At 42.2% G+C, this 72089-nt stretch overlaps 2 long non-coding RNA genes across 2 annotated transcripts in view; both read right to left on the bottom strand.

Moving 5' to 3' along the window:
- LOC147597882 (uncharacterized) overlaps positions 1-8520 on the bottom strand; it is a 13385-nt gene extending 4865 nt beyond the window's left edge. The window contains exons 1-2 of the long non-coding RNA XR_015261049.1: positions 8437-8520; positions 7658-7770 (exon numbers count right to left, since the gene is read on the bottom strand). This is a non-coding gene — a long non-coding RNA (uncharacterized LOC147597882). The remainder of the gene's footprint in view (positions 1-7657; positions 7771-8436) is intronic.
- Positions 8521-32909: 24389 nt separating this feature from the next.
- LOC147597881 (uncharacterized) lies at positions 32910-71870 on the bottom strand. The gene is made up of 3 exons (XR_015261062.1): positions 71746-71870; positions 67863-67919; positions 32910-33071 (listed from the first exon to the last, which is right to left on the bottom strand). It is a non-coding gene; the product is annotated as an uncharacterized LOC147597881 (long non-coding RNA).
- Positions 71871-72089: the final 219 nt, after the last annotated feature.

Here is a 72089-nt window from a genome sequence, read left to right as displayed (position 1 = left end):
CGACAGATGCAGGACTAACAAAATCTATGTCTATTATCAGCATGCAAATAGTGAGATAAACGTATGAATGCTTATGAGCAGGAGGAGGCAGCAGGTGAGAGGAGGAACAGGAAGGTCATTTTCAAGGGAGTGCAGAAAGTTCCAAGGTTTGGTTCCAATAAATGTTCAAAAGGTTTGGACAAATTTAACTGCCATTTTCATTTTCGGTTGGTTAAACCAATGATAGATTGACCATGAGAGAGGCAGAGAAACAGAAAGCCCCCCCCCCCCCTAAACAAAACCACGACACTACTGTAAGGCAGATAAAAGAAAAGAGGCAAAGCAGTATGGTACCTTGAACTGGCTTTTCTCAGCCCACAGATCACAGGGAGAAAGCTTTTATTCTGATTCCCAGACCAGAGAGCCCGGGAACTTGACAAATTATATGGATTTTGAAAGATAGGGGTTCACCTAGCTTCATATAATGACTCTTTAGCAGAGATGAGAATGCACTCAAGGTGTCCAGCTCTCGCTGTCACAACAGACTGGCAAGAAACAACAGACTGTCTTGGAAAGAGGTCAAGAGGAAGATACCAACCACAAAAAGAACAATACAAAACTCACTTCTGTTCTCAGGGCTTGCACAGCAATTAATCCAGCAGCAGATCCCTTTACCTTGAGCTCACTAGTTGCTTTTAGCAGAACAAAGAAAAGCTTCCCTCCTACCCTTTCCAAAGAATCATGGAGAAAAGGGGTAAACCAGCACATGTGGCAAAGTCTCACAAATCACGTACAAACTTGGCGTGAGCGAGACAAATACATTAAGGAACATCATTAGGAACTTTCCAGCATGGTTGCACGGTGGGAGGGTGAAAGAGTTGCTTTCTGCTGTTGCTAAGACAGTTCCCCCACCCTTGCTCTCTCCCAGCCCAATCCACGGGCTTTCTCCGCTCATTGGCTCACCAGCCGCATCGAACGATCGTGACAGGTTTTCCTCCTCCTCGCCCTATTGGCTTCTGCCTATGGCCTATTATCAGGGGAGAGCAAATCAGACACGTAATCAATAGTTTGCGAGAAGGAACAGGGCTGCGTGATGCTACATTTGCATTAAATCTCCTGCTGCCTATGTCTCTGCATTCAGATAAGCACGGATTAGCCGTAGTGGCCACGCTCGCAGAGGTGAGCGTAGATGGCAGACTGATAGCAAAGCAGTGCTGCAGTGAGCCATCAGCAAAAGGCAGCCGCTGCATGCTCTCGTCCTGAACTTCAGGCCAGGCTGTATGTGGCAAGAAGCTCAGATCCTGACCTTGCAGGCAAACCAGCACGGGTCAAGGACCGTCAGCATCCTGCCTGAGCACTGACCTAGAGGCACAGAGCAAACTGCCTTTCTGTAGCCTCTCTGAACTAGCGTCCCCAGTTAGGGCAGCCGGCTCTGAAAATAAGGAAAAGGTGTATAGCAGGGGAGAAATATTCTTTCCTGCAGTACCTACCGTAAGTGATGCCCTCTCCAGCAAGGTTTTAGAAAGTTGCTTGGTCTGAAGGTGTCTGGAGGCCTTCCAGGGCAGGCAGAGAGAATGGAAATGCTCCACAAGGCCAGAGAAAGTTTCCCTGGCTTGAACCAGGATGGCCGATGACAGTCAGCTACCACAACAGCACTGCTTGGTCACTGCCAGTCATCAGAAATTTGGAACAGTGGTTCCTTCATCTTGCAGCATCCCTGTCAGCTTGGTTCTCCCCACCCCACCGAAACCCCTTACTGGGCAGCAAAACACAGCAGGAGTGGCACAGCTCCCTGGTCCTACCACAGACCAGGTCAAGGCCTGGAAGCAGACACAGAGAAGAGGCAGATGAGTTGGAAAAAGTTTCCAACTACAAATAAAATGGGCTTGAATTGACACCATGCATCAATGAAACACCAACACAAAACAACTAGACGTTGCCAATGGCTTCTAAACCAACTGCAAAATAAAACTTACTTATCGGCGATGGGGACGTCAGACACCAGCGCATCAAGTACACAACCAGGTGTGAGTAACCACTGAACTGGCCTCAGGCCTTACAGCTCTGCAGTTTAACTTGCCCAAGTGAGGCAGCTGATGAAATATCCCCAGGCACATTGGGACACTGGTGAAATAGCAACCCTTTGGCTATTTTCTCTCACCACACAGGTGAGTCAGCATCCGGACAACGGAAGAAAAACTGGTGTTTCCTTTTCTGTTCAGGACTGCAAGTGACTGGCAGCAGCAGGAGCTCAGTCCAGTTTCTAGCCTGTTCCTTAACAGACATGCCTACAGACTACCAGAGGTCAGTGAACCCAGCAAAGCCATCCGCTGCAGCTGGGTGCCCAAACACTGGATGTATGCTGTCCCCTACGTACTAGATTCTCCTAGCCTGGGTAGTCCACCTGCTCTCTGTCCTTTATGTTATACACAGGTTTGGTTAGGAAGAGTTATAACTTAAACTGTTGTAAAGTAATACAATTATGAGGTGAGACATTGGAAAATTTTCTTTGGAAATTTCCACAGCCAATCTATTTGTTTATTTCAGGGGTGGGGGTGGTTGGACACAAAACACTGGGTCAGTTAAAAAAAAAAAAAATCCTAAGTGTCTCACCTGAATAAATCCATTTTTATCCACGGGGAAGGTTTCTTCAATGTAAGATGGAACTTTCAAGTTAAAATAAGGAAAGAGAAGAAAACAGCGCATATAAAAATCAGGTTCAAATCCCTGCTTGGCCTCACTCGGTAAGGACTTTGAATTAGGTCTACAGTTACTTAAATGGCTTCAAGTATTTTGGGATCTCTCTCCAGTTTGTATGATCTAAGTTTCATCCTGAGGCAGAAACAGGAAGAATGTTCTGAGCTCTCAAAAACGTTCATGACTTCGGACAAATACATTATACCCAGCTTCAAAACAAATCTGTTCTCTTTTTGATCTTATGTAATAGTCTAGATGCCTGTGTTTTGATTCCTCCCAATTGTGCACTCAAACTGGTACAGAGCTCCACGAAAGAAAATTAATGGACTGGAAGGAAATCTATACTTTTTTTTTTTTGTATCTCTAAACTGTAAACGATGTGCCTCTTTTCCACATAGCTTTACAAAGAAGAAAAGCATGAAATTTAGCAACAACCAAGATGATAAAAAATGAACTCAAATAAAAACTCCTATTATGAGTTAAGCCTGCTTCAGCCGCTCAAGAAGACAGAGCCTATGAACGAAGCCTTTTTAAATCAATAAAAGCCTTTTAAATAAAATGAAAGCTCTTTCAGCCTAATTCAAGAAGCAACCTACAATGGAAAAGATTTGGTAAAAGCTTTGGTTCCTGACAGCTTGCGATCAAAGTTGTTTTCTCCTTAGTGTTAGTGCCTACATAACATTTATCTGGACCTATTAGATTTGATGTAGATGGAAAAATAATTAGATTTTTGCCATGAACATGCAGGAAATACCCAACACAAAGGCAGAGCTGGTATGTTATAACCTATGCTGCTCTGACTATCACAGAGGTCAATTGATTTTTGACCGCTCACTCCTACCGCCCAGGGAGAAAGATGCGCTCCCTCCCCTGGCAGTATGTTCAGTCCTGAATGACCACCTTGGACCTGTCCTCAGCAAGAAAGGCAAAGAGGATGGGCACTTCTTCACCTCCAACACTTAGCAGACACGACCTGGAGTAACAGGAGTATGAAATATATGACTATAAGGAATAATAGGATGGATGACCTGACAGGAAACTCCACGCCCAAGCAGAGGAAAAATTGTGTCCATAGCTCTGTTTCCCCACCCCAATTCTGCTTATCATGGCGTATTTGCTTCCAAGGCTTGAGCCTCAGGGCTTCCAGGCTGCCATTCACCACCTGTCTGGCAGGTGATAGAGAACAAGGAGCCAAGAAATCCGAGAGCCATTTCTGAGCCAGTAGCATGTGTTCCCAGATTAAATTTTGTTTTCAGATTTCCAGTTTGAAAGATTTTCATAACTCTCAATGTATTTATTTTCAGATTTGTTTTGCCTTAGAAATTACTGAAACGTTAGTCGTCTTGTCATTTTTGTTACAGAGAGGAAACTATTTTCCATACACATCTCAGAATTTTTCACAAGAAAAAATGCAAGGATATAGCCATTCTTACTGAGCATGTTGTACAACTGTCCAGAAAGGGATTTAATTTCTATCTATCTGCTTCTGGTTTGTTTCCCAGCTCCATTTAATTAACACAATATCTCAAGAAGTTCGTATCATTAATAAAGCCAAACCACAGGAATACTTCACATAACTGCTCTATTTCTCTGATGCCAAAGGCTAGTAAAAGGTCTCCAAACTTCAATTTCATCTTTAAATAGCTCTATGCAAGGTAACTCAATGTTACTAGCCCCATTTTGCTATTAAATAGAGGCACAGAAGAGTGCTAAGTACTGTCCCAGGCCATAAAATAAGTAGAAGACCACAACCAAACCCTGAGTCCTGATCCACAGCCTCTTGCTCTTGTCCCAGTGGACAACATTCTTTCCTATGATTACTAAAAATATTGGGGTGTTCTGTGAAACAGACTGGGATGCTAATTTTTGAGGCGAAATGACCAAACCAGCATGGGAAATCGTATAAATGAATATAATGCTCTCAACTTCCTGAACTCTTGTACAATAAACAGCTTAACAACTTGTTTCCCACAGAGACACCTGTATTTTAGTAGCTGATAAGAAATGATACGCACAGCCATATTTTCTCTTTTTCTAGCTGTACGCACAGATATATATCCATATATGCACAAACATAAAACACATGCATATACACACACACACACACATATATATATCAAAGTTATTAAAATCAGAAGGAGCTTTGATGTTGGACTCTGTATGGTCTGAAAAATGCTAATCACAGCACAGCTGTGGGAATGAGCTGCCTGCTCTGCGCACAGCACTTCAGGCATATAAAATGCAAAGACCGATTTGGATGAGAGCACAGAATCAAGACGCTTCCCTCAGGATGCTTCTTCCCTCCCATGACACCTATCACCTGCTCTCAAAAATGAACTTCCCACGTCTCCACTGGTTAAACCTTGACCCTTTTCCTGAGCATGTGCCACCCCGCAATACTCGCTCAGTATCACCACAACACCTGGCTACCTAACAATTACATTTTTTGTAATTGAAGTGCAGACATATCTAAATAAGCCAGAATGAGATGGCTGGATGCCTTTGGTACTCATGCCAGTGCTCGCATGAATGCTGACTCTTAAAGCGAAACAAGTAAAAAAGAATGAGTAAACTAACAAGTTTCTAGACTCATTTGTTTAGAATGACAGATCGACAAACATAGTAATTTTTTTTTTTTTTTTTTTTTACAAACAGCTTTTTATAACTCATAACCCAAAATAAGCCCTGACCCAGCTGCGGTGCCATGTTAAACAGTAATTACTCTATATAAGGCTGACCAAATGGGAATATTTGTGGGCCAGTGGAATTAAATTATTTTAGGACTTACACAAACTTTCTCTGGGAGTGGTGAGACTAGCTGTGGGTAATGTGGCGTACCTAAGAAACAAGTGGACACAGGAGGGTTTTTTTTCTTCTTCTTCCAAGCCTCCACTAAAACTCACTAGGTAACATTAAATGGCTTTCCCAAGTTTCTGCTCAAGGGAAAAGGAAAAAAAAATAAAGAAACAGAAGTGTTTACCCCTCTATACAAAAGGCTTCACTATGTCACTGTAAACATTTTGAGATTCTCCCTCAACGTGGCTACATGTCACACCTGCTAAACCACACCCAAACACATAGCAGAGCATAAATAAGTAAAGGCACAAAGAAAGACCCCTCTAATATTTCGTTATGTTGGGGGGGAAAAAGGAAAAAAAAAAAAAAAAAGCTCCAGCTCTTACCTACCATTCAGGTTGCTTCATCATGAGCTAATGTCCAACATCAGCCACTGAAATGTCCATCGTTAGCCATTCTCCTGTCAAAAGCATCTCTCCCAACCCAGCCCACATGCTACACGGATGGTTCCTTGCCACCTCGCTGCCACAAAGCCAAGCCCTTCATGGAGACTGGCCTCATGGCACGTTGTACCTTTTCGCTTGACCTTTGCTTTAAATGATGCTAAACTACATCAATACACATTGCAGAGTAATTTTTCATCCTGTCTGCACTAAGGATGTGCTCGCACTCCTGATCTTTCGGTGATGTTTGGGCCCACTGAATCTGTTCTGCTGAGGCTAAGGGAGGAAGAGTCCATAAATCCAAACTCCCTCATCCTCTCAAATATTCAGTTCATCATTTCCAAGTGCACAATTTTGAAGTAAGTGAGGCAGCATAGCCTGCAGAGAAAGTAACAAAAGTCCTGTAACATGCGGCATGTCCTGCCTTGCAGGAGGCTGGGGATCGCTGTGGGGAATCCTAGAAGAAGAGGCTGACAGAGCTTTCAGAGTGGCAATGCTCAGTTCAAAAACTGCAAAAATTAGTGGCATGCCATTCTGGTGCAAGTGGCAGTTTTCCAGTTTCCAAAATATCCCTCCTCCTTATGTCACAGTAAAACAGAGCAAAAATGGAAAGTGGTTTAGCAAGTAGGAACATTGCAATTCAAAATAGAATCAGAGAGGATTAAAGCAAATACCCAGACTGTTCTAACCTGTGTTTACGGCCCAAATACTGTACCAATTCCTGTTATTTTCAGGGGTTTCTTCCTGTGTTGTAACATTCTCTCTGGGATTAAACTTGGCCCATGCGACGTGTGACTCATCTGACTACAAGTCCCCGGGCATGTGCTGCAGGTTTTGCAGATGCTTATCACTGACAACCCATCCTACAGCCTCAGAGCCCGGTGCAGCACATTACATGTGGGTTTTTGCTGGAGGGGTAGGAAGAAAATGACAGCATCTGCCTAACGCTACATTTTCATCCTTAATTAAGGACTTCAAAAATAAGTCCATTTTATGAGTAGGATGGTGGGTGGAAAATAAAATAAAGACAGTTTTTAATGATCTTAGTGAAATTCAAGTCCATTTGCTAGTTAATATGCACCCTTGCACCCAGGAATTTCAAGTTAAAAATTCGTTGCTATGGAACTCATGTTATCTGCAGCACCAAGCGCTGCCAATGGCCAAACTAATCCCGAGTAGAACTCCTCTGCCTTCATTGATGTAAAACAGATTCCCTGTTTTCAGGTTTGCTTTTCATTCTACCTGACTTTCTGCATTCCAGAAGATAACTGCTTTTTATGTCTGCCTCTGATTAGCAATTTGAATTACCTCCATATACAGGATTATTCAACACTGAATCCACCCTGCCATTCTCTATTCTCTTTCCATGACCTGCACAAGTGCCAGCACCATACTGGTGCTCACTTAGAGACACAGTAATGCCTTTAGGGTTACAGTGTTAAATTCACAGGTGAGATCAATTTTAGCTGCAACAGATCACAAGACGCAGCAGGAGGAAATTCAAAGAACAAAAATTCACAGAATAGAAAGAGAGGAAGAAAGAGAAAAAAAAGATAACCATGCAGAAGCAACGGACCTGTATAATACACTGCGGCCTTGTACAAATATTGTACAAATATAGCAATGGGCTATAAAGCTTCTGAGCTCTTCATTATCAGTTCAATTCACAATTGGTAAGGCTCTTCTAATGGAAAGGAGCAAAAAGCTAATCACTTCAGGTGACTGGATGCTGAACATCTCACCTATAAACAGCTCCTCCTCAGGCTGTTTGCCAGTGGGAAGGAGGAACCATGAATTGGGACAGCAGCTTCTGTTGTGTGGTTCACAGAAGAGACTTCACGGGTACTGGTAGGCCCTGAAAGAGAAGGAAATTCACACTCAGTAGTGGAATTAGATGTGATCTCCACATTTTACCGAGCCATTGACTGCTGGAGAGCCCAGATCTGTTCACATGCTGAAAGTGTGATATATGCCTAAAAAGAAAGTCTAGCCCTGGAGAATTAGGTATTTCAGTACATTGGTAAGTGCACGAGAGCCCAACTGACCGCAGTGGACATGCCTGTCAGTACAAGTTAATCAAGAGCCAGAGCCCCTTGCTTAAACAACGCCTGAGGGCGGAGCAGGCTGCACCGCCTTGTCCAGCGTTTGTCTACTGAAATCAGCAGAGTTACATGGGCAGAAGGTAGGTAGCTCAAGGTACTTGTTGACCTTTAGGCATATAACTTACCTGTAGAGAAGCAGAGCTTCTTCATGCAGCAGCTGTGAGCCCTCGACTCAAGGCTCAGGAGAGCTGGACTCCTACCTTCCGAGCCCTGATCCACTCTCTCAGTGCTCCACTGACTAAGGGCAGCTCCGCAGTCACATTTCTACTTTCATTGGCTAAGACCATGAATATCATCCTTAGTCTCTTCTTCTTTAGATATATATGAATCTGCAACTTTCCCTTAAGCACAATCAGGGTAAGCACGACACAGAAATTACAAGATAATTAAAGAGAACTATGGAAAATAAATATACATACCCCTTGTTCCATTTGGGTTGCTTTAAAACACAATGCTGTGGTTTATTTATTCCTTCTCTCGCAATCTGTCACCAGCACTCAGCTACACGGGAGAAAACAAATTTAAATTAAACTTAAATGTTATGTCTAGTTCATTAACAACACCTTCTAAACAGTGCTGAACCTCTTACATAGACACTTTGTGCTATAACCCCAAACTACAGGGCCAATAAAGCCACAGCTGACAGCAGTTACAGTCTTGGGCTATATTCTGAATTAAAATATAGGAAACAAGTAATAAAAACCAGCAACATACACACACACACACACAAATCTGAGTTCTGCAAAAGTTACTTAACTTCCCAAGCCCAAAATCTTTGTTGCAGTCTTTAAATCTGAGATGCGTGTGTGTGACAGATGGCAGCTCCTGCAGTACATGCAATACACCACCTTTGTATAAATATTGTGTTGTACAAATATCCGTCAGTTAATTTCTACAGTAACTGGTAGGTAGAATCATTAACATTGCCCCTAATTTTACTGATAAGTAGGCTGAGGCAGAAGGGTGGAGAGGATTTTCTGAAGTGAATAAGTAACAAGGAGAACTCCAAAGCATCCTCCCATCTCCAAGGCCATGTAGGGTTTTTTTTTAATTGAAAAAAAAAAAAAAAATCTTCCGTATAGTTACCGAATGCCCACTGCCAATTGAAGTTCGAAGACTTAAAAAAAAAAACAAAGAATGGACTTCAGCTCACACCCTAGGTTCATAGCTAATGAAGTGTTTATGTTACAGTAAAAACGTGACTTAGCTTAAGTATCCATTTTTAACTATCAACCGAAGTGAAAACATTAATTCATGCAAATCAATATTCCCTAAACAATAATTTTCCTCTAGAACATTCCTTCTTTTTTAACATAAACTCTTATCTAACGTAACCTATTTAAAGTATTATATCTGTGGAGTTCAGCAATTAGCTCTGTAAATTGTCTTCCTTGAGCGTATGGAAGGTTATATTACATACTGAAATATAAAGTGTATGCTGTAGTGAATGAAAACCTCTCTTCAAACGATGATTATCTTTCAAAAAGGCTGGGATAAGGGCCAGATTACCAAAACTAATTCAAGCCAGCTATTAGAGCTCTACTTGTACAACCAAAGTCCCCTGTTATTTCATGCAAGTATCCACTTTCAGTACATCTTCAGGGTTTTCAAATGTAATTGTTTACATGTAATACCCACCGACTGTGCTTTCCTGAAAACATGGCGAGAAAAATCCAATCTGAGGAACAAACAAGCAAGCAAATAGGAAATGGGTGCAAAAAAAAAGCTCAGAAAGAGGGAAGGGATGGTACACAAAACAGCCAAATGAAGGCAGGAGATGGCACTGAGGTGCCATCATGGTGGCACATGATGGTACTTCAGATGCTACCGAAAGCATGGAGAGTTTACACCTCGTCTGTCCGCTAATTCAGAACAAACTCATGAGAGCCACAGAGATCTGCAGAAAACTAGTATTTCACGTGGAGGTTGTAAAAAGCTGCTGGAAGCCACCTAAGCCATCCTCGTACTCAAAATAGAATCTGATGTTGTCCAATTGAAAATCCCTAAGAACGGAGACCCCAACAGCCTCACTAGGCACCCGCGCCAGTGCTGCACCACTCTCCCAGGTTTGAGTTCCCCCCTCCCTTATAACCAATCAGCATTTCCCTTGTTGTAGCTATGACAGAAGATATTTTCCAGTTGTTTAAATAAGGCTTCATTCAGCTCTTCCTCTCAGTCAGGCGGTTCATAGGAGATGTCCACCACGACACCTTCTTTGTGGGCTTCCCCCACTCTGATCCTGACCCACAAGCTCCCAACATCCAGAGCTACTCCTCTGCACAAAACATAACCCCCTCTCCTTTTTTCCGTGTACATCTTTGTCAAAGAGCCGTATCCATCCATTGTGATGGTCCAGTCACGTGAACTATTCCACCAAACTTTTACTGAAGGTCTTATTACTGAGGTACCAATTAAATAAGAGTACTGTTACACACAGTAGGTGAGGCAAGGCACCCAAACACTAAGAGGGCAAATTGCCTAGCATCAAGTGTTAGCATCAGAGCTGTGAAGACAATATAGGAACCCAAACTCCTCATCTCACATGTTACCTTTTAGACTAAACAGCCTTTGAGGATGCCCTAGAGGGCAAAATGAGAAGGAATGCTTCTCATGGAGAACAGTCACACAGGGTCAGATGCTCAGCAGACCAAAATCTGTGAACTCCACTGCGTTCAATGCAGCTATGCCAATTTACATCACTTGACGATGTAACCTATATAATGAAAACTAGCTTGAAGCAGCTAAGGAATATAACCATGATTCATTCCAAATCCATTATATTTAATGCTGTCACTTATCTTTTCCATGCCAACATGCAAGCTCAGGAGACAGACACATTTGGATACCCTCAGCTGGGAATCGTGTTCTTGCAACGCTTGTAGATGATGCACATACTGTCTCTATTTGTGTTCACCCTTTCAGATGGCATGGTGCCTGCGAAACAAGCTGATTAGCACTTGCCCTGGGCTATCAAGGCAAGGCAATGGTATGTTTAGATCAGCAAACTGCATAACAATATAAATGTCATCTATTCTACAAGAAGCTTTGGCAGTATTTTCATCTTGAGCTTCATTGCCTGTATGTGCCAAAAAGAAACTCAATGACTTGCAAAAGAAAGACAGCCACGGGATTCGCCAGCCCTCCTGGTTGCCAAAACATGCTGTATAGCAGTGGGTGCCTCATTACCATCCCCAAGGACCATCTACCAGGTGTCAGATTGTATGTAACATGAACACTACTGGTACATATATATATATATAGCCTTTTTTGTTCAGCCAGGCTCCCAAGCAGAAAATGAACCACAAACAGTGTGTCTGGCACAGTTCAAGACATGATCTGCACACTTTCCCAGAGAAGATGGCATCCAGCCTAAACAGAATAGCCCTGGGTGGGCAGTAGCTGGTTATGCAACATCTTTGCTGACGGGGCAAACTGTAGCAATACCTAGCAGATACAATGGATAATGGGCTGAGGACACCGAACTTAGGACACTAGCTGGAGTGCACGCCAGGCCTCGAATGGCCTGGCACTCATTAGCGCTGGATTGTTACTGGAGACCTATATGACATGAAATGATGGTCTCACTCCAGCTCCTGGTGAGCATATGTCAGCACCATTATCACAGTAAGCATCCATCTTTGTGGTCTCACCAAAGAAGCCAAGGACTGAATGGGAAGAAAGGCTGATCTATGTCTCATTGTCAGCAGAGGGGACTTTCCAGGACAGAGCCGGGGCGAACTGGCAGGGTTCAGAATTGCTGCCTGCACAAGTCCTACTTAAATCTTTAGCAGATAGGGCAGGACGTAGAAATTGGAGATACAGTGCAGGCAAGATGTACCAAAAGAGAGAGACTGCTGTCAGACAAAGGTAGGAAAGACAACTCTGCAGATAGGCAGAAAAACATCATGGCATGATGTGCTAAGTGGATAGCAGAATAACACACCCAGACCATCGTCAACAGAATCTGCACTGTAAGTACATAACCAAACACAACACTGCAGCAAACTCAAGAAACGTTTACCAGATTTCACAGGTCCTTCTCTGCAGTTCACATTGTGTTCGCACACAAGGCACCAAAGGAGTGTTAAAGGTAAACCCCTCAACTTTTCTGTACAATTAATCCAACAGCCTGAGGCACAGAGCCCTCAGCGCTCTGCAATCTTCCAACGCTTTCCTCCTACACCAAACCCAAGAGCTTTCTGCACAGTTTGTATAAGTTCACAACCAAATGCTTTATCGTGACTACTTATTAACAATGATTATTTGCTTTATCAAGCTTTTATTTTCACGACAAACATACAAACCGCCTGAACTAACTGCTGTTCCAACCACTGCTTATGAGCGAGGCTCCCTTCTCTGAGGTACTCCTTCACTGTTCTGTATAACCGCATCCCATTTCCGTTTCATTAGACGAGTCTTTGGTCAACGCTAGAACCGTAGCACAGGCAGTAAGACTACAGAGTGACTCTCCTAAGGAGATTACGCAAAGCGTCACTTAGAATTAAATTTCTATTTAAAAATTCAAGTTTTGTATTCTTAGTTATGCTAATGAAAATCAGAAAAGATACTTCATAGTTCTAATTTTAAAGTGGAGCCCTTAACTTTTTGAGAATCCTTAGTCATGCCCTTCTGCTATTGCATATTCCCCATAAATTTGTATTTACCATACTTTATGTTAACATCATCTTTTATTTCTGAAAATAGAAATCGGTCTGAAATGCTTTTGTTTGGTTAGCAGCATTCAGATGCATTAAACTTCTATTACATAAGAGGATTTGTACATCATACTAAAGTTTACAGTAGAGAGATATTTAAAAGATTAGGAAATATGCTTGTGAAAAAAAATGTTGAAACACATCCATCAATATTTCAGTATAAATTGTTGAAGCACCAGAATTCCATGGTGCAATTATCTTTCAGAATGTATAGCTCCTAGCACTGATCTTCACGTTTAAGAGAAAAAAATGGTTTACTACTTAATAAATGAATGTTAATTAAGATGTTGGGAAAAATTCTGTCATAATTGAATAATGAAACTAATGTACCTTGTGTATTTGTTTAAAAAGTCTCTGCTACTCTGCCTGTATCAAGCATAAGTAGCCCTTTATGTGATATACTTGCCAACATAAATCTTTACACAAAGCTTGATTCTTTCTGACTATTGACCAAAGATCAGATTTGGACTCTCACAGCAAGCGGCGCCATACTGTACATGAAATCTTTAACAAAGTCAGCAGTACTTGAGATGAGCTAGACAACTGGAATCTGGTTCCAAGAAAGCATTACGTAGAAGGACTGGGATTTCTCTCAAGGGTTTTGGTTTTTTAAGAAAAACAATTAGAGTCAATTCCGTTAACACATCACAGAGTCAATCATGTTTTGTTTGGGTTTTTCCCCCTTATATTCAGCCTTTGCAGAAATAGTTGCTAGTTGCCTATCCACTGATCTACCTATTTTCCAAAGTGTTTGATGAATCAGGCTGGGGTTTGATCACCCACCGTGTCAATACGAGGTCCATTTATGGCATGTATATTTAAGACGATAAACAGGGCAGGTTTTGCAATGGTAATGTGAGATGTAAGAAGAGCCCAAACAAAGAATCCCATTGACATAGCTGTGTTTTGGATCAGGCCCACTGTGAATCTGAAGACAGAATAAGAAGCAGGATGGCTATTCCCTTCCAGTAAATATGCAAAGTTCTCCTCTCACATACAATGGAAACAGTTTTACAGTGATGTAGATGATGGTCCATGGATAATCAGCCCACTATTCACTTCCCCAGCTTTGCGGAAGCGTAATCAGGAAAGCATTATGAAGAAAAACCTGCCCTGCAGGGACAGACTTGCTTTAATAATGTTTATGACTTGTCCATATTGTATTTATGTCTGGAAGTTGATTTCTTGGCTTTTCCCACCCTTCCCCCACTCTCAGCCCCAAAGACAATTTGCAAGCTGAATCCTCTGCCACAGGGAAGGCACCAGTGACTGATGGACAGTGCTCTCCTCTCTATATGCTCGAGATCACATCCAGAAATAATGCTTGATTTTATCTAACACACAGGTCAAAGCTCACCTCTTCCTGAAGCTACTGGTTTAAAACAAGGCCCGTGCTACACAAATTAACAGGTTTGGGCTGAAAGTGCAACACTTACTCTGGTGAGCTGCTGGCCCTCCTGTCGCACTCATCTTGAAAACAGTCCATAAACAGCAATAATAAAAGAAAAAGGTTGAAGACTTCCCCAGTGTCTGCCAGGCTCACAATTTTTACTGAGCTTTACAAATGTGTCATCAATACCAGTTCTTTTAAAGCCCTCAATCTTAGTCACCCAAATCCATCACAGGAAACAAATCCCAGAGAGGAGCCGATCTGCAGAGCAACTGCAGAAAGATAGGCCGTGAGAAAACTCATGCAGAAATTTGCTTCATCTACGTACCCTCAGACACGTTCTGCAGGCAGAAATCTGCTGGTTTTGCTTTTGCTGCGTTATTTCACTTTGATTTCACTGCTCGCTTCTGCAAAATCTGCCTCAAACTTCCCAATTTTCCAATGCTTTGAAAAGTCACCAAACACTGAAGCTTGATTTGGCTTGTGTGGCAGTTAAATTTGATGGCATTCGAAGGCAAGCACTGAAATAAAATTTCCAGGGAAGAAGATATATAGGAATTGATAGGTGATAGGAACTGCTTGGGCTTTTTGTGACATTTCACTGTTGTCAAAGTACTTTGACTAACGCTGCTGCAAGCTATGAAAACTCTCAGGTACCACTAACTTCGTGGGTGCCTGTTGGCTTAGATCCACAGCTGACTGTATCCAGGGACGGCTTCAGCCATCAGACACAAAACCTTTCAGCCACATCCCCTATCCAAAGGGCTGCTCACGATCAACACTCTTGAAAATAACAGCTCAGCTCATTTTAGCACAAACACCTCAAAACGAGACAAGGCCATCTTTACCATTTTTTAACCCAACCCGCACTGAAGCGTGGAGTGAGTTTGGGCTCCCCAAACTCCTGGCTGCTCTGTGGCTCCTTCCCAGACCCATCCCAGAAGCCCACTTGCACATAAACCCTGTGGAGAGCAGGCAAATCTGATCCCGAGAGGCTGAGCCTGCGAATGCATGGAACGGCACTGAGCGTAGCTGCAGAGGTCACAACCAAAGAGAGAAAAGATGGCTTTTGTTCACGGCCTTGGGGCACTGCCCACCTTCTGCAGGGAGATGGAGCAGCAGGAGTCACTTGCAACGGCTCTCATGACCTCTGCTTGGCAGCACGCGTGTGCATGCGACCCGAGGCAGGTGGAGAGGGCACCTATGGCTCCTGCGCTGGACTGAAATCCTTGTTCAGTTTTATAACACTATGGTTGTTCTAAAAGACATGAAATAAACAAGTCAGTCATGTTTTCACTCTCCCGTGCACCACTCAGCACCTGTATTTGTCTACAGGAAAAGCCCCTGAAAGCCGCAAGGTTTCTTTTTTATTTATCTCGCTTATTTTTGCTTATTTTCTATGAAGAAAAGTAGCCCAACCTTGGTTTAGTATAAACCTAGCCAGGAACAAAAACCCTCTAGAATTCCTCTTCATTATAAATGGATTGTCAATGTGTTAAATAAATCAGTGAAAATGGAAATCCAAAAATAAATAGCCATCCTGCTGTTGCTATGACAACTCAAATTTTTTACCTGGACAGAGATTTTATGTTTCACAGTAAGTAATCACTGAAAAGGAGGGTCACATTTTTTTAATCCTGGCACATTTCACCACCTACCCCCAACATAAAAAAAAAAAAGGAATTATTTTTGGTTACTTTTTAGCAAATGAAAGAAGATCAAAGAGAGAAGCTATTTTTCATTCCAGACAGGAGAGACGAGATACACATACCATTTACAACAACATAGCTTATAACATCTCCTGAGCCCAGAAAGGACAGAGAGCACGAAATATTACTGTAGGATTTCAAAGGCTTCAACGTGGATCTGCCACGCAAAAAGCTCAGCGTGTATAAAACAAGATTAACATAGCTTCAAACCATATTTTGGCTCATAAGTTAAGGCAATTTTACTATAGTAAAAAGCAACAGCATCTCAGAATGTCAGCAGGAAGTAAATATTTTGCAATTTCTGCCACCGTTCATGCCAGTGAAAGGTGTGTCCCGATGACCCAGCAGCCAAGCCTGCCAAGTTAATGAACTGCCTAGACCTTAAAATGGTAGAAATCAACCCGGTTCCCTCAAAGTCCACAGCTATAGGGAAAGCCCAAAGCGCTGAAGAATCAGGGCCACACATTACAGCGGAATTTGTGTAATACCACGTTTGAGCCAGTGTTACCTGGGAATCCCTCGGCCAGCCCAGGAAAGTCACAGAAAGGTTTGTAATTTCATTTTACCTGCCGTAAATAGTCTACTCAGTACCTCCTTGTCTGGAGGCTGGTGGGTGGATGCAGTACAAAGCGGGTCAGATCAGAGAGCACCTTCACCTCTCGCCTGGTACGCGTTGCAAGCAAGCCTTCCCTTCACAACCAGAGGTGATAAAAAAACCCCAAAATCTCTAAGAAGTTCAGAAATTCAAAAGGTAGCAAAAGAAAAACCCCAAACCTCTTGAAAATAGTGTCACTTCGGTATGTTTCCATTGGCCAAGTGCTTCGTAAAATGTTTACAGTAATAAGAAGAATTTTCAAAACAACATTGTCTTGACCAAAATATTTTTCTTCAGTTTGAAACTTTGTAACTTGTTTCCAAATAAACATTTTGAATCAGGGGCAGAGAGGAAGCGGGACAGAAGCAAACTGCTTCTCGTGGAAAGTCTCCATAAACCAGCATTTTCCACAAAAAAAATACCTTTTGTCAGAGAATGTCTTGACCTGCATTAAACAGAATTAATTAATCCCAGTCAAAATCTAGCCTAATGGGAATAAAATGCTAAATACTCACCAAATCAGACACAATATCCCCGGCAGTAAATTGATATTTTTTTTTTTTTACAGTCAAACGTTCTCACAGTTTTGTTATTAATCTACACTCCTACTAATCGAAATCTGTATCCCATTCCCCTTATTTTATATAGATAGGTACACACACATATGCACACACGCTGTGATGGTGAAAGTGCTCTAAACAAATACGAGTGTTTGCATCCGACTCGCCCGAAAAGCAAAGCAGACTGTTCAAGCAGCAGCCGCTGAAAGCAAGCATTCAATTCTACTCAGAGGCTCGTTTTCCTCTAAATGGGCCTCTCAGACTCAGTGACAACTCTTAGCTGCCTGAGAAAAAACACTGGAATAGAAGAAAAAAAAAAAAAAGAACCTATTTTCCAGTGCAAAGTAATCCCTGTTCCATTGCCATGGCACCAGACATCCGTCTCTTTCTTTCATTGACCAGACGAGGTCCTCCTCAGCCCTTAGCTTTTTAAAAAAAAAAATTTTTTTTTTTTTTTTTTTTTTTTTTTTTTGTTCATATGTATGTGTGTGTGCCTGAATTTGCTTCCTTGCTAGGAAAAGGAGTCATTAAAGTATTAGTTTAGGTTGATTGATTCTTCGGGGACAGAAGAAGGTTCTGGGGCTTTGTAATCTCTGCCATGATCTCAAAACAGAGGTTCTTCAGCATGATACAATATTGAAATAAGAAAAGGAAGATGCAGCTTGCCCCTCAGAAGGCCAAATAGCACAGTTTACTGGCTGGAAGTCGAATCTCTTCCAAAAAGTTTGCGATTTCCTCGAAGGATAGTGAACATCAGTGAAACAGAGGAGGAGTATAATGTAATCTCTTTTAATTTCAGAGCAGTCTATACACATGGTAGGAGAAATGCCCTTTACCATGGCAGCAGCTGAGAACCTGGCTGTAGATTGCAGTAAAACGTAACAAGAGAAGAAAAGCAAAAAACAATAACCAAGTCAGTTTAAAATGAAAAAGACAAGGGAAAAAAAAAACCCGATCTATGCTCAAAACCATACAAATACTGCGGGAGGTTACCAAAACCACCTTAGCTCTGCCCCCATATTTTCGGACACCCTCCTATCCTCTCCTACCTCCCGAGCTAAGGAAAACCAACTGATTTCCAGCTTCTTAGGGCAAAGAGAGCAATGCAGAAGTGCTGTGTAATGACTCAGCATCTGCTGCTTTGTTTCAGGAAATTATTTTATCGGGTAAGTTTAACAGACATAGCTCATTGCATCTCCGTGGCTCTGGGAAGCTGCAGTGCACCCTGTATGCAGGGGATGCTGCAGGTGCTTGGCTTTCTCAGGAATGATTCAACACCTTGGCAGCATCAGGCTCTTTGGTGGCAAGAAGAGAAAACACGCGTGCAACTGGACGTGCTGTGTGTGCTGGTTTTTCTTCAAGGGAAAGAGAACCTGTGCTTACTGATGGGTCTTGGAGGAAAAACAAAATAAAATTTCTCTCTCACACACAAGGATACATCTTTGGCTGCAATGTATGTGGCTCTTTATTAATGAATAATTCTAAATAATCATCCTGCGTGCCTTCCCTCCAACAAGAGCCCTGACAAGACAGATGGCTCAAAATTGCCTAATGCCATGGTTCACCTTTTTATTTCATAAAAAATCAATTTTCTGTGGCATCCACAGGCCAATGCAGGAGGAAGCAGAAAAAGGCAGCAAATGTATATGCAGCGCACACACAGACTGCGCCGACAACGGCGCATGTGCCGGCACACACGCACACACAAAATTGATTCCCTGTGGCTCCTGCAGTCTAATCAATTTTGCATTCAGTGCAGACCTAGAGTGAATTTATTACTCCTCGGAAACTTTCTAGCAGAAAGGGAGATGGATCCATTACGGCAGAGGCCAGGGTTTCCATCAGACATCTCCTGCAGTCCCCCTGCAGTTTTTGACTCATCCCTTTCTGCAGTGCTTCCCCTGAAGGTACGAGGGCACCTGATTTAAGACCAGCAGGTTTAACATCAAGGGTCACACGAATGTTACCGGCATTATGGCATTTCCCAGAGGCACTATTTGGCACGGAGGCCCCATTATGCCACACAAATTTTGGTATTTAGATTGCAAGGCAGAGGAAGAGAAGGAGAAATGGAGAGGTGAGGTGACTTAAAACACATTAATGACATCACCAGCAACAAAACTGAGACACTGCGAGTCCAAACCATTCACCAGTCTGTAGCCATAGCCAATTCCTCCCATCCAGGGCCAAGAGGATCCTTCTCTTGGACATGTGGGACAAAGTCACCTTGCAACAATCTGGATGCTTCAGCATTTGTGTCTCTCAGAAATTATCTCCCGCTCCAGTATGGAAAATAAGTGTCCCCCAGCTGACACAACTGTGAAACTCACTTCTCTTGGACACTTCCATGTGTGACAAGAGCACACACAGAAAAACAGAAGAAACCTTCTCCTAGGACAGGGCACCATTTTAGTGTCAGGATTTCTAGGGCCCTAGAAAATAGAGGGTATTTTTCTATTCCAGGAAAGTCTGGGCTCCACAAAGATTCTCTGGTTTATTTTATACGCAACAGTGGGTTCAACATCCATGTTCAATCTCTTTTGCCATGTGCAACCAGGAATTACAGTAAATTCAGCCCAGGAGGGAAGAAAGAAGAGAAAAAAGTGTTCATCTCATCACTCCCTGGAAAGGATGCATAACAGTAAGGGAACACTACTTCCTTAAGCTGGGGGGGGACATTACATGATCTCTCTTCGCTTCTAGTTCTGTCTTTCAATTTAAACACAGTTTGTAACTCAATGCCTTCCCCAGAACGTTTTTCTGGGTCCTTTAAAATGTCTGAGTAGAGGTTATGAACTCCAATGTGATTACTGCCGCAAAAAGGAAGAGGAATATGATGGAGCAAGATGGCAGATGTTAGACAATTAGTCAGGAACACGTCTGTAGCTGAACGGCCTTTATGATTAGATTCAGTTTCTGGAAGACAGGGATATAAAGCTGGCTGCTTACTCCTCCCTCTGCTTTGAGCCAAACAAAATCTCAGTACCTACACCCGGAAAAATATTGCAATACTTCAAGCCCAGAAGTTTCAAACCTGATCTCCCATTTCATTTTCTCACTCTCACATACTGTGGTGAATTTTCTCTTAGCTAGCAAGATAGTCCACGGCAGATAGATCAGGCACCTGATGGGAATTTTGTTGCCTGTTGTCTACTCGTGCCTCACACAACCCCTCCCGAGGATACTCTAGGATTGGCTCTAAACTGCCTTCTACTTGTCATGATTTTACCTAGACAAATAAAATTTAAAGCACTACCGAATCAAAACGGCAGCATTTCACATCTCGACTTCTCTGTTGGCACCAACGACAACGCCAGGTGCCAGACAGGGGAAAACCAGTCTCTCCCATTGTCAGTCCTGCAAGATGCACTAAAAATAGAGCCACACCAAATATAGCTGAGCGGCATCCGCCGGCACGCGGACCCAGCTCGGCTCCCTTCCGCAGCGTGCCAGTTAACACCAGCAAATGGGTTATGCCGGGGTGAATCTGACGCACAGCAAAATTACATGCTGCTATATAATTCCAAGCAGGACTTTCACCAGGATAATGAAAACGATAGCCCTGCAATCGGATTTGCCAAAATCCTATTGTCTGTGCTAGCCTGCACCACTGTCCTCCGTGGCCAATTCCACAGACCACCAGAAGAGGGGGATCACATACAGTACTGGCTGAAAGGTGAGCTTACCACCAGAATCAGTTTTCCTTTAACAGATTTTTTTTTAATTAATTTAATTTTGCCCTTTCCCCCCCCAATTCCCACTGGTGACAGAAAAATAGCACGAAAAAAAACCTTCCTTTCCAAGAATCCCTGCAGTCAGTGAGGTGAGGTGTTAACATAGCACTTTATTGTACTTTTGGTAGGAAAAGTATCGTTTTATGTTAAACCAAACTAAAATTTAAAAAATAAATATTTAGCTCCTGAGACAAAGTAATAATGGAACAAAAAGGAATAATCATGGAGAATAATAGGTCTCTGAGCAGCTTTTATGGACCTGATTCAGGTTCCACGCATGAAGTAGCAATGCAGTAGTACACCGCTGACAGAGCCTGGCTGCAGTAAGCCAGAGCAGAAATCAGACCTATTGATCTTTTTCCTCATTTTTTGAAGAGAAAAGGCAATCCAGCACACTGAAGGAATTAAGCAGAAAATTTACCAGTACTACCTGAAGTAGGGGAGAACCCAGTCCCTGAATTGGCCCAGATTTCATGTACCCCATAAACCATGAAAGTCTTAAAGCATACCACTAGAGCCAAAGAGAAATATTAGAATTCAAGGGAAAACTCTGAACTCTAAAGCCATTAGTAGGCTATGCAGAATTTATAAGCTTTTCCTGCCCCAGGTTGCAGTCTCTCCTTTAGGTAGTGGTGTTGGCTGAAATGAGTTCTCACTCCCTCTCTGCTGACCCTACGCCCATTCTCCCAAGTCAGACATGCCAGGACACTGCGGAGTAGGCAGATCCCTGCTTCTTCAAACATCCCAAAACGCTCACTATAGCAGTGTACCCACAAGGTACTCCAGTGCCCTAAAGGCACCCAAAGAATTGCAGTCATATTGACACAGAGGGCTCTTACTTTGGTTTAGAGTAATTTATCTTTTTTTTCATTTGTGGAGCAAGAACATCTGATTTAGCAGATGCTGGCATGAGACATGGACCAGGCACTCAAATCCTGTAGGCTGCCACACAGATCCCTGTCATAGTCCATAATTTTTTCCCTATCCCTTCTAGCAGGTCGATGCAATGCATTACTATGCAGCAAATTAAAAAAAAAAAAAAAAATCTCTTCAGACACTGTGGGTCAGATTTTCTACAGAGGCAAATCAAAATCAAGGAGGGATATATGCTCATTTATTCAAGGCAGGGCCCAGGTGCTTCCCAAAAACCCCCACCATAAAATAAAATGTATTTTCACTGGCTTACTTTCACAGGAAAAAGAAGCCAGCTTCAGAAATACTCCAGCCAGATCCCTTGGGAGAAGGAGAAAAACAGCAAACCAGGCTCCTTCTGGTGTCACAGCAGCCGCAGTACAGACTGGGGGCGGAGGGGTAAGTCTGGTCCAGGAAGGGCTGGGACCCGGGACCCCGGGCTGGACGGGGCACACCGGCTAACCCCCGAACAATCGGATGAGCAATCTTTGTCAGGAACAAAAGACATCTGCTGAGTAAAACAGGAATTGACTCAGAACAAGGACAAAGCCAGACAGTATCACATGACACGCCAGTCTGTTCCAGCAAGATGCCAGGGTCAACGGCAACTAATGCACCCAATAAGTCAAGAGGAATCAATAATGCTAAATAACTTAGTGTCTTCTATATGAAGCAAATCAGTGCAAATGCAGTTAAAACGGGCTCTGCGCCCCGCACGCTGCAGACTGAAATCTGATTGAAGTCCGTCATGTGACACGTCGGCATTGGCAGTCTGAGGTTCCCACAGCTGCGGTAAAATGTCTTTTCAAGCCTGATACATGCACAAGGCAGGTTTGAATATGGATGTTTGCTATCCGTCTTTTTTTAGAGACCTAAAATGGGAGGTGAGCAAGGAGACACTGGATTTTTAGAAACACATACATATTGCCCACACAAAGAGGCTGTTTAATAACAAACTCCACTTCCAGACCACCCCCTCACCATTAAAGTATATTCCAGTTTCTAAATGCTGTCTGCGCATTGCTATGTGTGTACTCACAAGACGCCTAAAAGAAATACATTCCTGCTTAAACCATCCATCATCCACCTGCCAGCAATAAAGATGTTGCAAGCAGAAACGACTGTGCCACGAGGAAGATCTGAGTCCAGAATTTGGAAGGCTCCTCATTCAAGTCCCTGCAATGCCATCGCGCTCTGTTTAACTTTGGGTCAGGTCACTTAGCCCCTCTGTGCCTCAGTTTCCCATGTGTAAGACAGGACACGGCCACGACATTCCGCCTTTGGGATGCCATGAGAAAAATACATTAGCAAAATAGGACACACCCTGATATCACAGCAATATAGGCCAGGCGAGAACCTACATTTATGTGAGAAGGATTATTATATAGTTTAACCAATTATTAACAAGCCATTTACTCAACGTTAACTCCAACTCAAGAAAGTATCAAACTCACATGAGTTAATATTTCAACAGGTCCTTCTGTTTCTCCACAGAGAAACAAAATAATCTGGCCTGCAGATGATTTTGCACTATCATTACGCAAGACGGCTCACTTATTTTAACCACTCAATCCGGACTGGCAGGAGATACCCTCACTGCTGTCCTCAAAGATGACACTAAGAACAAATATCCCCTCTTTACTTTGGATTCAAACTCAGGTTATATCCCTCAGGGAAGCAAGCTCAGCTCCTCATTTAGTAACTTGTCTGACCACCTGTAATTCAGCACAATTATTCCATCCCTATACATTGAGAAAAATTAACATTGATTTTCCCTTAATAAATCTCACAAAGCTGTGGAAAGACTACATGCCACTTGGAAACATTCTAAAAATTCTAAAATTTATTATGTTTCATACTTTCAGATATTTTTTTTAACTTCCTTCTAAAACCACTGGCTCCAGTTGAGAAAGTTTGCAAAGAACACAATATTTAAAAGTTTCATTTTCTACTTTTTAACACCTCTTCTATTATTACTCAAGACTTCTATGTGCATCTTTCCATACTTCTTCACCATTTCAGTCCACCTTGGCAATTCCTGGAACTATAATGTGAGTTCTATTGTTAGATGGCACAGCACTGTAGGGAAAACCGCAATCCAAAATACATGAATGAATTCTAACCAGTTCAAACCAAGAAATACAGGAAAGGGAGGCAATGCAGAGGGAGGCACTGCTCAGCAATCCACATCTAACTGAAGAGTAACAAAACAGCACATGTTACCACTTTCCCTGGCATCTCTCTCTCAATCATCTAAATGGCTCATCTAACCTGTTCCCAAGTGCCTCTGTGGAAGAAAATGCAAATTTTTATGCAAGTAAAAATGACTCATCACTTAAGCAGGGGGATCTTAACCCAAGTCAGCAAATAAGTTGAAAGTAATATCGGTAACTTAGATAAGCCGGAAAGCTATGAGCAAAGATGAGTATGCATCAAAGAGTGGTATAGAAAACACATCTTAAATATGTTAACGAGTGCCAGAAAGTCATGTCTTGGCCTGAAACAGCATACGGTTCAACACAGAGGCCTGCTACCATCGCAGCAACCAAATACAGAACAACAGATTTCTGCAACCCTCAGCAGAACACCTCTGGCGGGAGGCAGCGGGCGTGTGATGGAGTACCGCTGTCAAGAGGACAAGGCAGGAAGTGTTGAGATTTCCCCCATCTGATTTCCCATTTCCCCATCAGTTTCACTCTCAAATACCACAAAGTATGGCTGGCCTTAGTCATTCATACCCATTTCTCCACCTCACGAGCAACTGAAATTCAAGACTTTCAGGTAGCGAAAGGCAGATGAATGCTTCTCTACACTCCAGACATAGTAAAGCACAAAACACCACACAGAGGCTTTTATACAGCAGGAGGAGAGAAGGAATTATGAAAGCTAATACCGAAGAGGCCCCAACACTACTTTGAGCTCCGTAAAGCAGCTGGGTGAAGTATTTCAGGATGAACAGGACTAAGCGCAGATATTATTGTTATTATTTATTATATAACATCCCATATTGCTGCATTTTCAATTCACCCACAACCACCTCCTGGAGCACTTTCACTGTCACTCCACTCTTATGTTGCCCTAGTTTTCCAGCCTTCTTCTATCTAGGTAAATATAGAGGCCCCATCTCTGAAGCAGCTGAGTACCTATTATATCCTGCTGTTTCTCCCTCGCACTTATCCTATTATGCTATTACAGCTGGTGTAGGGTCGTGTGTTTTCTATTTTGTGACATAATATTGTGGGCCCAATTCCACCATCACTAATACCCTATATAATAAGGGCGAGACGCGCAGGAGTGCTGGTAAGAGCACTTCATGTGGCAGGAGTCAGGGCTACAAATGGTGAGACTGCTGTCGCTCGCAGGAACCAGGATCTGCTCATTCCCACAGATACCGTTATGCCTTCCATTTATATATAAATTACCATTGTATATATAGAGACAGTACCGACCTAAAATAACAACCACAGCATATACAGCCACTTAATATGTGCAAATAGAGACAACTTGGATGCATATTAGAATGAACAAACTCTCTCTGCCTTTTAAGCAGAGGGAAATATTATTTCAAGATTTCTGTTCTTCTCAGCTCCTTCCACGTTCTGCAACTGAAGGTACCTGAGCCCTGACTCGCAAAACGGGAAGTGGACAGTGCCAGTGGTATACAGGTCTTTCCCTTCTCCCAGACTCGTCATGCAGGGGAATTTTTGTGACCTTTTGTCCTTAAAATATCCACTGGTATTTTTGTTCTGAGAATGAAGTCAAAGTGATGCTCTGGGATGATCTGCAGTGGTCACTGGGTCCAGCAGCAGTTTGTGGTGCAATTTTGAGCCAGTGTCCATGAAGCTTTTGAGCCTACGTATATTGGGCATCTGAGACCAGGCTAAATTTCAGCCTACTGCCAGCCCAGTACACTGCGGGTGAAGAACAGCTGATCAGGACGAGTTCCAAGCCAGATTAAAAAGCATTGAAAAGAGACGAGATTTAGCAACACAGAGTTCTCCTCTAAAACAGCAATGCCATTTCCAAGCCCAAGCTGGTGTCTTCTCTCCTTGACATCAGGTCATGTAGAACAAGAAGTAACTCTTCTCTGTGAGATGAATACCCAGAAGCAGCAGCTACAACAGCAAACCAGGGAAAGCTGAAGAAGGTTGTATACCTATGGGTACAACTAGAACACGCAACAGGGCAGGAGGACTGAGCAGAGACGCAGGACCTGATGACAGTGAAGGCTTTAGCCTTTCATCTCTGCCTTGAACAAAATACAGCGCAGGCAATAAGTATGACCTGCAAAATTATCAGACAGTCCCTGTGATCCATTCCATAAATATCAGGGGCTTATTTTTATTACTGCACATGTAGAAGGTACCAAGCAAGACTAGGTGGCAATTTACTAAGCTCAGTACCAACAAAGAGTAAAGAAATTTGAAAGAAATGGGAATTACTTGCCTCAAATTAATACCATCTTCTAAGCTGAAGCATACAATATTTTTAAGAACAGAGTAAGTTCCTAAATCCCTTTTTCAAAATGCTGCTTTCAAGGATTCAAGGATGGTCACAAAGAAAAGACACTGCAGTGCTACCACACCCAGATCTCAGCTGCTTCAATTTCAAACCTGAGCAAAGGTCCAGAGCAAAGGTCCTGGACCAAGACTGACAGCACATTTTTATCCTACTTAAAAACATAAAACGATTGCAAAATACCGTAATTATCGATTAGCTAGGGTCTTTTGTCAAAATCTTCTCTCTTTTTTTAATAAAGACTATAATGAGAATACAAATTATATTATAAATATTATGTCGTATCCATACCTTCTGATATGGTCACAGCTAACCTGCTTATTAGAAAAAAAGAAGAGATGCGCAAGTTGATGAAGAGCAAATTCTGCTTTTAGGTTCCTTCTCCTTCTCTGAATTTTAAAACAGGCTGCTCTAATCTCTCTCCAGGGCCAGTGAAACAGGGAAATAAATCAACAAGGCTAATTCTTAATTCTGAAGAATATAGAAACTGCAGAGCCAAAGGGGACCAGAAGAGCATTAAAAGAAACTGTAAAGGGAAGAAGGGACATTTGTGGTGCTCAAGGGCTTTTGCTCAAATCAGCACCATCCCTGAGCCCAGAGAATTATCTGCACTGAGATCATTCTGTAAACTAAATAAAATAATAAGAAAGTCCTTCATCATTTCAGTTAAGTGCTAAGTGAATTAACCACCACCTGTCTGGATCAGACTAACTCAGGGAACAGGCTGAGGTATTCCTCTGTCTCTTCCTGTGAATGGTCTTGAGGACTAAACCAAAATGTGGCTCAACTCTCTAGGAAAATTCAATAGGAAATGAAAGCTGTTGACCTGACAATGACTTTCCTGGCATAGCTGAAACAGGCTCGCTGAATAACAGTGATGTAAAATGCAGCATTAGTTTACTGAGAAGTATTCCAAAGAGTCCAGTGCATTTAAAAAGAATGAGGTTATCACAGGGAGATCACTTTTGTCTACTGTACCATTTGGTGGCTGCTTTCAGCCAACAGCTTCTTGTTTAGGGTGTGAAAACTCCACTGTAAATAAGGAGATATAGGATAATCCACATATTAGGAAGAGTTTGATCCAAAATCCACTGGAGCTCTTTGTAAGACTCCTACCAGCTTGTTGGCTGTGGAATCAGCTTCCATGAAGTTAAACCCTTCTCAGCTAAGACTCTTAAAAGGGAAATATTTTTTTCAGCAAAGACTGCCTGGATTTGACTGAGATCTGATGTAAATGTTAAATCTCATGTTATTTTACTAGGAACAGTTCTATTGGCAGCACTGACACATGTGGAAAGTAGAGTCATTCCCCTCAATTGCTCCAAAAATGAGGCTGTTAGCTGTGTTCAGCCACAATTTCAACCATGCCATCCTGGGTGAGGATCCAGCCCAACACTCTTATGGTGTAATGCTGCTGAATTTTTGCCACAAACTATGCAATCCCATTGAAACATCATGGCTTCACAACTTGTACCTTACAGAGATTTTGACATAAATTTCCCATTCTTTAATTTTGGTTTCCACTTCTTGCCAGTGTCAGTGAAACTTTTACTAAAGCCAAAATCAGTTCCCAACACACACACCAAGCTTTGGACTTCACTGAAAGCCATCCAGGTGACATCAAGAACAGACTCATAATTCACAGTAATTTCATAACTTGAGCATCTTGTGTTTTGTTCAACAGTTCGTGTGGCAGGCATAGCCATGCAAACTGAAGAGCAAAGTATGCACTGCATTTTAACTGAAGGGTTCAGTAACAGCACAATGAAGAATGCATTTATAAAACTTTTGCTTGTTGAAAGAGCAGAGATTTTAAATCTACTTAGGCAAATGCCAGTTTGCACAACCATCTTTTTGATTCTTTCCTTATTTTCCAATTCCCTACAACCTTCAGAGGGGTTGTGTGTCACTGTGATCCACTTTCCATAATATCATACATTCCTTTGCAACCACTGTAATATTCTTGTTTTATAGTCTGTAGTGGAGAATCCCACTGAATTGAAATGATGTTACAATGAGAGACAAAGCAGTGAGAGATGAGAATTATCATAGAATCATAGAATGGTTAGGGTTGGAAGGGACCTTCAAATTAGGTTCACTGTTTCTCTTTCTCTTGTAATAAAACCTGTTAGCATCATAATCAATGCCCATTTTTATGGTGGATAAGTTCATGCAAACATCTAAAGTCACCTCTTCCCTTCTTACAGTCAGCCTGTAATGTCACAGAAACAACATTATATTAATAGTTCCTAAGCTTTTTTATCTACAGATGTGCAGCCTAGGGCTTTTTAGCTTGTTAGTTTGTCGTAGGTACCTTTTCCAGCTATCCTAGGACTGCACCCAGGACCTCCAAAGTTAAACCAACAATTCTTTACAGTCTGAGCTGCAGGGTCAAAGTCTAAGAGCCAAGACAGAGCCGGTTCCTCTGAGATCTGGGCACTCAAGGGATGCACAATACAGACTGACCAACAGACCGTACCCTTCTCTGAGCAGTAGAGACTGGCCCCCAGGGCATCTCTGTTGAGCTTCCACTAATTATGATGACTTCAGTGTTGGCCAGAACACATAATTAATTACAGTCTGACCTAGAGTTGGAGGACTTCAACTAAGTCTCCATTAGCAGCATTGTGTCACATATGTGAGCTCACTCCAAAAGACCTATTATGCCTATATATCTCAGGACTGCTCCAGGGAAAGAGATCAGCTCAGGACCTAAAAAATATAATGCCACATTACCTGGCATAATTCGCTCTGCAATCAGCCAGGCTGGTCCTGCTCTGAGCATCTGAACTGACCTGTCTGCAGCTCGTTCTCTATAGGTTACAGACACTCACCGAGTGGAACAGCCAGCTGCTGAGTTCAGGGGCCAGAGCCAGTTCACGAGGCAGAAAATCGGGTCCCTCGGGAGGCTGGCTGATCAACAGGCCAGACAAACTCGTATTTCTGTGTGCCTGCTTAAGTGCGTGAAAGGGCACGACATAGGTCAGCAGCACTTATTAAGTTGCCAGTAAAACGGGACACACATCAGATGCATACCAGTGGGTTACACAAACACGTGTTTACAGAACTTGGCTCACATGTACTCTCAGTTACTTCCACTGGACACGAGCACAGTCACACGTGTGCAGAAGCATCTGCAGGATTAATTGTGTGTGTAGCCAGGCCCCACGCGATCTGTACATTAAGGGAAAGATTAGCACGTGATGCCTGTTTCAAATTGTAAGCAGCCCTGCTGCAATTAATCACAGCTTGGTTGACAAAGCGTACTGCACTGCAATGACAACATGCATTCTGGGAAACTAACACTGTCATCTTTAGCCGCAACAAGTGGATTTTAAACCTCAGAACAATGAAGGTTTGTCACCGAGTCCCTTCTCTGATCCACTCTTCTGAAGGCAGCTTTCTAAACAGTCAAGCAGCAGATGGCCCAAAAGATCATTTACCAAGGTTTAGATTTCTCGATCACCTTCTGGCAGAGGCTGCCAAAACAGGAATCTGTGTCCTCAGGAACAAAATATTGTCTTAATGACTGAAACGATCAGGCCAATATATGGAACATAAACGTTGAAGAACACTCATTCATCAGCACTCAAGGAAGAGGTTATATGCTATGTGATGCGCTACCTTTCTATACATAGTTAATTGCTGAACACTCACTACATTACTTTATTAACTACTGAATTAAACTATATACTGGATTAATTACTGCCTTTGCATTAATGCTAGCATTTTCCTTTTGTAGAATTGTATCCACTTTACCTACAACAGCTAAGTCCATCCTGGAAAGCATACAAAGCAATGTAACCATCTTAAATCACATGAAATGACCTGTAAATATTTGCTTTTTTCCCCAATATTTTTTAAAACTTTACCAAAACTGAAGTCTTTCTCCCTTTCTTTGCAAGTAGATACTGAAAAAAAAAAAAAAACTCTCCCAGGATTTATCTCACTAACCTATTATAGTTTTCAATAGAAAAATGTATTACTGAAAAACTCCTGATCACTTTTGCTTCAAATTAAGCAAATTTGCTTCTTAGTTTTTATCATGGTCTGATACCGAATCCACTGCTAAAACCTTTCTCCTTTCACACAAGTTTCTTCAGGTGTAAAAGGAAAAGAAAAAGGCTATATTATAAGGGCAGCTATTACAATGAAGAACTGTTTCATGATTGAGACCTATTTCCTAAAACCCATCTTTACATCAAAAACGTCAGATTTGTACAGCTGAATTCTCACAGAAAGCCAAATCCAAACGCTTTGCTCCAGAAGCACAGGCAGACTGAGTCATGTGATCTATACAAGCAGTGGCAGCTCAAAAAAAAACCCAACCTGGTAGATGCAGTCATCTTGTAAGACTGCTCTTCCCCATCACAGGCTTGCAATGTGGAGGCACCATGAGGACCGTGTCACTGCGCTGTGTGGAAAAAAAAAGCAGTAGTCCCACCAGCCACAGAAGTATGTGCAGAAAGGCATCTTCTGCAGCTCCAGATATTGGGAATTTAGTAGGTACGGCTAAAATAGATCACGTAAGAGAAAGACTGGGCAACTTTCTTCCTGGAGGAGCCACGAACCTACAACTTGTCCTACAGCATCTGTAACAGAGATTCCCTGAGACATCTAATGATTGGTAGATTATTTGTTCTACCAGATATTAATACGTTGCATGATAATTCAAAGAGGGAACACACGAAATAACTAAAAAGAAAAAAAAAAAAAAAAAGATAAAATATGCAAATAGAAAAGTGAATATTTATCAAATAAGCAAACAGAAGCAGTGTGACATTTGCACACAAGACAGATTTCAGGACCTTTAGATACAAGAATATTGTCCAAAGAGAAAGAAAGAATTAAATTAATCAGATACATTACACCTCCCAGGGTTCTGACCCCTTCTTGGCTTGGCCTCAACCTATGACAATTTCCCCACCCCCACCCCAGCCAGCCTCCCACAACAGAGTCCACAATAACATCCGCTGGTCATCCCATCTACCACGTCCACCAACCTGGAGCCCAACAAACAGCAGGCCTCTGCAACAATTTAGCCTCACCTCAGCCGGTGCAGCTGGAGAGTCACCCTCTACACAGAGCCAACATCAGCATGCACCGGCAGCTGGTGATGATTCACTGTTTCATACCAGACATGAGGCTGATTCTAACAGATCTGCCTAACATCATGCACAGCAATAACGAGCTGCCAGCAGAAAAGGTGGAACTACATGCAAGCTCAGGCCACATTTCAGAAGTCTGCTCCTTCCACGGGCCTGGGTTTGGATGTTCATAATTTCCCAGCATGAGGCCACCTATATCCACCAAATCGTAGGATAATGCAGGCTGGAAAGGACCTCAGGAGGCCTCTAGTCCAACCTCAGGCTCAACACAGGGTCAGCTCCAAGATCAAAACAAGGTACGGGGGGCTTCATCCAGTCCCTCATCCACCCTGTTCCTCTCAGCAACATGTAATCCTCCACAGGTCATCACCACCACTGCTTGATTTCCATTGCTCACTGAGTGTTGCTGAATCTTAATGTCAACTGGGCTGATATCCTGCAAAGCTGGAATGATGTTCTGAAATCTGAATTAAGACTGATATTTGAACATGTGGCACTCCTGACACAATATCAAAACATAGCAATTGCCCTGAGTTTGAAAGAAAGCAACAATTACTTTTAAAATATTTTCTGGTTTTTGCCAATATTGTCACATGAAAGTTTTCTCTTGTGCTAACATACAAACGGCTTTCAAAGTTCTGTTTTTGTTAAACTGTATCAGATGTTTTGAAAAAGGAAGAATGAAATCTGCTAGCACAGAACTGTCTCAACCTCAGGGAAGACCAGACCAAGCAGGACAGACTCCCCGACAGCTTTACACAAGAACTTCAATCTGCCTCTCATCCTGCAGCTGAAGCAGATCTCCAATTGATGTTGAACACTGTGGCAGCATTCATCAGATAAGGGCCTGGCCCCTTACACTCTCTGTATTCAGAATCTTTTCAACAGACATAGTTAACTACAGATTTGCACTGATTTACTCAAAACCAACACAATCTTACCCATTAGTAGAATAATTGCCTGGCTAGTCTTCCACTCCACACTTCTCTCCCAGCTTCCCATGGCTAAATAAGTCCCTCCAAGCAGGCTTTTCCCAGTGGAAGGTAATGTGTTCTTCCACGTCTTATTTCAGATGTCTCCCCTTTTAACACGGCTGTAACCATCCTAGTTCTACCTGCCAAGGTGAAATCGTTTTGCTCCTGTTCAATAATACCTAATGCTATGAACAAGCATAGGGAAACCAGCGACAACCCCTGGGGAAGATGCTGCCCATGACATGCAAACCCTACCTGGACACAAAATTCATTGCAATAGTTTGGTGCTAGTGGTTTGTAAAATTCAAAAGGCCAGTAAATGCAGTGGGTTACCCAGCAATATTGCTCTACCTATGCGTGTCTTCGGCAGTAACAGGATATAGATTTGGAATTAGTAAAAGATTAATAATCCAATGGCTCAGCTTTTCCTGACATAGCTCACTATGCATTTTAGCTCACTTCCTGCATTTTGGACTGTATAAACCCTTCGTATTCACAAGCATGTAATGCCACGTAGGCCAGAGGCAGGGTGTGAAAGAACACACTGGAGTACAAGGATCTGCCCTCTGACTCATTACAAAATTCTGCTGACAAAATTCATACAGGTGAGAAGCGAGCAATTCTAAGGACTCATCAGTGAAGCCCCAACCAGGGGCAAATGATACTTGCCGGAATCTCAACGCAGGATGGAGTCTCTGAAAAAGAAGGGGTCAGCAAGATCCTCTTCTTGTGTCTTGGGTAGGAGACTTCTGGCCCCGACTCTTGCCTTCAGAAGAATCCAGATGACTCTTTCCTTTCTTTTTTTATGAGCAATTCCCACTGAAGTCATGAAGCTACTCCTACAGGGGGGAAAAAAGAAAAAGAGAGACATTTATTCCTATGTAGAGCAGGGTTGTGCTACACCGAAATCCCACAGGAAAAAGTTAAATAGGTGCCCAGGTCCTGAGCTGACACTGTACATAGAACACTTCAACCTCTGATTACAGAACGGAACTGGGGGAGAAAAAAACCTTTTTTTATATTAAAAGCAGCATGAACACAAATTGTCTTGACAAATAAAGAGATACAATTAATTTTAAAAATTAAACACAGAGAGAAGTTTTCCCTTCTCTACCTGAAACAGTTCTCTCTTAATCCCAAGGCTGTAACAGTTCTCTAGTCAACCCCCTAGATCACCCTTTTTGCAGCAAAACACATGTGTGGGGCCAAATGTTGCTGCTTTTGCTCTGAACAAACTTCTTTTTCCTCCCAGGTAGAGCTAACATCTCAGCCACCACCACCACATTCCCACTGACACTGCAGAATGTCCAGACATGCAATATTCCACCCTAGCTCTTTGGAGGGGATAATATTTCGCTACCCAGACCTACCTAAAGAAAACATATCAAGTTATTCAAATATTTATTCCTAGATTCTGAAAGGTCAAACTGGTATCACTTCTACAAGCGTGAGCCCAGAGTAACGACTGAAACTCAGGATTTACACCCGTGTGTTTGCAATCAGTATGAAGGCACTCAGTGGGCATCTATCATCAGAGTGTAAAACGAGAGCTTTGCATGCATAAAGCACTGCAAGATAAGCCCACAGACTCAAAAAGAAAAAAAAAAAAACAAGCCAGGCCTGATTCTGATGCTGCATCAGTATTCAGCAGTGGTTTCAGTGGGACAGCTCGGTATTTACACTGGAGTAAGGAAAATCAGGATTAGGCACCATCTGTCTCGGAGAGTCAAGTGACCAGAATTGCTCTACACATTTGAATCCTCTTCCCCATTTCTTTAATCCCTTACACATTCCAGGTTTTCCATTCAGCTCCAATGACAAAAGATTTTACAAAATGACAGTCCAGATTGAGAGAACAGAAATGACAACCTCTGACAAAAGAGATACCAAACTTTTATCAACGGTAAGTGCTCCTTCCACACAGACACTGGTCTGCAATGGTAAATATAAGGCAGATGTCGAATGGAAATTAAACATTGTGCTCCCAGGGTGGCCCCGGCTCCATTCAGAGTTTGATTTAAAACAAGGCCAGAGTTCTTTCATCATTTCTTCAAAAAGTTTCAATTCTAAAGATATTCCAAACAGACAAATACTTGACCTAGAACTTGGCAATGCAAGACAACATATACGTGTAAAAAAGACAAATACGGAGACTAAAAGGCAAAGTAAGTTGTCTGTAGGACAGACTAAGATAATTTGTTCATCAAATCACTTATATTTCAGCGTTCTGAGAGTTAAAAGTGAGTTCAGGTGAAATATCTTATCCCATTTCTTTCAAAGTAAATTCACAACAAGCACTTCTCATTTGGGAGACTCAGACAACTAGATTTCTTAAACATAACCAAAACAGGAGCCTAACTATTCAGCAGTTTAAGGAATATTTCTCTGCAAGCTTCTTTAAGACTTAAACTATATTTACAGCTGTGAAAGCACTCTGCCTGTTATTATTAGACATGATAAAATAGCACTAGACGTTTGCAATGACTTAGATACTCAGACTCAAGAAGCACATATTTGAATGGTTTGTAGTGTTTTCTTTTTATAATTTCTGACAATATAACAGCTCAAAATGATGTAACAATAGACTTTTTAAAATGAAATCCTCAAATTGCTAAGTATACTGTACAGTTAGGAGAGTAAGTATAAATTTAAGGGCTGAAAAGATGCTTCAATTTACAAAAACAGTTAAAAGCATAAACCAAATTGCATTTGCTTCTCTTTTACTTTGTTAGATTTTTAAGACGAAAAAAAAAAATACTGGAAGTGAAACTACCAGATTATTTACAACCTGAATATGTAAGTATGTTTGTACTGTTCCTGGAAGCCATATTTTAGAAATAATTTCATTTTCTAAACAATTTAATATCAAACACAGTAAAACAAAAACTTTTGAGGCCATGACTTTGTAACCTCCCTAAAGTTTTGAACACCAGAAAAGCTGGCCTGTTCACAGAAGACAATCAAACGCATACTTAAATGTCAAGTAAAGTCCTGTATACATTTTCTCCCCCCATGAAAGGAAGAAATTGTGACAAGATTTTACTTTTAGATGACCTGACAAACCAGCACTTTCTGGCACGAGCAGGACAGACATTCCCCCTTCATTTCCCAGTACAAGATTCAATCATCTGAAACACAAACCTCGTTCTACACTGAGATATTTTCAAATAAAACCGAGTTGCAAACAGTCTCTCCGGCCTTTTTAAAAATCATTTTCAATTGCTTTAAAACATAAAGTATAGATGGATGGATGAATGAATGGACAGCTAGAGAAATGCTTTCAGTCATGCTTCCTCCCCCCCACCCTTAAAATTGAAAAGCATCAGTATCCAAATAGCAACAGGAAATTTTTACCTTGTGGCTAAATAGCTCACTGTTCACTTTGCAGCTGCCTCTATTTTTTGCTGGGCAAAACACCAATACAAAAGTCTTTCCTAAGAAACCAAGCTTTTGACATAAGGGCAGCGACAAACGCAAACCTACAAAGAATTTTTTCCCCCGTCCCGTCGTTATAATTCCTAATTTTGTGGGATGTATTGCTGGGCTGTTTATCATAACAGTGTGCAATAAAAAGGACGACTAACTCTTGCAATTTTCTCCCTACTCCTCCCCTTGACAGGGGCCACTGATAGGGAAAGAGGCTCGGAAAAGCAGAGCAGTGAAAGGCTAAGAAACAATAGGCAACCATGGCTTTGACAATGCAGCCCTGAACCCTTTTTGCTCCCGCTGTGACACTTGCATTCAAGAGCAAGGGCGGCTGCCATCATAAGAATGGACAATGGCATGAGGAATACAAGGGAGAGGGGGGATAAAAAAAAAAAAAAAAAGGGAAATCAGATGAATTCAGAGCTAAGATGGCAGAGCTCTCACCTTTTCCGCTTTTTTCGAGTAATCTGGATGGAGACGTCCCGCAGAGAAGAGATAAAAAGGGTGTGCTGAACTGTTGGATGGTTCTGAAGACTTCTGCATTTGCAAACGCATTTTAGAACTATTTGTAGGGGTATATATGCTGCATGCCATCTCTCTGTCTCTGTCTCGCTCTCTCTCTCTGTGTCTCTCTCTCTTCTGTTTTATGTCCTGCTATCTCCATCACACACCTCTAATAGTATGAAGACTTTCTGCCCATGTAAGTAAGTGAGAGTGTGTGTTCCTTAATGTTTGAATCAAGACACACGTCTGCATGCATTTCTAATCTAAGGAGCCTATAGCAGTTACTACAACTATCAATTAGTCAGCAATAGCTTGAGATCCCCATGTGTCTGGGTGAACAAAGGTGAGAAACACATGCAAATAGTACTACAGCACCTGGGTCACGTACAGTAACTTAGCTAGCAACAAATAATTGCATCTGTTTCTGCCTTTTTGATGCTTCTTGCTCATTGTTATGTAAAGTTACAGGTTATTAATGTGAGTAGTAACACAATTAGACGTGGCATTGTATATTATCATTTGAACAACACAATAAAAGGAAATTAAGCTTAACTAGATGGAAATAAATGGTGACTTAAAGGCTTTAAACGAAAAGATTCTCTGATCTGTAGCAGTGCTTCCAGTTTTGCTCAGTTGTTCCTGAGTTAAAGATGCAAAAGATGTAGATGTATTTGGTCATTTCATATATATTAGATAAGAAACTGATTATTCCAGAGCAGACAGAGAGGATGCCTAATTTCCTGAGGTTAAGTCCATAAAGAGGGTAAGCTAAATCAGAAATATGCTACTATTTTTTTTTAATTAAGCGACTGTTACTTTAAAGATCATTTTAAGGGTGTTTTTTTTCAGATGTTTTACACTTAAGCCAAACAATTAAGAAGAAAGATACAGTACCTTTTACTCTCTCCTTCTTCTTAATCTCAAAAAAAAATGAGCCTTAGCTTTAAAAACTGTCAGAGTCAAAATGGACTAAAAAAACCGCCCTGAACAAAATCAAAAACGATAAAATGAAAAAGCTCCAAAATCCAGCACCACCCTGACTCTGTCCCAGGAGCAGACAGAGCCAGGTTGCTATCCATAAGCAGCGAGCATTGCAGAGGGGACAACACAGTCTGTGGACAATGTTATTTACACAGATTTGATAAGAGCGACTACAGCTCCAAACCGTAATTTAATTTGCAGAAATTATACCCCACATTTCCAAGTGCAGGGAACTCCAAAAATTAAGCAGTTTGACAGAAAGAGTTTGTTGCTGAGAAGGAAAGCATTTTTTCCTCACGTACAATATGCTCACAGAGTCCTGCAAGGATGCATGCTGCATAACCCTCTACCGATAGCCTGCTTTCTACTTATATCAGCTTCCACGGGAGGCTAATTAGTGACACTAAAGGAAAAACCTTCTTCCCAATTCTGGGCTCCGAGAAATTGTCAAGTTTATTTAGCTTTAGACGGCATAAAGGAAAAAAAAAATGTTAAATTAAAAACAATAGAAATCACTCCTTAAAGAAATAAGACCCCAGCTCCCTCACCTTTTAAGAACAGGCTAGTGGCTAGAAGATTACGGCCGGGCACTGCTAACAGTATAGAAGGTGCTCACAATGAAGCGAGATTAAAGAAAAGCTGCAGTAAAACAACGTCTCTGCCCAGAGAAGCCCTGAGCGCAAGCGTCCCAGAGCTGGCTGTACAGCGTAAAAGAAAGCAGTAACGGGCTTTAAAATGGGTGTTGTGCTGACCCGCCATGCAGTTTCATTTCCAAACTTAGCTGTTGTGGGAATTGTAGGTGCTATGGAGACAGCAGATTTCCAACGTGCCAAGCGCGGAGTTTACCGTAGGCTCTTTGCTCTCTGAAAGACAGACCCCGCACAGAGGACCAGCACAACACGGGGAGCCGTGGCCGGCTTTGCAACTCCACCAGGAACGACCACGCTCGCCGTCCCTTTGCCAGAGGTCCCATCAGGCAGACAAAAGCATAACAAAAACTACAAAATAATCTCGCCCTTCGCCGAACAATGAGACCTTAAAATATACGTACGCGAGCGTATTACATGCAGAATAGGCAGGGGGAGGGGCGGGGGATGAGAACAACATTTCCCATCAATGCGTTTTATTTCTTAGGACCTGAAAAGGCTGTTTCCCACTTTAATGTGAATTACTCATCCCTCTTATCGGGCCAGTCTCTTGCCTGCAAGTGTACATCTCGGGTGAAAAGGGGCATTTGTTTAGGAGTTCAAACAGAAACTAATCGCTCGATACTTATCTGGGGTTGAAATGTAGTTAAATAAAATAGTGAAGACTGTAATCGTTCCCGTGGCTATCTATCTCCTAACGCCGCTCGGGCACACAGGTCCGTCTGACGGTGAGGTGGCTAAGGGAGGAAGGCGCTTAAACCAGAGAGCTGAATATTTCTACTCCTGTATTTTATGTCCAGTTCTTCCAGCTCCTCGTCCGAGTCCTGATACCGTCGCTCCTTCAAACATACCACATTCTGATAAAATAAGTCGGCTTTCTTTTTAAAAAATCCCAGATGAATAGACACCACTAATCAGATGTAATGTAACCAAACGCTCTTCTTCATCTAATCTGTCTGCCCTGTATAATCTCGCTATTCTACCAGCTCCAGCATTTTTAACAGGCATGACATTGATTCAGCTCGTGTAATGTTATTTCAGTATTTTATTCTTAAATGAGACTACAATTTGGGTGGCTACTCTGCATTCAAAGCTCTTCATCAACTTTGTGAATTATATCATGTGTAAAGCAAAGCTGATCAGCACCTTTCTGCTACATTTTAATTGTTACGTTTCACAGTGCTGCAGACAATTCTCAGAGCATGGCACAAATTTTTAAACAGACAAAGGAGCAACAGGAATTTAACAACAGAACTGCCCAGATTCAACAGTGAAAAATGAAACCCACAAAGTTATTTGACAAGATCTGTCTTCAGACACGAGCTGGAAAGAGACAAAATCCTGTCGGCACACAACACTGCTACATTTTTATGTTTTCTAAAATGCAGGATGATTTCCTTAAAAACAATCATTTAAACAATGTCCACCTAGGTTTTCCCCAAAGAAAAAGAAAATCTCATCTTATTTTGCAGAACAAGCAGGATTCACAGATTAATGGACAGATCGGTCTGCTAGGTAAATGACAGCGGTGGAAAGAACAAACAAACCCTCTCATACAAACAAATCTATTTGAATGTAATAAAAATGTTGACAACAGTTACGTGATTAAAGCAGTTGTTTTTTTCATTTAAGGTCTTATCATTGGAATAATTTAAAATTATGTGAGAAACATCAGCCCTTTGGTTTTTGCAGAAGAGATTTAATTTGCAGAAATAGTTGTGGGGTTTTTTAAACGTAGCTATTTTCAACGTTGCAAGATAAAGCTCTCTTCTTTTTTTCTAATTTTATTTTAAGAATAGACCCCATTTAGGATTTCACATTGTAAATCTCCCTATGTCTGAATGCTGTTACAAGGTTTGACAATGAAAGAATAATTCATGTCAGAGAAAAAGAGCCCTTCAATCAGCTTCATGCAGCTTTTCTCCTGCAGGGCTATGCCAAAACGAATGTGGAATCCTGAACTGAACCATCCATCACATTTCCCGAGTCTTTCAATTAATGACACTGCAATCAGATCGATGGCGTGTAATAAGAAAAGAGCTTTGCATTTCTATACCTATTAATTCGCTGAGTAACTCCACTGGTAAAACGTGACCAGAAAGGGAAAAGAAAAGAAAATTTCATCCTCCTGGCAAGATTTTTGGGGATGTTTAAGCCTTGGTTCTACATTCTTGTCTCATTCCAAATCCTGAGTGCTCAAAGCAAAAACCATGCAAGCTTTTTTTTGTTTAAAAGCAGGACAGTCTCCAGCCCAGACAGGTATTTTCTCTTCTGCTGCTAAGTGCATGGAGCACTAAGTGTTTTCTAGGTAGACACTCTAGATTACAAAGAAGAGTCCATTTTTCTTCCAGGCTCAGGCTGGGCAACCCCCAGCAGACTCCTGTCAGCCAGAAACATCCTCTCCGCAATCCGAGCCATGGAGGAGCACAGTCACTTACAGGGCAGGACTCTGCAGACTCGTTCTCCGGTGCAAAGGCAGTAATTAACGACAAAATTTCCAGATCATAGAACATGCCAAGGATGGAGTTACCTCACGCAGTGATTAACCTCCAACAAAACGAGGCAGAGGAGAGAGCTGGGTAGGGGGTGAGGGCAGCTGGGACAACAAAAAGTCTACCAGCAACCATGGGATGAAATTAGAGTGACCTCACGTCAGTGAACTGGCATAAGATTTTTGGATTGATGACAAAAATTATCAAGGCTTTGCAGAACGGAGCTGCCAAGCACATTTCAATTCCCTTACTGCAAACGCTGTGGGCATTGCCTGGAGACGCCGAACACTACAGGAAAGTGAAAACTGCAGTTAACCAGAACATTACGTCTATTAAAAAGGATTTCATTTGGAATTGTCTTTTCTTTTAAAAGGTAGCTTCTTGGCCTTGAAACGCCTGACTTACAGAATACCCTCTCCCTGAATATTACGCAGCTGCGCATTTCCTAAAAAGCTACCGAGTCTCTAGTTTCTGGGTCACGCGGGGAAATAAGAGCTCAAATCAAAAGGCTTTCCCACTCTGCGGCTGACGAGCAGCTTAGAAGAAAGGAGTGATTTGGAGGACCTCCCCGGAGACCAGGGTGGGACACAGGAGACGAGAGACACATCTTGCCTACAGAAATGATCCTGTTCTGTTGCCTTGGACAGGAAACTGGATGTGAACTGCCTCTGCCAGCGTTAACCCCTTCCTCTGGATCAGATGAAGCCTTCAATCTCCAGTGCTGACACTTACTTCAGCAGCTTTGGCTTCACCTCAAAGGAAAGAAGCTGCAGCTGTGATAGAAGATGGACCCAGGTCAAAACCTACAAAAAGACCTTCTTTTGGGAGCAATAGACTTTCAGTGAGGTTGTGTATTTTGGAAGTCTTCAGAAAGGGAAAATAAATCTTTATGAGAGAAAACAAGAAATAGAACACCAGAAAACAAGGGAGGTTTTTAAGGTTCACTTCACCAATCCTTTCAAATATCACAAATTGCTTTTAAAGGATCATTTCTGGCTTTACCTTTCAGCATCTTTTACAACCAAATTTCAGCAATTCCAAATTTCAGCAGCACCTTGAAAAAAGGCCTTGTTAATCCTGCATCCGAATGTACCTGTCCATGCCACACATGGATCAGACGCAGCGTGAAAGCTTGCGGGCCTAGGAGGGGAACTGAAAATACCACAGCAATAAGTGAAACGGGACAATGCCCATGAGCTGACTTGCAAAATAGTTGCAACTCAAGCACAGTGAGAGATGCCCGCTCACTGGCAGACAAAGAACAATAAATAAATAAATCATGCAGAAGCAAAGACAACTCATTTACCAATAAAACATGAGACTTGAATACAGGCTAAAGAAATAGGAAAAAGCAATCTGGGATGAGAAACCTGTAAAACTGAAAGGAAACTTTGACTAGGAAGCCAAACACAATATATATATATATTGTATGTCACTGTATCTTGCCCTTTCTCTATAGAGCACGTAAGTGCACACAACCATAGGTGTCTGAGGATCTCACCACGTTTCAGAAGAGCAGGTTTCAGAACACGGTGGCAAGCACACACACCTCTGACCTCCGAGGTCCCACCAGCCACTCACGCCAGAAGTCAGCCCAGATCACCCCTCCTGACTCACAGGACACGTTACACCGACAACAACCCCAACTCGTTTGCATGTGTACGGCAGCATGGATACACAGGGAGGTGTCTTCAAGCCCAGGCAGGCTGTGGGAGTTGAGGGGGACATTTCTGACATTATACAAGATTCTCACAGTGAGTATGAGACTGGAGATTTACAGTTCCGAACACTGCCCTGCACTGTCCGGTTGCAAAGCACAGTACGTGCTCCACAACTTAATAACGTACCAATGCCTTGTCTGCTAGCAGGTCAGGGAGAGGGGAGAAAGGGGTGCTGCCTCGAGCCATTATTTCAGCACTGGCTGCCTTCCAGGAACCAGCAGAGCTTCAGAAGGCACGGGCAGGCTTGCTCACATCTGCTTCCCTCTGCTGTAGCTGCAGACAGACTTACACACTGATATTTTATTTCTTTTTTTTTAATGGGTTTGGACAAGCTTTCAGTAGGTATTCTCAGGGTTCTTTTCCTCATCTCTCTCAAAGGAGCTCTGGGAGCAACCACTGCAAATGAATTTGATAAAGAGAAGGCCTCCGTGGTTGCTTGTCTTCTTCAGTAACTGGGACAATGGCTACATCCATCTACAAAGCTCTCTTTAAGAGAGAGCCTCTCTTACCCCCTTGTTCACAGAAAAATTCAGCTGTCCTGTTGCTCTGCAGACAAGCACACAAAAAAAATCCACCTGGACTTTTCAAAGTCACAACCAAACCTAAGCTTTAGGAGTCAGACCTCATCCCATGTGGTGGGATGCCTTTCTGGAAATGTAGCTACAGAAACACGGAGCTTCAGCTATCAAGGTCCTGGGTTCAATCCCTACTGATCACAACATTTAAATAATGTCATTATTCAATTTTGTTCTTTCTACTGAAATATTAACTAAAAGACACCTTCACAATGCTCCTGGTGCTCTAGCACATGATTAATACTACAATTAAACTTCAGCATTAAAACAATCAATTCAACAAGGATGCTGCTAGTCAGCCACCACCTATAAAAACTCCCCTGTGTCTCCTTATCTAGGAAACCTATCCTTAGCTTTCCCCAAAACCCCATCAACCCACAGCATTGCAATCGTTCCTTTCCATCACAATAAAAGTTGGTACATTTTAGTACCTGAGTTTTACAAATAATTATCTGGCAATACAATATTATTAAAAGGTAGATAAGAAAATTAACCTAAAACCTGAAGGTAAGTGAGATTTGGGTTAGAAGGAACCTTTAAAGATCATCTAGGTGCTGAAATATTTTGAGGATGCACATGAGATTACAAGGCTAAAAGAGGTCAGACATGATTTAAGGTCAGACATGGTTTAAGTTCTCCAGTAAGGGTGGGGTTTTCCAGAATAGGCAGGGACATATATCAGGACAATTCTACATTTCCTAGGCACCTAAAAGAGACAGAGAGGCACAGGGTCCTTTCGAAAGGATAGTGTGTTGCCACTGGAATGAAAAAAAGGTTGAGCAGCATTGGTTTAGGAGTCATAAAGATCAGGGTGGGGTGGAGGGTGATCCCAGCTTCACATTCCTCTTGATGCTATGGAATTAAAAAAAGAGTGCTTTAGTTTTGTTCTGGGCTCTCTCCACCAGCTGATCTCATCCTCAGATAAAACAATAGAATCACATATACAAATATTGGCAGCACTCAGCCTTGTTTTTCACTGCAAGCCCAAAGGGCACGCGGCAGTGAAATTGCAAGCTCTTCTGAGCATGTCTAATCAGCTCTGCCTGCCAGATTTTCAATCTCTAGTGGCCAGTTCTGTTCTCAATTTATACAAAAATGCAGCTTCTAGTACGCGTGGTGTTCTGAGGACAAGCTACGGTCCTCAGGCCCATCTGAAACAGGAGAACACCACACACAGAGGGAGTAGGCACAGAAAGTAGTTCATTAATTGGCCTCTCTATCTCCCTGCTGGGATCCCTACTCAAAGCCATGGGCTTGGTGACAACAGCTCTCCAACGGATTTAGTTTTACACTGTGTCTCCTGGAGGTGTAACACAGAAGGTGGAAGACCAAACCGTACCAGGACTCCCAGCTGCCCACAAGCTGGTGAAATTTGGAGGCTGTTCCATAGCAGAGAGCAACAACCACCACCCTACACACTCATCACTCCCACCCAGCTCAGAAAGGAGCAAACAATGGTCCATCGTCACCCAGACAGAAGCAATTAGCTCTTATTCCCTCATCAGGGGTGTTTTCTCAGTCATTTAATTAACGCCAATAATTCATAGTGCCAACTTGTTTTTAAAAAAGGACAAGCATGCTTTTTTTCTATTTCTTTCAAGACTTGTGTTAGTGCCTACAGATTGCAGAAATATCCAATAAATGGCCTCTAGTTAAAACAAAAAAAAAAAGTCCCATTGGGCCTTTATCTGCATCTTTCAACAACTAAACAACTTTTTAAATATCAGCATTACACATTTAGGTCTGACACTACACTCAACTTTCGATGTAAGAAATCAGTGGTCGAAACTATTCACGTAGTCTCCCTCGACAACAAACGCAAAGAGCAACACTTCCAATAGGCGATTAACTTCTTCCTAACACAGGATCTAAACCAGTCAACATAATTCACTCTCCGGACATGCCCCCTTCTCTCCACGGGTTAGAAAGAGATCCTGACTGACCAGTATAGCCCTAAACTACTAATTTTCAGACATTTAAAATTAGACAAGATTAAGCCTCCGCGAAGTGTCCAGCAGTTGCATGACTAACATTGGGACTTCCTACAGGGATGCAACAGCCTAAAACTGATGAATATCCTACATCATTTGAAAATAACTCATTTCAAAAGCCCTAGCCAGTATCTTAACTGTCCCACATGACTTTGACACACAGACTGATATGCAACTCCTCTAATACCACAGGAGTGGAAACTTGTGAGAAAGAGTTTATGGACAACGTTACTTACACTACTGAAGCAAATCTCGTCTTAATTTCAAGTGCCTAATAATTTTCTTGTGCCTGTTAACTTGGTTCTCACCTTCTTCCTGTTCTTCTACCTCTCCTACTCTCATCTATATATACACACACACATACATACTTGGTCTTGACAGATAGGGAGATAATTCTTACAAAAGGAGGCTTAATCTTAAATAATGCCAGGATATAGAAAAGAAAAAATATATATATTTCTACTTCTGTGGGCTAAGAAATAAGTCTTATTCACTCAAAAGCTGTGAGGTGGGAGAAGTTGAGGTAGTATCGGATGCTTATCAGATTTATGTCAATGGTTAGTGAGCCTTAACTGCAAACACAGACGTATCAGTGTACTTGTAAGTCAGTTGCTGCATGTTTTAAAGGGAAGTCACCTCTTCTCCAAGAGCACATTAGTCACGTGCAAACTGTTGAACCTGGAGAAATAAAACTTTCCTGATTGTCACAGTAGTTGCCTTATGGAAGACTTCATTATTCTTATATTAGCCAGTAAAACTACCATTATTATTGAACTCAAAACTAACCACTGGTGTTTCAACTCAGCAGCCCTCTGCAGCAGAATACAACAGGCTGACTATGCACTGTGAATATGATTCACACCTTCAAAGGCAGAATGTAAGGATCATATACTGCTTTGGCACACTGGAGGACATGTGTTAGTTTAAATGCCCGTGTATTAAAGCTACAGAGAAACAGATTTTTGGTTCCCCCCAAAGTATTCTGAGAAAAAAAAACATATTTGGTCTGAAATGGATTTATCAAAACTTTCTATCCTAGTGGAAATCTGATAAAACTACAATCCTCTAAACAGTTTGTGGCATCTAAGCCTCTACACAGAAAAGATGACCCTACAGAACAGACACGGTGAGTCTGAACTCTTCAGTTTACCTTGAGCCCTTACACAGAGATCAGAGGCCAGCTACACTGGAGAAGTTGGATACATCTCCACTGTCTGGTCCTGGACACTTTCAGCTATTTATACAAGCACAAAAACTGGCCACTGGGCTATCATATGATTTTCCAAGTTTTACAATCCAGTTTCTTTTAGAAATTCACCTTCAGAAACTGTGGTGGGAAGATGATACTGTAAAAACAGTGCTACCACTCTGTAACTCACATTACCTATGAGCTTGCTCGGATCTCAAAGAAAGCAACTGAAGAACCCTCTGTAAGGCAAGCTTAGTCTGGTATAAGTAGGTTTCACTAACAGTAGTGAGGTTTGGGGCCATTTTGTCAATTGAAAATCTGGTACAATGAAGCCTGTAGAACATATACAAACCGTATCAAAGACTTAGGTTTCTAACCCATATTGAGGTTGCAAAAACAAATTGACATCAACATATGGGGAAAGTCTGAAGTTGCAGCAAACATCCATGTACGTGCGAAACTTTGGCATGTAAGAGTCCCCATTAAATTCAAATACACAATGCACAAGATTAAAGTTATTCAGAGGCATTAGTGTTTGCAAGATGAGACCCTGAGATTTCTCTGTGTAGTAACAGTTACTTTAGGTTTAATCTGTTATTGTATTAACATCTATAAAGAGCACATATAAATACAAATCAGATGGCAGCTGCAGTCTTACTGAAGAAAAGTAAAAAAGATTGGAGGGCTAGGGGGGAAGTAAAATTTCTGTGATGGCAATTTCCAATGCCATGTATTTTGGAATTATCATCCTGCTCAAACTGCAGCTTTTTTTTCTCCGTACACAATACACACAGACACATATATATGAGAATGAAAAAAAAGAAAAAATTAATTCGAGAAACAAGAGAAGGACAATACTGATGGGGAAAAATTGCTTCCAAATGGACAGACCGCCCTTATACAGGAGCAAGTGATAGTCTTAAGTATGGCAACCCCCCTCAGATTTCTGCGAAAAGCCTGATGTGCTCTACTTAACACTTAAGAAAATTCACTAGGGAATAATGACCTCTAATTTATTTTGGCTACAGTGATGTTCATCTGTGCTTCTGTTAATCTCACTCTGAAGATTTCAGGGTACTTTTTAACTAGAGACTGACTCATTCTCTAGCTGCCTAGTAGTTAATCTGCTCAGATATTTCCCCAAATAACCATCTGCTCTACCTTGTATTTGTTTCACTCTCCGACTATCTTAGTTCTTGGTCTGTCCCGCTGGCTTATTCAGCACTCTTTAAGTTTCTCCTCTGGCCTTATGTCTGGTTGCTTATGTTTTGGACAGACAATAGAGGTGATACAGGCCATTATTCATGAGAAGCTTCAAGTGTAACGTGAGAAACATCTCATCTCCTGACCCCTGTTAGCATAAGAATTGCTGATAAAATTCTGGACTGAAAGAGAAGAATCTTCTGGGAAAAATATAGGCAAAAGTTTCACTTTAGAGATGTGTTTTGTAAGAAGAATCCAGGTTAATTCTCTGCCTAAGGACCAGATCTAACTCCTGCGGCAGTTACTGGGAATCTAGAGAGGCAGTGCAAGGGAGATCGTGCATACTTGCGAAATTTTAAAATGAAGGATATTCTTTGCCACTCCTACAGCTGTGTGCTCTTGCATTTTATTTTCTTATCCAAGGATCATGAAGTGATTTTGGCACACTTCAGTGAATTAAGCCTCACGACACTCCTGGAGAGGGTGTACATGTAGTTCTATTGATTTCATATCTGGACTGCCTAAGTTAAAGATTGAAGAGATCTCCTTGGATCCCTCCTATATAACATACTGAGGGACAAATTCTTTTTAACAAACATTTTCAAAGCCCATTCACTTTACCCCAATTAATTCAATTTACAGATGCATCAGTGGCTCCAGCAATATCGTACCACATTTGCTACAGAAATCAACACCGTTTACGCTGCCCCTGCGGACAACAGCATACTGCAACACTGAACTGGAACTCCAGTGGACTGGCACGCACTTTAACCAGAAGGGTATCAGCACTGACAGCAGACACATCCCTGGGATAACTTTCAGTAGAAAGAAGTGCTGTAACACTTGCTGAGACAGGATGAGACAAACCCATTAGATCCTGTGTACCCTGCAATTGGGATAAGTTACGTGATTAAGGTTTTTCCTCATCTAGCTTTGGTGGTCCGAATCACAGTTACTTTCTTCCTTTTCCTTGTTTGCTTTGAGACACTGTATCAATCCCACATAGCCTCACAAGCAAAGCATTGATGGTGTTTGTACTTCCACTGGGTACTACTTCACACCGAAGTTGGCACAGTGGCCACCAATGGTGTTGCCTTAGCAGAAGTAGAGCATTAGTCTACCAACTTCATTTTATTTTTATGAGGTCGATGGACAAGATAATGTGTCATACCTCAAAGTGGCTGAGACTTGTCCAGTAGAACCACACAAACCAAAGCTGAGATGGTTTATCTGCCAATTCACCATGTTGTAACAGACTAGAGGACCTGCACATGAACTTTGCTGAAGCTCTTCAGCTGAACACTTGTCACATCAGAGCAGAACCCTTCAAGCCATTTCTGTCCTCCACAAATACTTAAAGGTTGATCATGCATCCAAACTCAACAGGGTAAGACCTGGCATGGATGTAAGGGATGCTAATGAGTAAAAGCATCTTGCAACAGATGGTCCCACTTCGTCTAACTGGAGCCCCAAGGGCTTGTCATCCCGTTGCAGAGCCACGCATGGGATTCAAAAGGCAGGTGCACTCCCAGGATAGCCTCTGTGCCTCCACTGCACGACGCCGGAGATGAATCTGGGAGGATTAGCTCAAATCTGAAGAGAACACAGGCCAGCAACAGAAGGTGACCACTACCCCTCTGACGGTTTTCAAGTGCATTGGATCCCAATTCTGACAAGCAGTTTAACTGCTTAGCAGCACAAAGCTGTGAATAATCATTCACATATTTGAGAACCTATACAAAATCACCTCTGCCATTAATAAAATGCAAGCACTACAATTTGAACATCATATTGTACCAAAACTATTTAAATCTTATCCCATTCATGAGGGGGAGGTGCTACTTTCACCCTTTTACAGTCGAGTGAAGTGAGATGCAGAGGTGCATAATTTGAGCCAGGATATAAATCACGTCTGTGCCAGTCACAGACCACAATAGTTCTCATTTTGCAGGCTAGTTTTCAGTGTGCTAGATCTTTCTGGCTTTCAACAGTGTACTTGATTCAGCACAAACTAAACCAATACTACTTTAAAGGAAAAGTATTAAATAAATGGCAAACAGCAAATCAAATGGGCAATTAATATTCTTGGATGGATTAAAGGAAAAATCTACATGTACATACTTAAACTACTCCAAAACAAAATCTAAGCATACTGAGCAATGTTTATAGATGTTCAAACTGCTAATGGCATGCAAGAGGCTTATCTTTCAAATATCACAGGTCAATGAAAAGGAATACGTGAATTTCCAAATGTTCCTTGCTTGGCTGATCCATCAATATGATAACTAATACATACTTAAACCTCTCAATGTACTCCCTGAAATTAAAACAACCAGAAAGCACAGAAAGAGCTTAAATAACCATTATCAATGGATTTCAGATAAAAATCAAGAAATAATTTCAGAAAGATCACCCAAGACCATCAAATGAAATAGCTCTGGAAATGGGTCAGGGAAGTGTGAGCTGGCAACCAATAACATTTCATATGCAGAGGCAGTTCAGCAACAAACAGCCTCCCCAGATTAAAAGCTTGACAAAGCTGGTCCAAGCTATGCTCCTCACTAATTGATGGGGGGAAAAAAACCTTCAGAAAACTAACAACTTTCTACTAACCAACAGTGTTCACAATAGAGCGGGTTTGGATAGAGGCTGCACCTTTTCTCTCCTTCTTTTGGGAAACCAGGAGCGACTGCTCCGTGGTCCCCACTACCTCCCAACCCTCACTGCACACACACAGGGCGGGATACACTCCTCTCTTCAACTCATAACGTGTTCCGAACAAACAACAGCACCGGAGGCAGGATTGCTGGGCATCCCTGTGCCAAGTACGGGCTAACAGGAGCACAGGTTGCCAGTACCATTGTGTTGCCTGCACAACCAGCACAACCCACAGCACAAGAGTGGCACTCCTGGCACAGGATGTTTTGACATACACTTTGGGTTAGGGAAGTTGACTACCTCTGTGTTAAAGTCTAAGGAAGAAAACAGAAAAAGCCTGGAATGCTTACACAGGTTTACAAGTCACCAGCAGTTTAAAGGCATTTAGAGTTCTACAGACGGTGCTAGAAACCTCACCGACACCAAGTCTTTCCCTTGTTGTTGGCTTTTATCTCATTTTCAACCTACACCTGTCATTATCAACTGAATACCTTTCAAATTCTGGCCTTTAAGCACTTTTTTTAAAATTCAAAATAGGACCTGCAAGTCCAAGACATTTACATGTTCTTGTAAATGCTACCTTCCTCTCAAGCAAAGTAAGAGGAGAGTCCTAGAAGACTACACTATGGAAAAGAAACTCACAGTACAGGAGTAACCAAGGAATGTCATCAAGGAATTCACGCACTGTCTGCGTGACAACACTTTACAGGTTTCATGTGTGGAAATGCAGAAAACACTTCCACTTTCCTTTATAAATGGTGTTGTTATTTTAATTTTAGTATCCAGAGATTCCAAATGAAATTAGGGTGCCTCAGTGCTACCGACAGATTCCTATCACTCTGCAATCGAGGTTCTTAAGAAAAATATCAAACATTACTCAATTCACCACAAAAACATGCAACTTGGGAGCACCGAAAAAGCAGTCTCACTAATTAGTTCAAGCAAGGGCATTTTAAAACAAGGCAATTGAAAGCACTGAATTCACACACATGAAGTTTGGGAGGAAAAATGCTTCTCTTTGGGCGTCTCTTCCTGTTAATCTTGTTTTGGTGCTGGCTGGCCCGGCTGCCTCTTGTGCTCTCCTCTCTCCTGGGCGGAACCCTGCAGCTCTTTGATTTCCTTTCATATTTGCAGCTATGTCATTTCTGGCTGACCCTTTCCAAACCTCGGATGTTTTCCTCTTGGAGCTGCGGGAGCATTATGTACACTTTTCAAGAGACCAGCCCAGAGCTGGGCTAGCCTTAAGGCTTCGAGGGTCATCAGCAACCTTTTGACAATTCTGAGAGTTTGGGGAAACCAAGAGGAAAGAAGGGAGCCACTCCCCCCATAATTTTAGCTTTTATTCTACTTTCCCCCCACATACACCCAGAAAGACAACACCACATATTTTTCTTGCTGTAGAGCCATTACTGTCTTGGATAATGGGACAGTTGCTCACAAACATCAGTTACTGGAAATCATGTATAAAATTGTCTTGTCTTCACTTCCTGCTCTTCTCTCCCTCTCCACATAGACAGAGCATCTTCCAAAAAGAGCACAGATGACTATCATTAAAGATTAAGCTTGTGGGTTGTGAAGTTCTGGCTGCTTTAAAAATCAGACAGACCAAGTCAGCTCAGCCCAGCTTAAACTATGGAATCAGAGCAGATGGCCAGGCCACCACTGGCTTTTGCAGAGGAGCCCTAGCCACACATCTGCACTACGGTTTGAAACCTCCAGGTTTCTCAGACCTAGACTATACAGTTTACCTTCTTCTCCCACACAAAATTTGGCTCCTATAGGGTGTTGCATTTGGGGGTTTACAGGAGCTATCAGGATACATTTTGGTTTCTGGGTGAGAACCCCCTGATGATTTTCCCATAGGATGTTTCTCATCCTTCCTGATTCCCAGCGCATCGGAAGAACCATCTTATCAGTTGTTCCTGAAGTATCACGGCAACCCTTCTGCTTGCCCCTGTGCAGGACTGGTCAACAGTACCACACAAAAACCTCCGCTGGAAACAATATGCACACCAAAAAGCAGAAATGCCACCCATAAAAGCCTAGAACACTCTCATTTCATAAAAATGAAAGTTAAATGCCCTTTGTTAATGTTAGTAAAGCTCATTAATTTAAACACGGCATCATCCATATTACACTCAGAAGCCTATTAATACAATGCAAACCCACCATGTTTAGGTGTTTGCATCTTTGAAGGGGCTGGAGCAACGTAAATTAGTCCTAAACATCCTGGATTTTCAGAGGAGAAATATTTCCATGAACAAATGAAGAAAACAGACTCCCAAGGCCCCTCATAAATTCTGGCACAGAAAGACCTGTGCTTCCATTGAGTAACATCCAGAACAATATTTCCTGAGGCATTTCTGAATGGTATTGATTTACATGCAGAAGATTATGTCTGCAGCCATGCAAAAGGACTGGACGACAAAGGTGAAAGAACAATGCATCAAGAAACAAATGTAGACCTTTTTTCTTCAAGTTAATTAAAAGAAACTAGGTCTGATTCCCTTTGTTTGACACCAGTAGGACACCATTCACTGCTCAGGAGTTAATCCTGATTTACTGCAGCAAATCAGAGCAATACGCGCTCAGCATATGAGCCATTCTAAGTTGCAATCAGACAGAGACTTCAGCACAATGGTCCCTACATCTGCAACAAACTCCGATCAAATTTTACTAATCACCTACCTCTTTTCAATCCATTATGTTGACCATTAAGATAATCATATGAATTTGTAAGTCTGAGACGGGGGAGCCATGTAAGTCTCCATGGTTTCTATGGAAACAATTCCCTTGGCATCTTCGGTCCACATTCGGTATTCCTGTCTGACTGTTCGTCTCATTCACACACTCAAAATCTCCATTTTCCAAACACTCATTTCAGGAGGGCTATGTTTTCTTCTTTTTTCTATTCACCCATTGAGCTGGATATCACAGGGATGATGAGGTATCTGGCAGGTCACTGTGCCCCACTCCTGACCCTGAGAAATCAGGATGAAGGGAACGGGGCAGCACAGTCTCCACAGGCCCTTTTAGCGCTTTTGCTTTTTTTCATGCAACTGGCAAGACTGAAAATTAGTCCTAATTATATTTTAGAGGTTTGGCCGCTTTCATCCCTCAGTGAAGATCACACATGAATTACAATGGAAACCGATATCAGTAGTAACTTCCATCCAGAAGCTACTGCACTTCCATCTCCTTCCCGTGCTCTCTGGCAGCTTCACCCATTTCACAGAAGCCATCACTTACGTGAAAAGTGGTAGCTTCTGAACACCATGCAAACCCAGCCACGCCACACTTCAGCCCCAGGACAGAGTAGCTCCCTAGCCAGCTGGAACAAGGAGCATGCAAGGGAGTCAGAAATTAACTTTGGAGTTAAAATTCGGCCATAATGCTTCAATTAACACTCTGTCCTTAGGAAAAGTACCACATCCCGAGTAACAGGGCCCTCCATCACTTCCCTTTTGAGACTATTTTGCAGTACAATGGGCTTCACACTTAATTTTCCTAAGAGTCAGCCCATGTCTTTAATTGCTCAGTCTAACTGTAATTCAATCCCCATGGACCATCGGGAACAATTCGTTCCTTGTGTCTGCAGAGCGGCCACCATCTTGATCAACTCGGCAAGGACGGAACTAAGGGATTCTAAGGCTGAAAACATGAGCTGCTATACCCTACTCCAACAAGCTACACTTACTAATTGGGGTATTTATAGACTGCTCCCCTGTGCAAACGATGCACAGAAGGAGGGATGTCATGTACATTCAGTAGTGGATTACACCTCAGTATTTCTCATGGCTATGTCCCTCCATTTTCTGGGACTATGTCAGACTTTCCTCTATTGGCTTAGAAGCTCTCTGTATTTCTGCAAGAGCAGGTGAAGAAAAAGGCAATAGAAGTGTCCTTTCAGTCTATCCTTTTCCTAATATTCAGCTGAAGCACTAACCAAAATTTTAAGCTTTCTGGTGTTGGCTCTGCTCATTAGCACTCTTGCCCCAGAACAGGCATCAGCAAAGGCAGAGGCCCTACAGAAGGAAGATGCCTGAATATCTTCCGCAGTTAACCAGTCTGTATTCCGAATACACTAGGAATTAACTTGCAGGAGTTAAAACACCAGTTGCCTCCCTAAACTACTGCTTCCACTCCTGCTGTTGCCAGTTTTTAAAAAAGCGCAAGGGCCACATTTTCAGACAGTGTAATTTGGCACAGATCCCTTAGCTCCATTGTTTTCACTGGAACTGCGGTAAATTACACTAGATGAGGATATTGCTCTAAAAAGATTTTGCTTTAAAACAAATAGACAAATAAAAACAAGTTTAGACAAGACCAGGGATTTTGAAGCTGCATTCCTGTCTCCAGAAACTTCCAACAACTTGCAGTAGTCTTTGTTTCACCAAGCCACAAATTTGTAACACCTTTAATCTTTCCATGTAAGTCAGTTCCTTAATCGTTTTTGTTGCTCTTCTCTGAATTCTGTCCAATTTACCACACAGTACAGACTACATCACATCTGAAAGGCCAGAAGTATGGTGTACAGAAGCTCATTTTCAAATTCTATGACCTCAATTCTTGGGAGGATTTCAGAGACCAGACACCAGGCTATAAATGAAGAATGTGTGCCCATATAGCTGGGTAATTTAAATGCATTTTCTGTGAATAAATCTACTCGGTACTTTCTTGATCTGTACAATCTTCTGCCATAGGGGCCTAACATAAAAATACTTCAAAGGCTCTAACAAATTCCCTCAAGATGTGATCTTCAGCATTTCAAAAGCTGAAAGACATAGACAAGGTTTAAAGTGATCATGATATATTTTCAAGGTAACACTCTTCAGAACCTCCTGTTCACCCATTTCTTGAAAGTGAAATAATATCACCTCTCTATATATATCTTTTTAACTTATTGACTATCTTATGAGCAATGCAAAGATGAGGTGAATTTGACATTTGGTTAGGGTTTACTATATCTCATTATCTTTAAATGAAGCACAGCAATGCCTCCTTCCTTCAAATACCTCCTAGACAGTTCCAAATGGAAATCCTCTAGCCACAGACCCTCACCGCTTCCCTTGCCTCTTGCAGCAGTAAGAAAGTTTAGATTTGGATTCAAGTTTCAGCCCCGACCTCTCTCCCCATGTTGAGCTGAAACAAGACCCTGCGTAGTAACACTTTTGTGAAAGATTATTTTTATGCTATACCTCAGTCTCATCTCTGATATTAATTATACAGTTTGAGCTTTAAGCCAAAAGACATTTTGAAACTAGTGCTCTTGGCTGAAACCAAGATTCCTCATGTCCTCCAAACAGTTTCGTAACAAAGTCTCCTAGACTGCAGCATACTTAATGAGAATGCAGATGATCAATTGCAGCCCGCCTTGCACGGTTAACTCAATCAACAAACTACTAATGACTCCAGCATGTTACAGCTTTTTTGGCTAATGAGAACCACATTGACCAGATCTTTCCCCTTCTCCCAGGATCAAATGCCAATATGGAACGAGTTCTGGTACAACTGTAACATTAGCCTGCAAGTAAAACCCTGACCAGCAATAGCAGGACGCAGCCGGAGTGCTATTAGGGAGCAAGAGATCGCCCAGACCTGTGGGCCGGCCCTTCCAAACCCTTCCACAGTATGTGTCTGTCTGGTGAAACCAAAGCCCTGAGAAACACAGAGCTGCAGCGCGAGCACGGAGCTTCCACCTTGGTGCACAGTGTTTGGAGACAGAAAAGCCTTTTGTTCCCAGCACGCTGGCCGCACGGCCGCTTGTCCCACCACTCCTCCTCCTCCTGCGCCTTGCCGCCGTTGTGCTGCAGGGTAATTTCTAGCAGGTGAGAAGCAAATACGTGCTGCTTCCTCTTTCTTTCACTTTGGTGCTGCCTGTTGCTGCAATTTACCCTCATCTCCATTTCTTCTTCCTTCCTCCTTCAAACAGAAGTCAATTGACCGTTTTGTGTATGGAAGTCTAACAGCTGACCACGCTTTAAGTGAAGAGCAGTATTTATTGCAGAGCCTGAGCACTGAGATGGGAAACAGTTTGTTGGGTGTTATCTTGCCTGTTACCATGCATTGTTAAATAAAGATCTGCTCCCGTGGAAAGCAATGGAAATAATTCCTGTGACTTCAGTCATCTTTGAACCAGATATGTTTCCTTAAAAAATAGCCTTCAGTTTCCGGTACAGTCTGATTTCTGAAATGACCAATTTCTAAAATAGACTTTCCATTCCGTATCCTGGAGAAAATGCTGCAGTCTGACTGATTTCTCTCCACCAAGAGGAGACCTCGGTTCCATTTTTGTCTGCACTATCATTTTGCTGGGTGACAAGTCACTTCCCTTCTCCAGTCCTTCACTTCCCTTTATCAAACAGGGATAACACAGAATGCTTTGGCCTCTAGGAAGTAAAACTGCTACAGAAAAAAAAACCCAGGTATTATTTCACTTTTGATGAGCTTCACGCTGTACCACCTGAGAGCCACGCACTCTGCCACCCCTGGCCACAATCAAACCAATGCAAAAAGTAAAAGCACACTGGGTAAAAAGGGGAGATGGGAGGGATTAGGACTTGTGATTCAACGGGAAAGGGTCACTTCTCCAAAGCTTCTTTTCAGACTAAGCTAATTTTCTAGCATAATTTTGAACAAAAATCATGGTGAATGCACACAGTTCTTGAACAGGGATTGTGTTCCTTCCTCTTTAAGAGGTGCTCCTATGCAGTTCTCTCCACTTTAAAGGCTTAAATATTAAATATCATTCAGCCAAGTCATAGTGGGGGTCCACGCTTGACTTCATTCCTCTCTTAACAATGTCCTCAGGCCAGCCGCCAGGAATTCAGACACTTAATAACTTCCCTGGGCTGAGAACTCTTCACCTCGGGCATGCTCTCCTCTTATCTACAGTGGGAAATGTTCCCATTCATTTCAGGGTCCACTCTGACCACAGCACTCCTTGCTTCACTGACTTTCTACTGCATTATTCTTCAGGTTCAAACTTCCCAGCCTCACCTGCAGGTTCCAGGCACACCCCTGTTCTGATTGCTTCCTACTCTTAACTCACCCCTCAGCTTTCACTCCACATCATCTAAACCCTTTGTCTTCTTCTGTACCACCATCCCCTCCCTTGCAAAGGCTGACCCACAGAGCTGTAGGACTCTGCTATCAGGACCAGCTCTTCAAACAGACCGGCAACTCCTGGGAGTGGCTGCAGTCTAAAGTAAACTGAAGTTACAGTAAAAATTACTTTGCCACTACTCTTGGTTTTATTTTGTAAATGGAACACAGCCAATTTTTGTACTACAGGACTCCTTCCTCAGATTGCTTTTAAGTTCATTAAGTTCCAGCTTCACGAAGAAAATGGTAGCATTTGATTTATTGGTACAGGGGAAGAAGGATGAAGTAAGCAATAAATCTAGTAACAGTGGTGTTACTCCAGCTCACTGCAAGCCAGTCCCAAGCAGCACCCAGATTCCAGTCCAAGATTAGCACATGTACCTGATGGCCAGGACAAGTCCTCTCCTTGCTCTGTGCCTCGGTTTCTCTGCTTAGAATAAGATGATGCTAACTGTGAAGCTGAATTCTATTATATTGGGCAGAGACATAAAAGTATAAAATCATGTACTCACAAACAAATCTGTGGAGACAGTGTTATCAAGCAATATACTTCTATATAAAGTATGTTTCTAGGATACACACAGAAGAACCTGTGTTAGGTAGGACAGTCTTACAGTTATGGCACTGTCTTAGCCCTCAAGATACTTTCTTCTGTTTCCAACTCTGCCACAGACTCGCTGTGTGAGCCTAGGCAAATCATCAAACATTTCTCCATCTGTACAATGGAAAAACTATCCATCCTTCCCTGTTTTCTTCTTCTTCTCAGGGCTACTGGCATTACAAGCTCCTAGGGCCAGAAAGTAACTCCTTCTGGATATGCTCGCAAAACTGATCCAACAGAGCCCCAAATTCAGCTGCTGCACTCTCAATACCAATAATGGGCCACCAACACATGTAATACTGGATAGACCCACAGCTACAGGCAAAAAATAAGGAAACTGCTTACCTAGAATGGATTATTTGTGACTTCCGAATATGAGAAAATTAATGAATTTTCTGCCTGGTTTTTTATCTTATTTTTTGCCTTTGAAATGTGGAGAGGAATGACTGGAAGGTTCTCTGGACAAATCAATGAAACTAACACCCAGCAAATAACCTTTCCTCAGTGTCTTATAAGTACCTGTCAACTTCAGGAGTGCCACCACAATTGAATGGAGAGATTTAAAGCCAGACTATTCATTAGAGAGCAAACTATTATTCTAGAGACTTAAATGAATTGGCTAGTGGCCAGCTTTTCTTACAGTTTAGGTACCACTAGCAAAATGGAAAGTGGCTGCTGTTTGGTTTGCACAAAAGCCCAGAAGAGAAAAAAAAGTCTTTTAAGAGGAACAAGAACCAGGCTGTTCAACTGATGATGGTCTGACATCCTCACAAGATGGCATGAAGGGTAAGCAGTTACACAGCATAATCAGGGAACCATGAAAACAAGCAGAAGTCTGTAAACACCAGAGATAGCCTCTATTTTATGGCATCACTAACAATCAACCAACTAAGCACGCTATAATGAATGCATTCATAAAATAAGGAGGCTGGGAGGGTGTTTCAGTAACTCCAATTTTCTTTTAAACAGTAGATACTACTGACTTGCCATATGCAGTTCTGAATCAAAAGCCAAATTATTATCTTCTCTGATAGAGCTCACATTTGCATTAAATGCTAACATTTCAAAGTAGGAGTTACAAACCTCACCATTAATCATCTGTTTTGTATCAAGTGATATGTCACCTTTATCTCCCTAGAGGCCTTTTCTCAGGATAACCTTCTTCTCAAGTTCCCTTTCTAAAACTGTTATTTATGATGACTAGGACGAAACTAAAGGGGACTAATGCAAGCTCTGTTATACAACACCGCGTGTGTCAACACGATACAACCAGGAGCAGTACCTCAGCTAGCAGCAAGCCAGCCAGCCTCCCAACAAGGAGACCACAGCTGTACCAGCTCTTCATCACCCTCAAGTTAAGTAATGCTGTTAGTATACCCACACTACATTGAAACAGAGCTATTATTTTGATATTACCACACAAGAAACAACCTACAGGAGCATCAGAATTAAAAACCTACAGTGCAAAATGGACAGAAAAACTGGGGCAGCAAGAGAAAGTAGCCCACACCATACCTTTTTCCAATTCCCCATCCATGCTTTGCCTCTTCCTCATGGTTAGAGCAGCTAGAAACCCTTGAGATGGCAACACTTAATTGTGCTTACCCTGCTGAGGAACCCTAAGTTGTGCAAATACACAAGAACCTTACCAGTTTACTTTCTTTAGTCTCATAATTAAGGCAGCAATTAAAACTGTGTGCAAGTCAGGTTTCGATCAAAAAGTATCAAGCTCCTTGGATAGACATAATTTTTAATACGTCTCTTACCACTTCTAACGCATAACATTTTCTCTTTCATCAAAGCTGGCTCTAATACTTGCTAAAAACCCTTGGTGAAATATTTTAACACAGTCTCCATAACTTCTGACAAGTAGCTGGTTAAGATTTACCCCGCTATTGCCCAAGAAGTAGAAAGACCATCGTACTGGGTAAGATGATGAAAAGCTATCTCAGCAAGAGAGCATTTGTACAAGCTAATCTCCCTGTTTCACTGGTGTCTGTGACAACGGTCAGCTTGATCAGGTCCTGTGGCTCTGATCTAGAGAACCAGCATGCAAAATCCTCAGGCACTTGGATGACTCTGAAGCTCCATGCCTTCCAAAAAGTTTTCTTGGGTGAAATAATCTCCTTTTGCAGATGGTAAGGTTTGAAAGGTGAAGGAGATCCCATAACTTCGCCATTACATCTCTCTACAGACCTTACACAGATCCTCAACACCACCACTACACAAATCTGCTAAAATATGTCCAAGACATTCTTGCTACCACATATACAAGTGGCTCAATTTGCATTAAAACATAAATACACAGAGTTGCCTAGCTTTCCATACCCCGTTTCCTTGCCAGTGGCACACAAACTGCTGTGAGGCAGCTCGATGTTTCTGCTGCCCTCCTCCTCTCTCCTACACTGCGAGATTTTGCAGATCACAAAGCAAACGGCACTTTCCATGCCCTATTCCTAATCTCTTTGAGAAGTGTGTGCTTCACATCCTGCCCTCCACATTTAAAGTGGCTGGCTTTCCCGCATTTGGGTTGTGTTACCTCAGCATAGGTGTTTTTCTGTTCAGTTGGCTGAGGAAAAGGCACTTATGTCAATAAGGTCTCTGACAGATGCCATCTTCCCCTCTGTTTTCCAAGAGGTTTCTGCTACATGCCTGCCACTCTTTTATTTACTCCTCACTCAGTCCGTTTGAAAATTTACTGTTCTCTGGCACTTCAGCGGAAGCTCGTGGTTGCTTGTGGTTTTCAAAAAAAGGAAGGGTGCATTTCAGATGACACACAGTAAAACAGTCTGACCATGTGCAAAAATAAGATTATACCGCACAGCCCATGGTTCCAAGTAGTCCAGCTTTGCCACAGATAAGGCAGTCTGTGAAGGCTTAGGATGCAAACTGAGCACTTCTTCAAAAACTACCCAGCTGCTGACGGTGCAAAAGGCAGAGTTTTAGGATAATCTTTATGGTGCAATTTGTTTCCATCAAACTCTGCTTATGATTATGTGGATCCAGAATCTATTATAGTAAAACAGGTGGATACGGAAAAAGATGTTTCCATTCTTCAAAGGCAGGAAACCAATTTTTCATCTTTTCTGACTGGATACAGTTAAAGAAGATTACAGCTGGTACAATTGCTTTTGGCAGCCTAGTGTTTTACCTATAATTCTGTAAAAATATAACTAACCCTTCATATATTGACTGCCACGAATTTTCCCGCTTATGCTTTTTGTTCTTCTCAGTCTACTTGATATGGAAAACTCGCTGTATTACAGACCTGCATATGAAGACTCCCTGGGCCTATTTCATTATCAGACAGAACAGATAAAACTAAATAGAATATAGCCACAGCTCAAAACTATGTCTGATCATCTTAACTCTCCAAAAGAGTGTGCCTTCAAAACAAACAGGGTAAGGAAAGGACAGAAAAGGAAAGATCGTGTCTCTTCCTTGTGTCTAAACAGCTGAGAGAGCACTACAGCCGCCTGTTTGTCGAAAGATGCCAAACAGCAGCAACTCTGAAGGACTGTAACACACATTCGCCACTTCCAAAAATGAATCCATATTGTAGGAACACAAACGTGGAGGCAGCAAATCAATCTGCTGGATCTGTCCTCCAACAGGAGATCCCACCACTGCTTGAGCTACCGCAACACGATGCACAACAGCACCACATTACAGAGCTGCCTTCTTGACACAGGGACTTTGAAGCCGAGGGAAACGTTTGTGCAGAAGCCCAACCTAGTGTGAACGTGTTGACAAAGCTTAGAGGAAACAGCTAGCCCGCATGGAGACTTTTTGCTCCTACCGCAACAAAGAGAGAGGGAAAAAATGCAGACTCTGAAGGCTGTTTCCCGATACTGCTGGTTTCTGTAACTGTAGCAGCTTTCAGAGAGGGATCACTGCAAGCACAGAAAGGTAAATTAACTCTCTCACGTCTGTGACAGAGGTAAGAATACATAAAGTTCAACAGGATAGTCCTTCTGAAAGTGAAGGGAAGCTCTCCAAGCATCTGAGCTGTACCAGGTCCCACACCAGTCCAGGGAGAGCAATCCCTGCTTCCTCCATCACCAGAGAAAAATCCTCCACCTTCCTCAAAAGGCCTTTGTTCCAAGCCAGAGCAACCTCAGCTGGGCCAGTTCACCCGAGCCGATGGGAGCTGAAGACCACATGGCAGACACAGGAATTGCCTTGTGACTTTTGGTGGCGTGTTGCTGGTAACAAAGATCTTGGCATACGATGGAAAAGCAAGGTTAATGCAGCTAAGCAGAGAACGGGTCCTATGCAGCTCCTTACTTGCCACTTTAAGTTTAACTTTCTCTGTTTACTTTTTAATTTAATGTATTCTTTTGATCTCTCTTTCTCTCGTCTCCCCGAGTTTGCTGACACAGTAGAAGCATGACAAGCTCAGACAAGCTAACCTACTTTTTCTTTTTCTCTTGTACATGTTAGCGCTCCCACCTTCTACCTAGCATATGAAAGCACATTGCAAGTATCATTATAATGATACTTCCAGTCCCCCTGTGAAGTCATTCCCCCAACTGACAGGTGAAGAAACTGAGACACACACAGCTCTTAAATTACTTGCCCCTCAAGCTTGCAGAGGAAGCCAGCGACACAAGTGGAAATGAAACCCAAAAGATTTTTGTTTGTCTTGGTCCCAGTCTATATAAAATTATTATACCCCCACCCATCACAGGTCTGTCAAATACCTCCATTCCTAAATACAGTACTAATAGCAAAACTTTAGATACCCATTACACAGAGTTGCACATTTCTATGATTTAACTGCAGCCGAGGAACACTTCTCGCCATGTCCTGCCTGCCTTCAGTCTCTACAACTGCCTGTTAGCCCAGGTTCAAGGGGTCCGTGCTGCTCTACAGCTCAAGGTATGTGTTAATGGGAAGGGGCTACAGCTCACCTGCTTTCTGCAGCCCATAGCCTGTACACTGCATGGCACAGAGTTTGGTCATGCATTAAGCCATGTAATGTGCTCTATTTTTTCCCTTGTAGCCTGAGTCCAAACGCTCTGGAGTCCGTTCCCTGTGTGCGCTCACATTTGGGAGTTTCAGCTGGACTTGGCCAGGTCCAAACCCACGCCTAGCTGAATTTCATCATAACCAGGGATATCGCTCAGCCAAGCTGTTTTCCCTCTACGTATGGAATAACTCAGTGCTAAGCCACGAGCTCAATTTTACAGAGATTAGATTTCCAGTTATGACACTGACTAGAATTCAATATCCATCACTCCCTCCAGGGTATTGAATAATCTTCAGCAGTTACACACCCGAACTTTCAAAAGCAAGTACACCTTTAAAATTAGTCTAAAATTACTTGAATTCAGATATTGACACCTTTGGGATTAATATTCTCAAAGATGTTCTCTGCAACAAATCATGCCTTTTTTATTTTATGAAAGCTGAAATTAGCACATTAGCCTGGAGCTCAGTCTTAAAGGCAAAAAAATCCAAATACTCCAAGAAGCGAACGATAAAATCAAAAGCGGACTTTGGACAAAGCATATAAGGTTTTTGTGCCAGATTGTCCGTCTACACCAGAGCACTCAAAAAATATTAAACCATATTAATTTTCAAGGTAAGTTAGCTGAGCATCATTTAAACCCTTGTATAGACTTTCTACTTCACAATAAAAGTGGCTTTAATCGGGTTTCAACAAATTTACTGCGGAAGTGAATTAAGTTTAAATGAAAACGCTTTCACCACGAACAAGAGTGACCACAAAGGGGTTCGGTGCAGTTTAACTAATGCATTTTACCTATGCATCACTCTCCCACACCAAAACACCAGGGTGGATCTGTGCATGTGCATTTCAGCTGTAATGTTTAATTACCTTGAACACAGCGATATCCACACCACTCTACACAGAAATCAATTCTCCCTTTGCTCTGAGCTATAAATGCATGCATTCCATAATCAGCCTAACAGAAGAGACATGGGAGATTGTACATCTGGGAAGCATACAAGAGGTCTTCTCATTTATAAAATAATTTTGCAAAGCACCCCTCTCAGACTCAGCTTTAGGTATTTTTCCTTTGGTTTGCATGCTGGAAAATTTGACTGATGTTTTCAGTTTATACGATAATAATAATAACTGCTCAGTTGCATTACTGGAATGCTTTTCACTCCTAAAATCTCCCACTACACCTTATACATCTTATCTGCAGTATTTCTTTGACATGCTAGTGCTTTCTGTTTCTGCCATTAGCCCTGGGACTCATTTCTCCCATCACTGACATGAGGCTGCCTCTGGGGTTAAACTGGGCACACAAATACCTTTCTAGGACAGACAGTGAAGGATGAAAAATCACAAGACATGAAGCAAACGTGAACTGGATGCAGACATGCTTTCAGTGCTGATGGCTCTGAGGGGTTTCTAAAACCAAAGGAGGAAAATTCCTCCTGCAAAGCAGCTCCTGAGGAAGGCACTGCCACCACCAGCGGCTCAGAGAGGACAGCAAGCACACTACTACAGAAAGCTCACAGCAGCAAGCAAAGCTGCAACACTGCCTGGTGACAGTCTCCAAAACAATGGTGGCCCATCACAGGCTGACAGCAAACCGAAAAAACGTAGGCATCTTCCCACCCAAGATCTGATTTTCCCTTCCTCACTCCACTGGCAACAAAACTGTGTGGATGAGACACGCTGGGCAATTCTGCAAATTGGCAACAACAACACTGAGCATCTTCTGACTGCTGTGTCTTCAGGGTCATAGATTCATAGTACGGACAGCACTTAACACAATAAGGGGTTACACTCGACTGAGGGTATTAGGCATGATAATTATTCTATTCTTCTTTTTTAATTTCCACACCTGTCCAGTGGGTGCCATCCCAAATACACATGAAATGAAAGGCTATCATGATGCTAAGATGAAACTGAGCCTCAGAAAAAGATAAACTTGTCCACAGCAGAAACCTTCACCCTATCCTGCACCACCCTCTGCAGTAAAAACTGAAGACTCTCTGCCAAGAAGTCAGTTTCATGGAGGGACAGGCACACAACAGCAACCAAGCTGCACATATTGATCTATACGTGAAGTACAAAAGCATTTTGATATTGGCAACACAAGAGCGGAAGAAACACTGAAATCTTAAGGTTTCCCTCCAAGCTGTAAACTACTCAATATTTCCCCATTTCAATTAAAAATGCAGCACTCATGGGAAAACTGGAGAAATACTATTTTGGGTAACTCTTCTCTAGTGATTTTCTACCAAAAAAAAAAAAACCCCAAAAAAAACCAAACCAAACCATGAGGTGGGTTCTAGCCAGAATTAGTCTCTGAATCTGTTACTAGTGAGAGATAAATCAGACCCTAAGGCTTTGTGCTAAATCACAAGGGTGGCTGCTACCATGTTTCGTTCCGTTAAGCATTTGTATTCTCCCTCTCTCTTTCAGGTTTTCCTTGGAGGCCCAAGGAACCATTTACAGGAGCACAGGGTCTCTTCTGTGCTGGAACTGCCTTTCTTTTCCTCCCTCCTTCTGTTTTAGGAGAGTGGCAATACTATGAAAAGACCGGATCTTGCTATACTTTATTGCCATTGAGGGCAAAGTAAAAAGAGTGAGACCTATAAACACAAAGATGCCAAGATACAAGGAGACTACATGCTTGGATGCCCAGCCCTGCCTGCTTTGTTCTGTGAGTAACAACCAATATGCTGGCGGAGGTCATATATATACGTTTGCCAAATGCAGAAAACAGAGGTGCAAAAAGATACACTTTATACCAACAGGCCATTTCATTGCCTATGGCATAGCATCCCTTTGCCCCTTGTACAAATCATAAATCTTCCTTTTATTCACATTTCTCCTCTGAATTGATAGCTCCTGTTCCACTTTTCCTCTCTACCACAGTAGGTGCTACAGAAATGCTTCTGAGTGATTCACTGCAGAAAATGTTTGGGGGGAAGAAAAACAAACATTTATGGTTGTGTGACATGGACTCACTTGGAACCCAAATCACGTGGTACGTAACAAGATTTAACTATAAACTTTTAATTCAGGTCAGGCCAGTTGAAGTTTCACTAAATTCAGTTATCCCGGGGTAATTTAGTGCTTTCTGCGGCAGCGGCTCCCAGCAAATCACCTGGAAATCTCGTATGTTTCAACTCCAGAGCACTCTGCATTCCTCTGAAGCTTGACCTTCCTAGCTGGCCTCACCACCCTGACCCACAGCACTAACCCTGGGCCAGGTACTCCTGGGTCAACCCTTCTGAAGCACAAGCCCTAAATTTCCAAGGAAGGCAGTAACTTTGCTTTGTGTGAAGCTCGTGTTTTGATATAGCTCCTTAAAGCTCCCTCTCCTCCGCTGGAGAAGTCAATGAACTCAAACCTGAACACCAAACTTTGGTCTAAATTGCAGAGTCCAGCCAGTCAGTCCTGGAAATCATTCAAGATCATCACCATCATATTGGAGATCCAGGGTTCACTTCTTTGTGCCTCCAGTTTCAGAGGACTCTGTGGCTATAGATCAAAAACCTAAGCAAGGTGGGAGGAGGGAGTCCATAGAACACCATACGATGTATCCCAGTCCTTGCATGCATCCCCAGGACATGGTATCATCCCAACAAGATCTTCCAACAAAGTTCTCCACAACTAACTGGAGTACATGATGTTCAGTCTTTCTGTGGGGGAACTGGAAGCAATGCTTGCCCCAGAGAAATCCTGTGGGGCAGGAGGGAAAGACTTCAGCTACACAGGCAGGCCATGAGAGCAAAACCCACTTACTCCAATAGAATAACGAAAGGGGCCAGGGGCTTAAGCTCAGTATTTATAGAGTTTAAACTTCTGTGCTTACACATCATTCAGGTTTCACATTACTGTCTCTAAAAACTGAACAGGAAAGAATGTGTGATGCAATGTAAAATAAAATAAATTTTTTTAAAAATCCATCACACCCCCACCATCATCTAAAGTGAGTTTTCAGCACAAAACCAATGTATTTGTCCATCCACATTCCACAACACAAATTTCAATAGATTAAAGCAACACTGTTAAGATCCAAGATGCTTTTAGGCCATCAAGGTGAGACTTTTCATTCAGGCTCATAAACTAGGATGTCATTGTAAATGGTTTAGAAGCCTAGCAAAATTTTAATATACATGCCAGTGTGTGTGACCAAAGGGATTACCCCAGAATGGTTCACCTGATTAGTTATACAAATGCCTGCCTTTTTTTTTTTTTTTCTTTTAATCCAAGACCGTGCAGAATGCCAAATGGGAGAATGGAGCGCGGTATGTACTGGAATGTCTGAAGGCTACAGACTTGGGATTTATATTCCATGTTGAATTCATTGTTCTCTCTTCTACCCCCGCTGCCCTCTAAAAAATGCCGCAGCCATGACAGAAATAAATTAGCCTGAGGTACAGGTCACACCTTCAAGGGCAGTAAGCATTCTGGGTAAAATCAATAGAGAAGATGGGAGTCTCTAACAGCTGAAGCAGAAAGAATGACGCATTGATAGCTTTACATATACCCAAACAAAGGCACTTTGGAGAAACCCTGGTCCCTGCTGCCTTGTGAACACAAAGCTCATTTTTTCAACCACCTGAACCCCAACAGCAACACAGAGGCAATTCAGAAAGGCACCCATTTCTTTGGAGAATTTGCATATCGATGCAGAAAATTCTGCTTGTTTGCATCTCTGCCTGGGAAGGAGCTCCAGATGCTGAATTCTGGCCCAGGCTGCAACTCCCACAAACTTTTACAGAGATAAGAATCTGCACTGAACTTCAGCTTAAATTTTGCAGCACTCTCCAGACTCTCAAGTGGCAGAAATTGAAGCCTCAAACAAAAAAATCCCCTGAACTTTGGTGAACATAGGAATGAGACCAGGAGGCACCAACAGGCACTAATACTGTGTTGCATTCATTATTTTCACTTGTGATTTTAAAGCAATGGATAATATATGCAAAATCACTTACATCCGTGGAGAACCTTAAACTCAGGCTTCAGTACTTAGGAATCACAGTTCCTCTGAAACTGAGCTGATAGAAGATTTATAAGGATATGGAATATATGAAGATTCATGCAGGTTTTTACTAACGCCCCTATGGTGAGTTAAGTATTAACTCTCCAAGCGAGGCACGGAACCTGCTCAGACACTTCATAGATCCCACGGGGTTCCCACCTGCGTTTTCAGGTTCCTAAAAGCTTTAAAGCCTGATTTAAGCTCCAGCAATACTTCTAAAAATAGGACTTAGACTCCTCAGTCCCGCAGGAGTTTTTGAAATTGCTACCCAGGAGGTTTCTCAATAGACAGAGCTAAAAGCTTTTCTCCTCTTCTGTCCCCTCACAGACTTCCCCAGAGACAACTTTGGCCCAAATACAGCAAGATCTAAATCCAAATGGACCTTGATTTCATGCAAAGCCAAAAAGAGAATGTCATATGTGTAACTTTCCCCTGATATCCTTGTTTGTTTGTTTTAAACCCACACAACATTAACATGTGTATTGTTCTTTGATCATTAGACTTGCACTTCCACCTGTGGTGAAATACAGTGTAGTTTCAAACTATATTTGTACTTACATTTGTGGAGTCTGTGAACAATATCGTAAATAGAAATGTTTTCATTTCCACTGCTACCTGTAAAAATTAATGGAGGAAGTCACCATTAATACCAGTGGTGCACTAAAGGATTGTCTTTTGCTTACAGTCACTGTCCCATGTCTCAAACACGTAGCAATGATGTGCCAATACCCACAGCATCTCTCTGCCTTCTAGGGAAAAACTACAGTAAAATCAACACCTTGAGGAAAAGTGTTCCTCAGAAATCATCCCTGTTGTGCCACTTCTGCTCTGAAGGCCTTTGCATCTTTGGATGGTTCTGTAAACCCAGCAGTGCACAGAGAAAAGAAAGAGGTTTCTTCACTTTTGTCAATGAAGAGGAGGCACTAGTCAAGCTCTTAATCCTACAGTAATCTTGGGCACCGACGCTCTACGTGTGGCTATGACTGGCTCAGGAGCAGACCTCAGCGAGAGGTGACTGAGGGGACAGGTTCAGATGTGGTTCCTCCAGAGTGGTGGAGCTGTGAAAACTCCATTGGTGAAAAGGTGTTACTTGTAGACACACAGTCTCCACCAGAAATTACAGGCGAGGCAATCAGTTTTACTATGAACTTGTAAAGATGTTTTTAGCCGGACCACAGGCTTCCAGCTCCTACATGGTTCATTCCCTGCAGCTACTTTCACACACTGCTCTTGGGGACATGGAAAGTGGGGAAAGAATGGCACATTCAGGATCTTCCCAACCATGACCAAAGTCATCTGCCTCAAAACAAACATTAGACAATGATTTGCCCTACTGTTCCTTGGTTCTTCTCAAGGACAAAAGCACAGGGCAATAATCCACATTACTGCCTGCGATACTCAGAAATACTGCCTGAGGTACCACTACCAGCTTTTGCCTTTCCACTTCCGTGCTAGACATGAAAAAGTACAGTTGCACATTCTGACATGTAGTGCAAACTCTGTGCTTCCTCAGAAGAGATACAATTTCATCTAGCGCAGGTTTCAGTAAAATAAATCATCCCCTATTTGTTTTATACCTGACTGCGCTTAGCAATACGGAAAGTCCTGCCCAGTTCTGGAGAACATTCCCATAATCACAACGGTACATTATCTGAACAGATCACATTTAGCATCTGTAGGTCAAGAATGACCCATTAGCGATACACCCGTTTGGGGTCTGTTTTTCCACAGCAGTGCCAGACACCAGCTGGCTTGCTTTTCTAAGTGACTTAGCCAGGGTGTTTCAGACAGGTCCTGACATCCTGATACTCAAAATGCTCTAAGCAACCCACCATCTTCAAAAAAGGCCTTAGTAGGATGTCTTGAAACAGGAAAGTTGCCACAGTTAACTGCTCCAGAAACCCAAGACCTTTGTGCTGCTGTTCTACACATCCCAGGATAGGAATAGACTCACAGCAAAGGTAACCTACTGCTGAAGGCTGTATGAGATATCCCATTCCCGCGCCTCCCGCTTTCTCTGTTCAAATTTCTCCTCTGTCTGTTGATTATGGCTGGTTTCAGAAGATATGCCTCCATTTCAAAGAGTAAGATCACAGACGGAACTCAGAGAGGAGAGATGTATTGTAAGATTTTCCTCATTTAAGTTGTTCAAAGGGCTAGAATTCAGCACACAAATTAAACAGAAAACTATGCTACACACGGTTGCAACAGCTTGCTCCACTCTGGAGGTAAATGAAACCTTAGAAAGACCTGGGCCTTTCCAAGAACTATGGAATTCCCCTTCCTTGCTCCAAAAACAAAGTAGGATTTAAATTCAACCAACTAACATTAGTGGACTTGCCTTGGGAATACCTGGGAAGATGAGGAATGAAAATAAAGATGGACAAGAGGCTAAATGGTTTATTGGCCAAAATCTGGCTGATACTCACTTAATGGACTTCACTATTATACATCACAGGTAGGGTTAAGACCTAGGCTCCATGGCCTAAGAGTTGTTTTCTACTTATAACTTCTGCCAGCCTATAAATTGCAAAATCTCAGCCCCAGGAGGGGAAATGAAATAATCCAAAAACATTTCCTGTCCCTAATTATATTTTGCACGTGAAGTGGATTCATACAAAGCTGCTGGATTTGGATACCTGAAAATGAACAATAGCACAGAGGAGACCATGTTGCTTGTGTCTGGATAAGGACAGTATTTTGCCTTTCCACTGTCACTAAAAGGATCTAAGCTAAATCTGTGTACCTGCGGTCCAAAAGGTAGCGTTCAAAACCCAAATCTGGATGTGCAGTTTTGCAGCCTGGGTTTATCACTTCTCTGCAAGTAGAAGACATTTATCTGCCATAAATATGCAAAGTACCTTACAAAAGACCCTCCTGGTCACCCTTCCCATTTCACAGCTAAGGAAATGGAGGCATTGCGTGCAAAGAGGGGAGAAACCAGGCTGTGGCCAGACTGAATCCGTGCCCATCTGCAGCACAACCCTGACTGCCTCCATAATCCCCTGCAGGTTGCTAAATCAAAGAGGAGGAAAAATGCAAAGAAATTTTCCCAGCCCTCTCTCATCAAAAACTTCCTTGGATCTCAGGGGATAAGCGTAAGGAAAGATCAGAGAGCTTCAGCTTTGGTCATTTGCAGATTCCTTCTGCTTGGCCTAGCTGCTCTCCGTCCCTCCATGGACACGCGGCAGGTAATCCCGGTGGGAATCGGCCGAGAGACCTATTGTAACTCGGCCACTTCTAGTTTTGCTCTGCTCTCTCCCTGTGCAAAGAAGAGATGCTGAGGGCTTTTTTCGGCAGAGTTTTCAGCTGAGAGTGCTAAGCAGCAGAATAATCTACTGCAGTTCTCTAAAACACTGTGCACTTCTCATCCTGCAACTAGGAGTACGCATGATGAGTAACCTGCTACCCTTTTTTCTTACTGAGATCCTCTGCATGGGAAATTGACTTTCAGTTTAAAACAAACAAATTAATAGCCTTTGAACACAAGGAATTTACACTGGTATGTACAGTTACTCCTTCCATTACCTCAAGTTTATAAAATTCACATAGTTCAAACATTGAAGGCTGTATTTACAAAATACCCTTACAAAATTAAACGCTAACTTCTGATAAGCAATCGGAGGACAAAATTGAACATCAGAAGCTGCCCAATGTTTCTGACCTATTTTAAACAATCATTAACTACAGAAGTTTCTAATTATTTGAATCAATTTCACTTCTTATTCAGTGGTCATTTTGTTTCTTGACCATTTGGCCTATGTTCAGAAAAATCTCCATTAGGCAGCACAAAGTCTCAAACAGATTTATTCTCCGTCCCTGTTCTAAGGTTGGAAATATTTCAAAACCTCAGGAGATAGTTCTAAATATGCCTTTAAAACCAAAAAGTAGAGAGCACTTAAAAATTTAGAAGTGCAATAGCCTATTATATTAAAACACATTATTACCAAGTAAAATTGCTTTCTCTCACCCCACATCTCTGCTCAGGCTGAAAATGATCACATGAACAAGGCACAAGATTTGCTTGATAACATATAGAGTTTATTATTCAAGAACAAGCCTCATTTTCAGCTCTAAAGGAGAGGGCGGGGAGAGAAGGGGGAACAGTCTTTTAAAACATACACACTGGAAGTAAAGGATTGCATTTATAGGAGCCACTAAAAACAAGAAAGAATAGAAAAAGTAAAGTAAACAAACCTCTAGGCTACCAGCAACTCAAGTTTATAAAAGCCAAGATCAGCTCCCACAAATCTCGTAATGTTTTCACTTCAAACAACTTTACCTTATCAGAGAGGCTGAACAATCAGAAAGCTGCTAAACTTTTAGAGAAGTTCAGCTCTGCTAAAGATGGGAAGGGATACAGGAGAGGAGAAAACAAAAGCGTTACTTAAAAGCCAAAAGCTGCTGGAAAAGTTAGTTTCTCTGCACCCCCCTTACTGACCTAAGAAGTCTTCATTTCACAGGTAGCAAAGTTTGTCCTCCTCCTCCACTGCAAGATTCTCACTTGCATGCAGGCACGCTGCACTGCTGAGCGCGCTCACATCGGAAGAATATTGTTTCCAATCTTCCGGTGACTACGGAGGGAAAGAAAAATGCAGTCCAGCCAGGTACAGTTTCTTCGTGGAAAGTAAATCCGGCATTCTGGAATGAGTTCAAACATAGGGCTTGACAGGCAAAGGAGAAAAGCTTTTTCACTGAGCATGCTTAGTCCTGCACTGCCTGCACACTTAATGAACATTACTTCCTTCCCAGTGGTTACTCCGAGTAGAAATCCACACCCCCTAC

This window comes from Chlamydotis macqueenii, chromosome 24 (genome assembly GCF_036417535.1).
Source record: "Chlamydotis macqueenii isolate bChlMac1 chromosome 24, bChlMac1.mat, whole genome shotgun sequence".
NCBI classification, from domain to species: Eukaryota; Metazoa; Chordata; class Aves; order Otidiformes; family Otididae; genus Chlamydotis; species Chlamydotis macqueenii.
Note: the sequence above shows the minus strand (reverse complement) of the source record. Positions and strands in the feature narration are given on the sequence as shown.